General features: G+C 50.9%; 1 protein-coding gene across 1 annotated transcript; it reads right to left on the bottom strand.

Moving 5' to 3' along the window:
- Positions 1-14,729: 14,729 nt before the first annotated feature.
- On the bottom strand, positions 14,730-60,685 carry SFRP1 (secreted frizzled related protein 1). Its single transcript, XM_082444378.1, has 3 exons — positions 59,952-60,685; positions 54,832-54,909; positions 14,730-18,095 (listed from the first exon to the last, which is right to left on the bottom strand). Exons 1-3 carry the CDS (start codon positions 60,475-60,477, stop codon positions 17,773-17,775), a joined length of 927 nt encoding a protein of 308 aa, XP_082300504.1. The 5' UTR covers positions 60,478-60,685; the 3' UTR covers positions 14,730-17,772.
- Between the last annotated feature and the right edge of the window lie 11,040 nt (positions 60,686-71,725).

Raw genomic sequence — 71,725 nt, 5'->3', positions numbered from 1 at the left:
TCAGCCCCCCTAAACCCCAGTCTCTGTCTCCCAAAGTCAACAGGACACTGGGTTCTGTTTGAGTTTCCTCTCGCCTTTCCATGGTTCAGGAATTAACTCCCAGCAGAGAACCAGGGCCAGTACAGAGCTTACCTCTTTCACTTTCCCCCTGTCCGAAATCACAGTTCTGAGCATCCCGTTTACCCAGAGTCTGACAGGAGCTATTTTATCTATTTCATCCAGTTTTCTAGCTGTTTATGGCAGGAGGATCATTACAGACCATTTTACCATTTGTGGTGGGAAGAACTTCGAAACTTCCATAATTCCTATCTCTTCCCTCAGTTCCCTAACTGAGGGCAGCTACATCCTAGGGTTACAACTTTCATAATACCTTAGTAGTTGGTTTTGCCTTTTCAGTTCTCCAATACAATTGGAAAATTGTATCGTTAATAATTATTTATATTATACTCTCTCCATCAAAATAATGTGTTTTCTGTCTCCTGCCAATCACCTTCCTTCCATTTATTTATTTATTATCTAATTATTTATTTATTTTTATTTTTGGCTGTGTTGGGTCTTCGCTGCTGCACGCAGGCTTTCTCTAGTTGCCGCGAGCGGGGGCTACTCTTTGTTGCGGTGCGCAGGCTTCTCATTGCGGTGGCTTCTCTTGTTGCGGAGCATGGGTTCTAGGTGTGCCGACTTCAGTTGTTGTGGCACACAGGCTCAGTAGTTGTGGCTCACGGGCTCTAGAGCACAGGCTTAGTAGTTGTGGCGCATGGGCTCAGTAGTTTTGGCGCATGGGCTTAGTTGCTCCATGGCATGTGGGATCTTCCCGGACCAGGGCTCGAACCCGTGTCCGTCTGCATTGGCAGGCGGATTCTTAACCACTGCACCACCAGGGAAGTCCCTTCCTTCAGTTTAAAATGGTAAGAAAGAGATGGAGGGAGAGAGTTGGTGATAATGCATTTCTTTTTAATTGAAGTATAATTGATCTCCAATGTTCTGTTAATTTCTGCTGTACAAATAATACATTTCTTGAAGAAGGTTGGTGGCTTCATAAAAGTAGATATAGATTTGACCTCTCTGTCTACCACCGCAAGCCAAGGGGCCCTGGGACTAGAGCAGAGGTCAGCAGGAGAGTTCCCAGAGGAGCATAAAAAGTGTCCCCTGGAGTTGGGAAGTCCTAGGGTCATGCATCTGACTCTCAACAGTAGACCTCTAAAGGCAGCAGGTGGGTGGTTATTTGGAAAGCCAAAGTCATGAGAGGGCTGACCTGGGAGTGGCTTCAAGGGCCAGGCTTTCCCAGTGGAGCAGAACAGGTGGCTGGGAGGAGCCCATCTAAAAGGCCCAGGTGACCCTGGCAGACAGCTCTGGGATTGTCAGCTGGAAGATGAGATATCGAGATATCTCCATGGGGTTGGGGGGTGGGGGCGGGAGGGAGGGAGGATTTCCAATAATTCATAAAAAAAAATTTTTTTAAAAACCATGAGAGAAAGCGCCTAGTTTGGGGCACCATCCAAATTAGACGGTCTCGAGTCCAGACTACTACATGCTAGAAGAATGAGAACTTCCCCCACTGGGCTCCCAGTGCAGGGGGTTGCAGGACAAGGGGAGGAAGAGACCACCTCCCCTTTCTCCCCTGTAGGTTTCAGAGGCTGGAGTGGGGAGGGAGGGAGAAGTCAAACCTGAATAAGAACTTAAATCTTTTAGGTATCTGGACTCTTTGGTCCATGAAAACGAGATTCCTCCTTAGTACCTGCAAGGACCAGAAAACTATGGAAGTTGCATGAGTTCTCGGGATCAGGATCTAACCCAGCAGGTGGGAAAAGCAATAGCTGGAAAAGAGAGTGCTGTTTCCTTATTTCAGGCCAAGTTCAGTTCGTGCAATAAACCAGTTACAAATACTAAACACGTGAAAATGGTTTATAGGAAACGAGATGGGACTCCAGAGGTCAAAGACAAAGGCCAGCTGATGCTGGGCCCCCCGAGTCCACGATGGTGGCCTTGCTGTGGCCGAACCAGGGTCCAGATCTGCCTCACCACGCGGAGTGCCCACTGCTGTCGTGGACACTTTAGACTCGTGTCCTGCCCCACTGTGTGGGCTTCACGTGGCTATGCAGACACAGCATGTGCCACGTGTGGTCCATCTTGAGAGAGGGAAGAGACTGGGCTTCAGATGACAGACCTCAGCAAACAGTGTGAGGGAGAACGGGGCCTATTTCAGGAAAGACCACAGCGTAAGTGAAGGGAGAGCTCCCCCAACTCTCTGTCGTGAAAGACTAGTGAGGTTTCTCTTTCCAGTCTGTCCAAGAACTCTATATATTGTAAGATACAATAAAAACAAATTGTTAGAAAAAAATTGAATAAAAGCAAGGCATACAAAATCCAAGTTCAACATTCGTATCATTAGATTTGACATGCAATCACTCCATCAAATAGCAATTTCTGCACGTATTTCGTATTTCACGTGTACAGTGACAGCCCTCCACGGATCGTGCTCTTGAGTAGCACTAGCTGGGTCAGTTCAATGGCAGCCACTCGCTTCTCAAGCAGCATTGGGCAGACCCAGGCTGTGTCTGTCCTCCTCCCTGACGGCCTCTCCAGGCTCCTTGAAGCAACTTCTGATTAGGTCCATCTCCAGAGCATTGGTGGGTCCCGCGGCATCAGCTCCGTGCCCTTATTCTCCCTCTCAATGTTCGTGCTGTTCCCTCTACGTGGGACACCCTCTTCTTGACTTGGCATATCCCATCCTCACTATTCTCTGGGGCCCAACGTCAGTGCCACCTGCCCTACTTTTTCCATCCTCCTGGATAGCGTTGCTCTGAGGCCTCTCTGATCTGGTGCTTCACTTTCTACGTAGCACTGTGGTCAAGTCCATGTCTTCCCTTCCCTAGGAGACCGTAGGATACTTGGGGGCAGGATTCATTTCTGCTTTATCTTTGCTGCCTTCATAAAGGCAAATAGTGAATTGCCTCCATGCCAGTGGTTACCCAAGAAAGTTGGCTTTTATCAGTGACTGGCAACCACAGAACCGTCTCCCACAGTCTGGATGGAGCAGGCCGGCCAGAGAGAAATGGCTGTTTGTCTGTTCTTCCTAACCTCGAGGGCCAAGAAGGTCCAGGCCCTGATGGCCCCTGGCCAGGGAGATCCCAGCAGCACTAAGGAAAGTAGTTGATTGCTAAGGGGACCCTTTTGAAGGGCTGTGTGCCTCTCAAAACTCTTCAGAAAATGAGGCCACCAGCTGTCCCCTGCCTCAGTCAAGCAGGAGGACGTTTCCTTTCATCTCACTCCGGCCTCTCGCTGCCCAGCAGGGTGTCACAGCCCAAAGCCAGTTGTCCCAAGCTGGGGAAGCAGATCTGACAGATGGAAGATGGGTCAGCTGTGTGTGAAGGGAAGCACTTTTGTTTAGAGCCTTGCGTGCATGGCAAGCACCAGTCTTGATCACAGGGTGATGAACCATGGGAGGAATGCGCCACCTGGGCTGGAAAACCATCGTGGCTTGTTTTGTTCCTGCATCCGAGGACAGCACGCAGGCAAAACGTGCCACATTTCATCCCTACGGGGACGGACCACGTCCCTCCTGTCCCTCAGAGAGGCTGCCGTCCCTTCAGCTCTGCCGTGAGGACCCTGCTGCATAGCAAGCTTGGACGCCCTCAGGTCAAAGGCAGTCGGAACCGGCCGGCTGAGAAGCGCGGGGAGCAGGGCAGCCTCTGTAAAGGAGGCTGCCTGACCTGGTACAGCGGCGACAGCGTCCCCGAGCGTGGTCCAGCCTGCGGGAGAGTCCCTGCTGCATCCCGCCTCGAAACACAAGTCCCCGAGCCAAGGATTGTATCTGGCTGTGAAGGGGAGCTGAGAAAGCAAGGAAGACAAGGGGAGAGCTCGGAAAAGAGGTAGGAAGATTGAGGGTGGAGGAGGGGCCAGAGGGAGAGCTATGAGGAAAGATGATTTTTTGTGACTTTGAATATTTTTATTGAAATATATTTGACCTATAACACTGTATAAATTTCATGCATATGACATGTTGACTTGATACATGTATATATTGCAATATGATTGCCATCATAGAAATAATTAACACCACAATCATGCCACATAATTGTAGTTTCTTTTTAGTGGGTGGAACAGTTTAGATCTAGTCTTTCAGAAAGTTTGATGATTATAACACGACACGTTTGTCTATATTCACTATTCTGGGCATTGGGTCTCTAGGGCTATTTACTACCTGTTGCAACTTTGTACCCTTAAACCTCTGTGCTATCGCCCCCAACACACACAGCAGGGATGAACTGTGAGAACATTATGCTAATTAAGTCACACAGAGAAAGACAAATACTGTATAACATCACTGAAATGTGGAATCTAAACAAGCCAAACATGTAAAAATGGAAGGTGATTCAGACATAGAAAGCAGACTTATGGTTACCAAAGGGGAAAGGCGAGGGATAAGTTAGGAGTTTGGGATAAACAGATATACACTACTATATATAAAATAGATAAACAGCAAGGACCTACTGTATAGCACAGGGAACTATATACAGTATCCTGGAATAACCTACAAAGGGAAAGGATCTGAAAAAGAATATCTATACGTGTGTGTGTGTGTGTGTGTGTGTATGTGTGTATAACTGAATCACTCTGCTGTACACCTGAAACTAACACAACATTGTAAATCAACTCTACTTCAATTTTAAAAATGAAAGATGATGAAAGAAAGAGAATGGAAAAGAAAAAAGAAAAGAATGAGCAGCAAGAAAGGAAAATAAAGAAATCTTAAAAGCCAGGGGGGTGGGGAAGAGAAGGCCGTCAGGGAATAATGTTTGCAGAGCCTCGTGGATTGATGGCCGCTGTTGCTTGGATACATGTCCCCTCCGAGTTGGGGCCTTTGGTCCAAGCTCCATCTTCTCACACCAGCAAGGAGCAGGGCCACACAGGCGAAGCCATGAGCTTCTCAGCAAAGCCCAAGGCAGGCCCATCCACTTTCTCCTCCCAATACAAGTCCTGGGGGCCCAGGCGGGCGAGTTCAGGGTTCCACTCCAGCCCAGCAGGGGCACTGGGAAATGGTGTCATTTCACACAGGACATCTGCTGAGCTGGCTGGAAAGTGTGTGCACGTGAGCGTGTGCCTGTGAGTGTGCACGCCTGTGTGGAGGGACGGAGGAGGAGCTTGCCTGCCCGGGTTGGAGAATCTCGCCCCTCGGAGAGTTCTGCTCACTTTTGCTTTGGGCGAAGCATTTTCCTCTTGTAATCCCCAGTGTGGTGGGCAGAGGAAGTGGAAAAAGCACCCCTTGAGGTTTTTTCCGTTACAGAGGCCACGAAATTGCGCAAGGAACTCAGAAATAAGGGTCTGCTGCACCCGTAGCTTCCAACTCACATCTTCCTGGGCTCTGGAAACCCTGTTTTGTCCCAGAAATGCCCAGGAGAGATGGAACAGTATTTTTTAAAATTATTTTTCATTGTGGTAATTACACATGCCAAAATTGACCATCTTTTTTTAAACTTTATCTTTTATTGAAGTATAGTTGACTTACAATGTTGTGTTAGTTTCTGCTGTACAGCAAAGTGACCTTGTTATACATATATACATTCTTTTTCATATTCTTTTCCATTATGGTTTATCACAGGATACTGAATATAGTTCCCAGTGCTCTATAGTAGGACTTTGTTGTTTATCGGTTCTATATATAATAGTTGTATCTGCTAATCCCAAACTCCCAATCTTTCCCTCCCCTCCTCCCCCTTGGCAACCACCAGTCTATGCCCAAAATCTACCATCTTAACCATTTTGAAGTGTAGAGCTCAGTAGTGTTAAGTACATTCACATTGTTCCTTTTTCATCTCACAGACTTGAAACTCTGTGCCCATGAAACAACTCTCCATTTTCCCCTCCTCCAGCCCCTGGCAAGCACCATTCTACTTTCTGTCTCTATGAATTTGACTATTCTAGGGACCTCATCTAAGTGGAATCACACAGTACTTGTCTTTTTGTGCCTGGCTTATTTCACTTCATATATAATGTCCTCAAGTTTCGTCTATGCCGTAGCATGTGTCAGAACTTCCTTCCTTTTTAAGGTTGAATGATATTCCATTGTATGTATATACCATGCTTTGTTTATCCACTCATCTACCTTTTGGCTATTGTGAATAATGCTGCTGTGAGCATGGGTGTACAGATCTCTTCAAGCCCTTGCCTCCTGTTCTTTTGAGTACATACCCAGAAATGAAATTGCATGGATCACATGGTAATTCTAATTTTCATTTTTTGAGGAACTGCCATATTATTTCCCACAGTGGCTGTGCTATGGCTCCCTCCCTCCAGCGGTGCACAAGGGTTCCAATTTCTCCACATCCTTGCCGATGCTTGTTATTTTCTGTGTTTTGATAGCAGCTATTCTAATGGATGTGAGGTGGTATCTTGTTGTGGTTTTGATTTGAATTTCCCTAATGATTAGTGACGTTGAGAATCTTTGCATGTGCTTCTTTGTTTATCTTCTTCAGAGACATGCTTATTCAAGTCCCTTGTCCATTTCTTACTCAAGTTCTTTATTTTGTTGTTGTTGAGTTGTATGGGTTCTTTATACATTCTGGGTCTTAAGCCCTTATCACAGGCATGATTTGCAACTTCTTCCATTCCATGGGTTGCCTTTTCACTCTGCTGATTGTGTCCTTTGATGCACAGAAGTTTTTAATTTTGATGTAATCCAATTCATCCATTTTTTTTGTTTGTTTCCTGTAAGAAGAGTATTTTAGCCAACTTCAATACCATGGCTCTTCTCAAGATGCCTTTAAGTGAGAGAACAAGATAAAACCCTGTGCTGATAATGGGTGCCTGGATCTCAGAGTGACCACAGTGAGCAGTCATGGACCAGGACAGGAGCTAACCTTCCCTTTCTCTTACTTTCCGAGTCAGAGTTTGTACGAGGTTATAAGATATCCTTTTTTTTTTTTTTTTTTTTTTTGCAGACCTATGCTAAACTTAGGGGTTTGGGTTTTGGCTTCTTTGTTTTGTTGTTGCTGGTTGGGTTTTGTTTCGATGCTGGGTGTTTTTTTGTCCCTGCCTTCTGGGTACACATTTTCCCGTCGTACAGCAAGGAATCTTAAAGAATTAACTTCACACACAAGATCCAAAATGAGCCACTTATTTAGGAGAAAATATCCCAGGTTTTTTGGCCAGTTCAGATGTTCATTACTTGCATCAGATGGGATCATCCTAAAAATCAATAAAGGGTCCCCAAGGGAGTGAGCCAAATGCGAACATTTAACTGCTCTGAAAGATAAGGAGCTGAAAGCATCTTAGAAGAAAGAGCTGAGCATTCAGGTCTTGGCTCTGTGCTTTATGAGTCCTAACTCTGGTCGGTGTCAGTTGCCGAGTCCTCTGCCAAAGAAATACTGGAAAGCCAGCTTTCCCTAATTCCCTCGGTACGCCAGCAGCTGAAGGTCACCTTCTGGGAGGCCAGACCAACTTTTAATACATTCCAGTCTACTGGCATGAACTCACCACTTTCCTCTCATAATGGAAAAAGCAAAGCTAGTTTAATTGAAGACATCTTCAACCCAATGGTGCCATAGGAGGTGAGGAGGGGCTCCTGGGCAGGGACAGCAAAGCTACTGCCACACTGCCCACCCTCTTCACCCTTCCGCTCACTTTCCTCCCTCCTGGGAGGCCTCACACATGCCCCCATCTGCAGATTCGGAAGTCGCGCTGTTTCCACCCATCCCTCTTGTTTCTTAACCAAGACAAGTTACGCATGTGGACAAGTTACCCGAGTACAGGCCACATGCAAGGCAGCGGAGGGGGGTGACCCAGAACTAGTATCACACAGGTATAATGCGGGTATAACTTATTACCACGTGTAATGCATGGTATAATGTATACTACACTAGTATTAGACCTCACGTGCTGCAAACAGGTTGAAGGGATTAAAAGACATCCCAGGAACAAGAGCGACCCGTATGAGAGACACTTGTCACCGCGCCACTTAACGTTCCATTATACGTCAGGCGTGGTGGGTGCTCGAAGAAGAGGGGCCTGCGAGGAGGGGACCATCCCCCCGCCCCCCGCGGTCTGGTAGTGGAGCCACGTTACACACACAGACACCAACACCAAGGCAAGCACACACGTCCCATCATCAGCTCCAGCACGCTCTGACACTCACACACACACACGCCTTCCATACACATCCACACCCTGCAAAGAGATGTGTTCTCCGCACACCAGTTCACGGGTAATTGTTTTTAAGTTCCTCTGCTGAACGAAATGAGAAATGGACAAAAGCACATAGCTTCCTAAAGAAGTTTGGGTGGCCCAAGAAGGCACTCCTGGCTGAAATTTTTTAAATGAAGTATAGTTGATTTACAATGCTCTGTTAGTTTCTGCTGTACAACAGAGTGATTCAGTTTTATATATATATATATATATATATATATATATATATATATATACACACACACATATACATATATATTCTTCTTCATATTCTTTTCCATTTTGGTTTATTACAGGATATTGAATACAGTAGGACTTTTGTTGTTTATCTCTTTTATATACAGTAGTTTGCATCTGCTAATCCCAAACTCCTAATTTATCCCTCCCCCACCCCCTTTCCCCTTTGGTAACCATAAGTTTGTTTTCTCTGTCTGTGAGTCTGTTTCTATGTTGTAAATAAGTTAATTTGTATCATATTTCAGATTCCACAAATAAGTGATAGCATTCATATTTGCCTTGCTCTGACTTACTTCACTTAGCATGATAATCTCTAAGTCCATCTATGTTGCTGCAAATGGCATTATTTCATTCTTTTTTATGGCTGAGTAATATCCATATACATATATATACCACATCTTCTTTATCCCTTCATCTGTCAATGGACATTTAAGCTGCTCCCATGTCTTGGCTATTGTAAATAGTGCCTCTATGAACATTGGGGTGCATGTATCTTTCTGAATTAGAGTTTTCTCCAGATATATGCCCAGGAGTGGAATTGCTGGATCATATGGTAACTCTATTTTTAGTTTTTTAAGGAACCTCCATACGGTTTTCCATAATGGCTGCACCAATTTACATCCCCACCAACAGTGTGGGAGGGTTCCCTTTTCTCCTACACCCTCTCCATTGGCTAAATGTATAATGTCATCCTCCTTTTGCCCCATTCCAAACAGGCTTTATGAGTAACCCATAAGAAAATGCACCCTAAATTCCTGGAAGGGTTGGGCTTTTTGAAGGAGTAAATTAGTGTTCATGGGCAGTGGTCGCTGGAATTTCAGGTGAAGAAGAGAAAAGTGTGAAGTGTTCATCCCGGAATTTCGAACGCTCTTGCGGATAAGCGTTTATCCCATGAACAGACGCGGGCCTCTCTTTTCATGGGCTGTGGCTCGTTTCCAGCACAGGTCAAGTTCAAATGCTTTATGCTGCCTAGACAGTTACTGGGCCGTGAGCAAGTCCAGGTGGTTCTGATCAGGTCTAGAGACGCCTGGCTTTTCCACTAGAGAATCGCTCGGTTCCAAAGGTCGGCATTCCTGCCCCTCGGTCAAGTTTCATTCCTAATGGAACGTCGCTTCCCAGTTCAAAGTGAAGATCTTTGATTCCTTTTTCCCACCTACCCTGCTCACAAAAAGTCATAAGGAAAAAAAATGGTTGGCTTGGAATAGAGGCCCTGAGGTTTGTTTGGATATCACCCACCCCTTGTAAATCAACATTTTAATGAGTTAAGCACACAGTGAGGAACACAGGGGTCACATTCCTCTGAAATACTTGGTCTGGGTGCGTTTAGCCTAATTCCAAATCAGGTGGCAGGCCAGGCCCTTGTCACGTCTCCTTTGTCCCCAGGTTTGGCTCAGCACCCAGGACCCTGTCTGGTCAGGACAGAGCAGGGGCTCACAGCCTTGAATTCCTGTGCTGGTGGGTGACAGCTGCCTGACGGCCTGCCCGGGAAGGGGTGGGGGACACCGGCTTCATGATGGATACCAACAAATGGCCTCCCCAACAGGCAGGCAGGCAGAATAGGAGGCGAGTGATAATGAGAACAATGAAAGGGTCTGACATGGAAATTTCGGTAGGAAACAAGCAATTACATGAGAACAAACATTCCCAGCGCCATTCACGATCATCCCAACACATAACAGTGATTATAAAAATGATAGCAACAAATTGAGACCCGGAGCTGTTTGCACTTTGAAAAAAACGGTCCTTCTGGGGCGGAGCCATGTGTGACTCTGTGTGTGTGGTGGGGGGGCTTCTGAAACACATGAATTTCATTTGACTTGATTTAAAACTGGATCTCTTTCCCCTGCAGTTGAAACCACTTCTCCTGAACAAACACATTTCCATCCACCAGGCGGGGAGGAAATAGTGAGTCAGAAAAGAGGGGAGGATTTTTCTGGACCTGCTGTAGGTTCAGTGGAGCCCTGATGGGAAGCGTTCAGACCCGAGAAGAATGGTCCCCAGTGCAGAGCTCAGGCTTGGAGGTCGGATCACAGCAAGGAGGGTCTAGGACGCAAATATTTTGCTAGGAGCCTAACTGACCACGAGCTGTCCTTTTTTCATCAAGAGTCACAGCACAGTCAAGCTAGTTCTTAGGGTTTTAAAGGTGAGTTCTTTCCTTCCAACTCACTAAATGGAAATAAAAGTAAGTCTCTGGGTCCGGCTGTCCATCTCAACTGTCCCTACATCGTGGGACGCCTTCATCACCCCTCTCCAGCCTCCACATCTTAAACAGCCTGAAGAGAGGAGACATCCAAAAGTAAGGGGTCGGCTCTAGAGAATTAGGAGAGGGCTTGGACAGTTTAGATGTGACAGTAGTTGGCAAATCAGGGGCAGAGCTAGAGAGGCTTCCTGCTGACATTAATTGCCATTTACAGACTGGGGTGCAATTTTCCTCTAGCTGGCTCCACGCTGTGTCTTCCAACTCCTCTTCCTTCTCTGCAGGGGCCTTGGGGCCTCCCCCAGGCCTGGCCCAGGTCAGGGCCTGATTTGGATGCCAGAGGGGAGCTACTGTTGCTAGAAGTCACTGAGTAACCTGCGGGGACGGGCAGCCAGACTTGGATTCCCCGTGGCCTCAGCTGCCAGCCTCTGGAGGGAGCGCTGACCCATCAGGGATCCAGTCAATTCTGTGGAACCCACCCTGGCTGTCTCTGGGTCACACTATGAAACACACACTTGGGTTTTGGCATGCGATGCCTTTATTCCTTCAGCTGATAGGCTAAATCTTCTAGGCAAAGAGGCAAAATTACCCAGATCTGGTCATTACAAACTCTCCAGAGGACTCAACAGCAAAAATGGAAACCAAGGCCCTTAAAGCACCTCCCACCCCCAATCCATTCCCAGGTACAAATAGTGACGGTGATGCTGGTGTGAATTATTAAAAAGTGCAACAGAGGTGGGATCATGTACAGAACACTTCAGAAGCATCTCCTCTTTTCTTTCTAATTCTCTCTCTCTCTCTCTTTTTTTTTTTTTTGAAAGGAAATCAAATGTGCAGTTCTGGGATTTGATGGCTTTATTTATCTCTAAGTCCTGACATCCAAGGAATCTCAGAGCAGCCCTAGCCCAGGATCCCAGCTGGCTAGCTGATGGACAGGCTTCTGCAGTGTGCTTAGTTTCAGGGCCCAGGACTCAGGAAATCCAGGGAAGAGAAATGGTAAAACCATCCCTTGCATCTCATGGATGCTTACAGCAGAGCTTAGCTGAAATGCCGAGGACAGGACCGTGAGAATTCCGAATCCTTCGCCCCCGCCCCATCCACCAACTCTGGTGCTCAGGTGATGGGAAGGTCATCCTAATTAAAGCCACGTGGTGGGGTTTCAGCTGTGGAAAAATTGCTGGATCCTTTCTCCTACCTCCCACCTCCTCTGCCTCTCCTTAAACATACACATGCAACCTTCCCTCCCTTTATTTAAGCAAACAACTCTCTCCGTGATTAAGTACAGCCCCCGCTTATCTAAATAGTCCACAGACCTATAAAGACACAGGCACTCTCGGGTGCTATTCGGAGCTTGTTCTGGTACCTGTCTTCTCCAAACCTACAAAGAGCAGCTTTCCTCGGCCTTTGCTGACAGAAGCTCCTCACGCCTGTTCCCCCGGTAAAGCAGCCTCGCTCGGCAGGCTGTCCTCAATTTATCAGAGAGGTGGGATTTCCCCTCCAAATACTTCATTCCCCCCGCCACCCCTCTTTTCGTGGCCTCTCCCATAACCTGAGCTTGAAGCTGCCCAGATGTGAACATCGGAACATGAAAAGTCCCCGTTCTGTTGTCAAATTCTGATTCTGTTTGGCGGTGGAGGGGAACACCATCGGGAGGTGAACTCCAAGGCCCCCCAGTGGGCGGGGCTGGGGGGAGGGATGGCGGGGAGGTCCAGAGGCAGACCCGGACAGGACAGGTCTGGATGGCTAATAGTTTGCTGAGGAAGAAAAAAAAAAAAAAAAAGGAAAGGAGTCTGGGGAAGAAGAATCAACCGTGGAGAGCTAGGACAAAGAACCCTAACGAGTGCATGGAGAGGATGGGCCCCCAGCTTTGGGTTTCTAACTGCGACTCTCCCAGTTTGATTTTCTTTCCACCCCAAAGCATGGTTCATATTTTGACTTCCGAGGAGATGGGCGCTGCGTGGGGACCCAGAGGTGTCATTATTAGTGCAGGGAGTCAGGACACTGCTGAGCGGACCAAAAGCGCCAGCTCCGCCCCTCACCCGGGAGCCAATCAGAAATGCAGAATTCCAACCCGCCCTCAGATCTATCCAATCAGAACCTGCATTTTAACTCGGTCTCCAGGTGATTGATACGCATATTAGAGGTTGAGAAGTACTCCTTGGAGAGCAGGATGTACCCGGCAGTAAAGTTAGGTTCATCCCCTCCCTCGTGTATCTAACTTACCTCTGTTAATTTATACCTAGTTAAGACTAACTCACAGAACTTCAGAAAGGGCTGCAGCAATATGAAGTGTGTGAGTAGGGAAAAGAGATGCCAAAATAATCGTCTGCCTCTCATTTCCAAGCCACCACGTATGTCCTACTAGGATGTCATGCAAAGACCCAGAGGACTGCTGGCATCTGGAAAACCTAGAGCACTAGCTCAAAGTTGAGATTCCAAGGTCCCATGGCAAACCTCCCGAATCTGAATCTCTGGGAGTGGAAGACAGGCTGCATGTTAGTAAGCTCCCCTCGGTGACACATGCTAAAATTTAAGAATGAGCCTCCCTATTTCCTCTGAGTACTATTGGATGGTTGGTACGGATTTCTCTTCCTCCGGAGAGAAAGTGAATTGCTAGTACTTCTGGATCTGTCGTTGCCTTGGAAATAAGACCCACCTAACTTGGATAACATTGTGACCCTGATCTCTTTCTGGCCCTGAGTTGGAGAGCACCTGTACAACTCCTTCAAGAGGTGTGAGTGCTATAGAGCCTGAGGGTAAGGCTGTTCTCAGCACCGCCACCCTCTCTTAGTCACGAGGCTCTGGCAGTCCTGACAGTTGGAACACCCCAAACTCCAGGGCGACGCCAGCTGCTGAAGCCAGGATGCCCTTGAACACACTTCATCATCTTTTTGGTGATTTGATTTTTTTTTGATAATTCTATTTTTTAAATTTTTTTAATTTTAATTTTTTAATGTAGTTGATTTGCAACGTTGTGCCAGTCTCTGCGATACAGCAAAATGACTCAGTTATACTGATTTGATTTTTAAAAATGCAAAAGAGCAATGAGAACATGTGGGTTGTGGTGGTAGGGTTCAGTGGGGTGACGATATCCACGCTCAGCCTAAAAGAGACTTTCCTTCTTATTAACCACAGAGGAATAAAAAAGAAATGCCAGTATTTTCCTTGGCTGGGCTGGCATTCCAGGTACAGGTCCACTAGTCTAGTATGGGAAAATCTTTTGATACCCTAGCACGACTTAGTGGAATTTTTACACGTCCTCATACCACGCCTTAAAAATGGTGCCTCTGTGCTTAGGTGTGGTTTGGGGTCACTTGGAGTATTTGCTCACTTCTGGGTAAAACTGCCAGTTGTCTGAGGTCTGGAAGTGCCTTGTTAGTCAGGGAAAGACATGAACTGAAGTTGTCACTGTCTTCACTTACAGAATTAAAAGTCACAGCGAAGAATTCCTTAGGCAAGAAGCCTAGAGCAGCCTATAGCCTCATATCGGAGAGCTTGGGCTCGCCAAGTGGTACAGTCTGGGTCCAGAGGGAGGCTCAGCTGTAATTCAGACCTTGTTCCCATGGGACTGGGACTTGGGAGCCCTGGGTTCTAGTTCCAGCAACGCCAGTGACCTGGGAGCCCCACCCTCCTTGGGAAACCCTAGCCATCTCACATCTGAGCTTCCCATCTGTAAATTGAAGGGGCAGACGTGGTCTCCTCTAAGGCTCATGTGGGTCTAAGACTCCAGGTACCAAAGAGTTTTCAAATTTTCGTTGGAATTTTAACATAGAATTGGCTGGAGGGGAAAGATCATGTGAAACCAAAAACATGGAAAAGAAACGCAGGCAGGGTTGAAAAATATATTCTTGGAGAGCAAGTATTTAACTTTCTCTCTGATCTGAAACACACAGACGGGGGAAACTTCTGGAAATGATTCATGGGAGCACGTGGTGTATGTGGGATGGGGTGAGGGTGTCTGCAGGGCCCCCCAGGTACTCTGGCTCACCATGCCCAGTTACTATTTGAAAGCTGTTAAACTGGGACCCGAAAAAAATCAAGACGGGGTATGTGTGCAGTGGAGGAGGGTGAATGGTGCATCACTGGCGGGAAAAAGTCACCATGCACATTACCATTGATTAATTGAGTGATTTTAGTCGAGTGAATATTGATACATGGCAGGAAGGCATGAAAATAAAATGAACACATATGGGAATTACTATTAACATAAGTGATAACATCAAAACATCTGGTAAAATGCAGTTAAAAAAACAACACACAAATGAAATGGAATGTAAAACATTTTCACAGTATTCAAAGCTTTTTAAAGAGATTTAGACTCTATAAGAGGAGTGCTACGTGGAGGAACTAGAGGAAACAGGAACCTCGTCTGTGTCCTGTGTATCTGCTGGTGAAAGGTCAGGAGGGCCAGCACATTATGCCACGAGAGTCTCTCCTAAAACAGAACGCCTGAGCCCAACACATCCACGGGGTTACAGCAGAGCAACTAGTTACTTGGAGTCTGATGAGAAAGACAGACTCTTGGTTTGGGCAATGGGGTTTCTGTAATTTACAGACCCAGATGCCTTAGGGAGCCCTCAGTGCTAATTCACTGACACCCAAAGCCAAATGTGACACAGGATGCTCTAAAAATAAAGTGTTCTTGGAATTCTCACCTCATTTTCTATCTTCTAAGATAAGTACTAATATTCTTCAAAGATTTAGCTGAGCTCTGCCCATGACCTCACTGGATTCCACCCAGAATGATGAATTTAAACCTTCACGAATACGACCTTTGCACTAGCAATAATTACCAAATCACACACAGACCTCTTTTGGAAACCAATGAGAAAGCCTGTGAGTCTGCACATCGTTTTTGTTACCTCCTTTGCTGAGAAAAACAAAGGTTTGTGACCAAGTGCAGCTTTGGGCCCAGAGCCTCCCTTTGCCCTGCAATGGCTGATGTGTAATAGTCAAGGCTGTTCCAAGTCCACAGGGAAACTCAGTCCCGGGACTCTGTGGTTGGACTCTACAACTGCAATTCACATTTCCAATTTATTCTGAACTCTCTTACTGCTTCCTACCTGAGAATTCCCATTTAGAGACTCCACCTGTTATTCATAACCTTCCTGGGGTAACTGCTATGGCCCACACAAAGCCTTTCCCAAGGCCTCCACCCTGGACAGAGGCCTTGTTGCCTGACCCACTCTGTCCAAACAAGCAGACACATATGAGCACAGAACTCTTGAGTTAATCAATCAAGACTAAGACCCAGATCCATACACTCATGAAATTGCTCTGAATTTCAGTTGACAATAGGAAAGTAGAATATCTCTAATTAACTAATATATATACACATTTTAAAAAAAATCATCCAAAATTACAGGCAAATCACTTAAGATCCCCAACACTTTATGATTAAAGGTCAGAGAGAACCAAAAAAAAAAAAATGTATTAAATGATGGGTCACTAATTGTCAGGGGTTCATTAGATCAGGATAACCCTCAGGAACGTAATGAAGTTGGCAGGCTGGTTTTCAGACTGGAGTTTTGGGAAGTTACCAGAATCTTCCACTGTTTCTGTGTCAGGCAGGGGCCATGCGGGTGACGCCTTCCAGCCCCACTGAAGCACTGGATTGGGTATAAACATTTGCCCAGAGGGACAATCGTTAAATCCTCGAGGTGTTACAGAGAATCAAGAATCAGGCTTGAGGGAGAAATTAATTTGGGAGGAATTACTTCCTATACCTTGAACAAGAGAAGTCAAGTTGCTTCCGTGAATGGGTTTATGTACATCACTTATTAAACACAATGGCTTTGAGAATTATCTTAGGGCCCTTGGGGGAAAACCAGAGCTGCATTGCCTTTTAAACTCCCTCCTTGGATGGGGACCCTCGTAGCTTAACTTTTCCTCTGCAGAAATGAAAAAAAAAACCAAACATTTTTTTAAGTGCAGAGGACAGGCAGGCAGGCTATTCTGAATTTCTCTGATCTCTAGGCAATCAAGTTCAAAGGAATCCATTTCTTCACAGGAAAGACAGGAATGGGATGTATTGTGAGTTTTGATTAGCGTTGTGTTCGGGCCAAGGCAACGCAGAACCCCTCAGGAAAGAGGACCCACAGCTACACTACCAGGAGAAACCACCTCCCACTGGAAATGCTCAGAGAGACGGCCACTCAGCTAGAAAGTTGCCGCAAAGGCACCAAGAGACCCCAGTCTTACCACACCTTTCAAATGCTCAGTGGAGATTTTTTTTAAAACCTTGAAAAGTAAGTGGGTCTGTTGGTTGCTTTAAAACAATGTGAAATGAACAAACAAGGGAATTAGAATGCTAAGCTCTTTACCCAATGACAATTCACCCTAGACTAGCAATTTGCTGACTGTTCTCAATTTTTTGTTTTTCTCCTTTAACTCTGTTTTTTGAAAACCACCGCTGCCTTCTCAGTCTACGAATCATCACCTCTGTCCCACCAAGGCAGGCCCGTGCCGCCCTCCACGTGTCAGGAGGTGAGATCAAACCTAAGGCTGACGGTGACCACCTCCAGGGCATCTGAGACTGGCTGGTTCGTATCAGAGATGACACATGGCCACAGGGCCAAGCAATGCAGGCCCCTCCCTTTGTTCTCACTATTTCTCCCGTGCACTGTCACTCTCTGAGTGTGGTGTGTGTCTGTTTCTGTCCACGAGGGACAGAAAGAGAAACTCCTCTGGAACTGAAAGCCGTGCATCTTACCAACAGTTAGAATTTTCTAGTTCCAAAGGCGTAGATTAGCTGATAGATCGTAAGCAATTTGTAACGACACAAAGAGAGTGGCAGAACCTAACGTTTGCTGTCGCCTCTCCCTTGCCGCCAACCCCCTTTCTTTACCGGCAGCGTTTTCTTTTGTAGTGACTGTGTCTCTGGTTGGGGTGGTGCTGCACCTCCCTTCCCCAGGGTCGTACTGCTCCACACTGTAGGTCTTCAGAAGCTTCCTGATCTAAATGGGTTTCCTCATCTGGGCATGCAGCTTTAAATATCGGCTATACTGGGGTCTGGCGCATGGGGATGGAGGGAGGGGTGGGAAATGCTGCAAGGGCAAAGTAGCTGGATTACGATGCCCTCCACCTCGAAGGAGCAGGGGGTGTGAACCGCCGAGGGTCCAGGGGTGTCCGCTCCCCCCTAACCCACCCCACGAGAATCACTTAAAGACCGACTGGAAAGTGGGACATTCGTGATTCTTCATCTTCTTCATGAAGTTTTTGAATTCTTTGTTTTTCTTGTCCCACTTATGGATGGCCGTCAGCAGGTACTGGCTCTTGACCTTGCGGCCCATGATGAGGAAGTGATGGCTGAGGTTGTCCAGCTGGTGACAGGGGCAGTCGGCCCCATTCTTCAGGTACAGGACCAGCTTCTTCAGCTCCTTCTTCTTGATGGGCCCCAGCTTCAGGGGCTTCTTCTTCTTGGGAACAATCTTCTTGTCGCCATTCTCCTTTTTCACTTCTTTGATTTTCATCCTCAGGGCTAGAGAGGGGGAGGACAGACAGGGGAAGAGGAGAGAAGGGAGAGAGAGACTTTTAGAACACGGCTTTTCATCAGAAACCACAACCCACCTGCGGGCAGAAAAGCAGGAGACATAAAAGGCAAAGAGCACCTAAAGGAGGGAGGCTCTATCTGTCTATTCTATAATAAGGACCAAGGTCTCAGCTCACCTTCACGCACCAATTCTGCCCCCCGGTTTTGCGGTATCTGATGGTATCTCAATGGTTGCCACAGGATACCGTGAGAGTCTCAAATAAATGTTCAAAACCAAATCATGTGTCTCTTTTTTAAAACTCCAAGACTCAAGACTATCATACAATGCTTTAAGAGAAGAAGGGGATCATCTAATCCAATCAAGTCCACATAATCGAATGCTACCAACATCAGCACTCAAAGAAAAAACTCACCCTGAGTTTTGTTTGTTTGTTTTAAGGAGAAAGTTATTGGTTTAGTTTTTTTTATAACATCCAAAGGACCTAAAATTCTTTGTCAGTTGGGTCCTGGAAAGAAGGCAGACAGAACCTATGTGTGTGCAGTCAGCAAGGGAAAGCTGACTGCATCAAACGTCAGCGTCCAACTTTGTCATCAGAGAAACGAGGGTTCCAACCACTGGGCCTCCAGGGCATTCAGACAGCAGGTACCGTTGACGTGCTGTCCATCACTCATCAACCACTAGATGGCGCCACTAATGGGCTATCCTACCCACCGTGTAGACCCACAGAACCAAACTCGACTTTGACCTCTCGACCCGTTCGAGCAAGTCCTGGTGAGGGCCTGATGGATAAATCCAGGTGGTGATTCCTTAAATCTCACATGGTACCTGGGCTGCTTCCATTCTCAGCACGGCTCCCTGCAGAGAGGGAAAGCCAGCCCTCTGCCAACTCTGCCTTCTGGCCTCTTTGTCTCTACAGAGCCTGAGTCAACAGTGTTTCAGGGTTAGTGTGTGGGCCACACACTCTAGTGCTGGCTTCATGGGGTTAACTGGTGAGGATGAATTAGCGTGGAGGCGTTCTATTCATTGGAAATGCACCAGAAACACAAACACAGCGTCCCTGTAACGGTCAACTCCCCTCGAAGCCTCGCCAGCCCTGGAGAGTTCCAAAGGAGTTGGAAATCATTTCTAGATTCTGGTCACCAGATGATGTGTCCATCCCTTGAATTCTTGTGAATTCCAAATCACCAAGCCCTCTCTTTTGAATAACTCAAAGCTTCCACCCACATTCCATGAGGAAAGACTTGAATCGAGCTACAGAACAGTAGCTAATGACTAGGAAAGCATCTGGATGCCCTCAAGAGCACTGAGTATTTTCCATGCACTTCCTCAGTGAAACCTAACGCCTCCACGAGGAAGGTGCAATTATTTCCCCCATTTAACAGATGAGAAAACTGAGGCGTAAGGGTTACGTTTACTTGCCCAGAGTCACTGACCCTAAACTAAACCCACGGACTGAATGTGCACTTATAATCACCGTGCTGTCCAGGCCAAATTGCAAAATTCTTTATAATGAAGCTGACATTTCAAGTGCTGATTAAACGGACCAAGACAATACGGGAAAAGGGCTCGGGCTCTCTTCCCAGGTTTACCCACATTTCAAAATGACTTTACTTACGAAATGGTAAGAGTTCCTCCTGGTTGAAAGGGAACACCGCAAGAGTGAAGGCTTTATTATTTACTCTTTAGCTGATTAGAAAGCACACCCTTGGCCACCCCAAGAATTAGGAGAAATCCTAGGAACAAAGCTTCAGTGAATGTGTCAAAATCAGGAAATCAAACGCAATCCCATCCCTTTTGCTTACGGAAGGAGTTCCAGATCTGCAGCCACCGAGCCTCAGGGAACAAATACCCAAGGCCCGCAGCCCTTAGGAAAGACCTCACTCCCAAGGGTGGCGGAGGTTTTGGAGACTGGCCCAAGCAGCAGATGGTAGCCCTGACCTCGCAGGCTGGCCCAGGCCCCGTGCACACGGGAGTGCGCTGAGCACAGTTTCCCAGTGAGCTCCTCTCTTTACTGCCCCCCGCCCCACAGAACCAGCCACTGCCCAGCACCTCTGATTTTGCTTGATTCCTGCACCCACTCCCACCCCGAGGGCAGAGGCAGGGGGACCAGCAGGTGGGAAAGCCGCGACTAGGAATCAGCAGAGACCACCCCTCTGGGACCTCCGCCCAGACCTGCCCAAGCAGCGCTCCCTCTCCCGCCCCGGCTCAGCTCCCCTTGTCGGCTTACCATCCTTGTACCTGGTGGGTCACCTGAGAAAAGACTTCACCTGGGCGAGTCTATAGTTCGCTCATCTAGAAATGTATCCGGGGGGTTGAGCCAGAGGAGACTCCCCGCCCAGGCCCGGGCAGATCAGGGCTCCATCTCTGCCCGCCCTCCGCACTGCGAGAACCGACTGACCCAAGGAAGGCGGCCGGGGACTGCAGGGAGGCAAGGCGGTGAAGACACCCTCTGAGAAGTGCCCCGACGTGTCACGGGACCCAAGGTCCAAGGCTGGGATCGATTACATCACTGGCAGGGACGAATGCATTTCCAGTGACAACTGGGCAGCCTCTTTTCTGCAGAGAGGTGAGCCATCATTTTTTTGGAGAACCCACTGTGTGCCAAGCACAGGACAGGTGCTCTCTGTGCGGCTCTCCTGACTTAACGCACAGCAACCGTTGTTATTACTGACGACGAACAAGGAGAAGGACTCAGGTTAAGGGACAACACGAGGCCACACTTTGTAGGAAGAGACTCAGGACTAGAACCCACCCCTGACCCCAAAGACCACGCTGGTTCCTACTATACCATGACGGGGTTTCAAATGCTATTGCTTCAGTGGAAACTATTTCCCTCTTTTGATTGTGTTGCTTTTAATCACAACTCAAATCAAAAATTAATGTTCCTTTGCCATGACCGTGTCAAGGAATTTAGTTTACATAGGTGGGAGCATGGTGGGGAGAGGGAAAAGCAAACGATGGAAATGTGTTCTGCATTAGACTCTTCGTTTCTTGCCATTTGGCTCACTTTCTTTTTTTGAGGTAGGGAGAGTAGGGAAGGAGGAGGCACATGTGGCCAGAAATTACTAACATCTTTCCATCTTTCAGGGGTTTATTTTAGGGATGCAGATTACCAACAATGTTTGGATAGGCGCTTAGCCATCCCAGGTTGATTTCCCCCTGCCTTGTGGGTGTGTATGCAGCCTCCCACCACATACATCCAGGGGCTGCTGGGACGGGATGGGGAGAGACTGATCACCACTTCCTCTCCCCCCACCCGGCCTCCACCATGCAGACAGCCTGGACCCCAGGGATTTCACCCATGGAATGTGTTTGCGCTGCAACCGGTGCTGGTGGGCAGGGGGAGAAGCCCCAGCAGGCAGCAGCTGGGCTCACAAATGGGGCGCTGCTGGAGTCCCAGGTCCTGGGTTCCAACTGGGTGGCCACAGAACCTGGATCAGAGCTCCCCAAGTCTGTAAAGCGTGGAGTGCAGTTTGCCCGCTGGCCTGGCCGGTCCAGCATCCAGAGGGCCCGTGCTGGGCAATCCCAGGCAGACTACTGCGCCCACCCCGTCTCCGTCCTTCTCTGCCCCGTCCCGAGCCTGTCTCCCACAGGGTGATGATTCTACACCTGCCTCAGGCCCTTGATCTCAGCTACCCGTGACAGCCAGACCCTGAACTAAAACAAAACAAAACAAGAAACAAAACCCTTCTCTGTGTTTTTTCTTAGCAGCAACTGAACACCCTCCAACACTAGGATATGACTCCTGCCTTTCACCTTGCTGGTCACGGCCAGCGAGGATGCAGAGACCAGAAACTTTAAAAACTCAAAACTTAAGGTCACAGTTAGGGGCCGTCTGGGTCTTTCTCCGCAACCTTAAAATAAATAACCCCTTCTATTCAGGTTAGACCCTGAAAGTTTCATCCCACTTGCAGTCACCGAAACCATATTTTTTGCCCACAAATGATACCCCCTTGGTAACCTCCCCACAAAGCCTGGCCATTTTCTGAGGCTGAAATGAGCAGAGGAAGCTTGTTACACTCATCCCAAACCCACACTCTCTTCAAAACCGCCTTTTTCTCCTGATCTGCTTATGCTAATGGGGCTGCCATCCTTCCAATTACCCAGACAGGGAGCCTGGACGCGAGGCCACTGTTGGCCAAGGGCCAGGCATTTACACGATCGACAGTGTGGAACCGCTGCAGGAGTGCAAGAAAGGCCCTGAGACAGGGAAGGTGCCGAAGGGGCTGAGTCAGTCCCCAGCTTTGTGACTCATCTGATTACAGATAACGGTTGCAGTGAAGAATAAAGTACAGAGACGAGAAGAGAAGGAGGGACCTCCACTGGGGAGTTCCTGCAAAGTCATCAGAGTCACGGATGGAAAACTAGGCAGCTCGACGTCTCAGAAAGCACAAGGGGAAGGCGCTTCAAGTGGAAGAAATGCTCCTTCATCCCCAATGCCGCAGAGTTTAAGAATGAGTGTGGGACCAGCTTGCTAGCCTTGGCAATGGGGGGGGTTTGCTGACGACCTGTGGGAGCCACGATCCCAGGGGGTGAGGGAGACTCCCAGAGAGCTCAAAACCAATGGGAAGTGAAAAGGTTTTCCATCCTGACAACCACCAAGCGTCTGGAATGTTTGTGAAGAGTTACCGCTGGCCACTTCTAGCCAAACATAGTAGATTGAGCACACAATCATTTCCACCCCTCTAAAATTATAGTTTTAAAAAAGTTATAAACACATGCAAGAAAATGGTAAAGAAACAAGGACATCACATTTAGTATAATAGAAAGCAAATGGATGGTGGGTCCTGGCTTGATGAGAAAAGAAAAGCTGAAACCCAGCTGCTAACAGAAGGAGCTGACAGTAAGAAAGCAGCAGATCCACATGGCAGGACCCAGACATGCTCGTGAACTGGGGCCATTGGGTGCTTCTGCACTCGATGACAGAGACCGTATTAAATATAGGAACCGAGACGTCTGCATCAGGGCACCCAGATCCACCAGCCTGGCCATAAACCCAGATGACTGCCCCTCACCAACTCCAGCAGCAGCCAAGACGTTTATTCCGTACGGAAGGTTTGAACCCAGACAGACTGGGCTTGTGGACACCAGACTCACAGGAGGACGGGGTGGGGAGGAGCTGCCCCGACACCAAAGGATTAAATGAAAGTCTGCACAGTGAAGAGTGAGACCCTCAGGTTTTAGAACACTACAGCAACACCCCCAGTCAGAGGATTGTGGGGTTTCTATCTAAAGAAACCAGTAGCCCCAAAGAAAAGACCTACAGCTTCCCCTAACAAAATTCCAAAATGAGGCCCAGCAAATCACAGGCCATGCATACACACAAAGAGCTCCAATTTAGTGCTTTACTCTTAAACTCCAATGGCCAGCCAAGGATCAGCAGGCATTTAAAGGAAAGCCTCTAAATGTGAACAAGAGACCAAAACGTACAAAACACACAGGAAAAAAAGAAATCGGAGATAACAGAAACAAGGTATGGCACAGAAGAAAACTGTTTACAAAGGTAACGGAAGATACTGTATTCATGAAACCAGAACAGAATGCTATTAAAAGGAATGTTCAGAGAACCAAGAGTATTTGAAGTTTTAAAAGGTAAGAGCAGAAATAAAGAATGCAACACACGTGCTTTAAGATAAGGTTGGAACAAAATGACAAAGAGATGGAAATAGGAGAAAGAAAGATAAAAGAGAGAATCCAACCAGGAGGTTCAACATCTGAATAAGAGAAAACCAAGAAAACAAATGGGAGAAAATACCAAAGAAATAATACAAGAAAAATTTTCCAGAAATGAAGAATGTAATAAGTTCTCAGATTAAACAGTGCCCAGGTCAATGAATCATAGCATTTAGAAACACCAGAGGTAAAGAGAACTTATAAAACCCTCCAGAGACAAAGAGAGGCTACATTTGCTGCAAAGGACCAGGCATCAGAATGGTACTGGATTGGTCAACAGCAACATTAGACGCCAAAACAATTTCCAAATTCAATACTGAGCCAAACAGTCAATGTGGGAGAGGAGAATAAAGACAACTTCAGGCATTCAATGGTTATAAAAAAAATCTTCCATGTGTCTATTCTTAAGAAACTGCTCCAAAAATGCAGCACAAGGCCCAGGATCAGGAAACTAAAGCTCTAACGTAAGATAAAAGCAATGGAAGTCTTAGAATGGTTTCTCCAGAACAACTGTGTGGCCGGCGTAAAGCTCAACCAGTCCAGACTGAAACAGGAGGAAAGAGGGACGGAGGTACATCTACAGGAAGGTCTGGGGCTGAATTCAAAACACAAACGTGAGGACCCAGGAAAATAAAATGAGGCAACTACTATCTCAAGGGAAAACAAAATGGTGTATAATAAAGGAAATATAAATGCAGTACACTACACGGCTCAGCTGCAGATAATACTGACATAATTATAATAAATTAAACGCTGAATGTCAATTGAACCAGAAGTGTGATATAACTATATGGAAAAGAATGGGGAGAAGAGGGAATAGAGTATAAGACAGATGTCTTTATCGTCAGTCACAGAAAAGCAATAAATAGTGTCTAAAAATTAAAACGAAGAATTTAAAAATTAAGATTGTGTAAAAATTAAAATTAAGAAACAAAAGTGAGACAGATCTTTGTCTTCAATAATAGAAAATCAATAAGCAATGTCTAAAAATCAAAATTAAAATTAAGTATGGTGTTTATTTACTCCCTTTTGCTATCTACCATAAGACATAGCTAAAATAGCTGAAAATTATTACCTCTGGGTTGTGGGAATTAGTGGTTGGAAGGCATGGGGCAGAGGCCTGCAGTTTTTTGTTAAAAGCCTTTTAATACTATTTGACGTTTTAAATTGCATTTATTCTGAAGCAAAAAACTTAGATTTTAAAAAAGCTTGCTGTCTAGTAAAGAACTGAAATGTATATAAAATGTCAATGAATCACAAAATGGGAGCTCTTAAAAGAAACACAAAGATTACATTTCCTGGCCCTTCACTCCCCATTCAGCTGGAGCAGCTTGGCGTTACTTAGGGCTTCTCAGGAAGGGTTTTGTTTAAGAATTCTACTTCTTCCACTGTTTATTTGGGAAGACGGGGTAGCCTATAGAGCTTGTCAAGCCGATCATTTTTCAGATAAAAAACCAATTAGGTTAGAATTCGGATTATTTACTTTGAATGCAAAGGGACGTCAAACCTGGTTCAGCTGAATAGGCCGCCCGAGGCTGGAGGTGCCCACAGCTCCCTGCCTCTCAGCCCAGCCACAGCTCCTCCGAGCAAGGAGCAGGAAAGCATGGGGTCCCTACAGATTCCAGGGACAACTGACCAGCAGTCAGATATACTGTCTCCAATAGGTGCTAATAAAAAATCCTCCTGGGGCAGGTAACCCACCACACAGTCTGACTCCTGACTTGCTTGCTTTCCTAAATTACTTTCCCTTGGCAGACAGGGCTGAAGTTCCCAAACAGATGATCTGAGCCGCAGGGGGGTAAGACGGACAAACTCCTTACCGAGTGGCCTGTTCCCAGACCCCAGGACCAGGAAGAGCCCACAGTTGGGCGCCTGGACCATCAGCCCTGGGGGTTCAGCTTACACCCCTCCTCCCACCCTGCCTCCTGGTGAAAGAGCTTGTTCAGATAGCAAGACCTCACTAAGCAGACAGAGAGGACTTGCTTTCCTACGTCCCAGCCCCATTTTCACAAATCTCTTGGGTGGGCGACCCTGAGGCAGAAAGCACCATCCCCAAAGCCAACTGTGCAAATGAGATTTGGTAACAGCGCTGGGTAAGGGCGGGGCTGGGAGAAACTGCTGCTCCTTCCAACACTCAGCAGAGGGTCTGGGCACGGCACAGGCTGGCTTGCAGGCATCGGGATCCAAATGAGTCCTGCTGACAAAGGCCCTGCAAAGGCAGCTCAACAGAACTCCGTTCCCAGCAGGGGCCAGTGTTTGCATCATTAATTCCTTTAGCAAAGCAAGGGGCTTGAGGTTGGTACAATAACTGAGACTCTCTCCCTGACCACAAACCACGTGCTGCATACTTACACGCATCTACTGGTTACAGGACAGACGCTACAGAGAGAAAAGGGAAAAAAAGAAAAATCAAAACAAAACAAACAAACAAAAAGATTGAAAGCAGCTTTTCTTTTTTTCTCATTTACAATAAAACAGCAGATGTAAAAAATGCTCCTGAGTGACTTATTTGAGACAAATTATTTAATTGAAATTGTCCTGTTTTCTGGATTCCAGACATCTTGGGGAGGTGGGGGGATGGGCAGGCAGAAGGGTGCAATTTGCAGCTCTATGCCCTCCCAACCCACTTACAAGTACTCACGCGCACAGCACGGCGGCGTCGGTGTCAGCCATCGGAATCCCGCTGCCTAAGTGCTTGATTTCATGGATTGTGTTAAATCCCCACTGATGGAAGCTAATGGTGCAAAATGGAAACCCCACTTTGAGAACAAAGGGCTGCTTGGTGTGGGTTTATTCGGGAAGACGTGTGCACCGCGGCCCAGGCAGCAGGGGCTTGGGCCCCTCTCCTCCCAGTGAGGACCGCATCCCTCCTCCATGCCTCCCCAAGCAGTCGGCAGAGGAGAATAGGAGACTTGCTTAAATAAAGTCAGTCAAAAGGATTAATGGAACCTTGGCTCCAAGTCTGGGCCAACCGGCCAAGGCAAACAGTCCTTCTGCCGAAGGGCTCACTGGTTTTCCATTCCCCTCTGTTCCACCCCGCAGTGTTCAACCCACACGGCACGTTGGAGTGCGCAATCGTCTCTTGGAAGGAAGACGATGGGGAGTGGGTTTCAGAACCAAGAATCGGAAAAGCCATGAGCTAGCCCTGGCTCTGAGAGATGCTTCAGAGAGGGGGCCTCAGGATCTCCGGGAGGGCTTGTGAAAATGCAGAGTGCCGGGCTGCCCCCAGAGCTTCTGCTTCAGCAGTAATGGGACGGGGCCTGAGAATGTGCATGTCTAACCTGTTCCCAAGTGATGCTAATGCTGCTGGTCTGGGGACCACACCTGAGAACCACTGGTCCAAAGGGTTTGAGGGGGGCTTTTTGGTCTGTCACCTTGGTTATTCACAGTGACGCATTCTGAGGATGCTTTCTTGGATGGTGTTTAAACTTACTGGAAGCCCAGGGCAGCCCTCCAGACTCATTAAAACTCAGGCTGAAGTCAGCACGGGCAGGTCCAAGACCCAGCTGACCTTGGGCAAGCTGGTCTAGTGCCATTTTCAGAATCGCTGAGGTCTCTGGGGCCCCTACCCCGCAGAGGTGGAATCTTGCAAAGTCAGGAAAACCGAGGCTTTGTTAGCAAGAGGCAGCACCTTTCAGAGTAAAGGACTCTGAGCCCAGAATCAGCCAACTGCAGCTCCTGGTTGGGATTCCATCACTAACTTTTGTACAAATCACTTTACTTCTCTGGGTCTTCGTGTAGCCATTTGGACCAGTTAATCTCAATTTCCATTCCAGCACGGGCAATCTGTCTAAGTCTTCATATTTCCTTTCTCTGTCTTGAAATCCAGTATAGATCATCCAAGGGAAAGTATCCTCTATCTCAGATGGTACTGGCTGCCCTCGCCTGCTCAGGGCGCCCGGGGACCCTGCTGACAGTGGTCACAGCCCAAGCCCACGGAGAACACAATGGCACGAGAGCCTGGCCCTGACTGTGGAGTTGTCTAAACTTAAAGACAGCCCCCAGAAAGCATCTCCCAGCATGGCGGCAGGCAGGTCTTCACACTATCCCATCTGATCGATGGGATCGGAGGCCTGGGAGTGCCCTGACCCCTCGGCTGGGAGATCCCCGAAGCAGCTATGAGTCACGCCTCTGAGAAGCGGCGGCAGGCACACCTCTGATATCACCCCTTCACTGTTCTCATAGTTGATCCCTCTGAAGGCAGAGGGTGTGCTCCAGACAAAATGTATGCTTTTCCTACCCATCCTTCCGGCCAAGCTACAGATCATCTTCTCCCTGAAGCCTCCCCAGCCCAGCCCAGCCTTGACCTTCAAGGTCCCACCCCCGCCGTCTGCATATGAACTCAGCACAGGTGGTAATTACCCGTGAGTGTGCCTTCTCAGCCCCCTCCCACCGTGAGCCTGCAGGCCTGGCCCACCTACCCACCCCTGACCCTGGCCTAGTGGGTGTCCTACACACCCCAGAGCTCAGCTAACACTGATACACAAGCGAACGAAGAGAGGTAAACAGCATAGTCTGCCCTGAAGTTCACAGCCTCACTGGTGAGACGGGAATCATTCGCTCAAACCTCTGCTTCAGCGGCAACAAGTACGGCCAACGGCGACTTGGCAGATCAGGCCCTGGTGTAGGTGCCTTTACACGTTAACTCACCGAATTCTCTAGCAACCAACCCTGTGCGGTGGACACCCTCCTGATAGCTGGCTTGCTGGTCAGGAGACTAAGGCAGGATGGCTCAAGAAACGGACCGAGGTTCCACGGATCCCGAGGGGACGCTAACTGTGCCAGGAGGAGTGGAGGTGAGGCCATTGCCATCCGCCGCCTGAAGCACAGACAGCGCTCAGCTAAGGTCCAGGTGACCCCGGCCTCTCGCGTGAGGCATGGGCCGGTGGCCGCTGCAGGCTGGGTCTCACTAATTCTTCCCTAACACACAGAGAATGTTCTCCAACAAACCAACCCCAGTCGCTGTCCCTAACAGAGGTATGCCTGTGAAACCCTTGCATGGGACCTATAATTAAGAGAACATTTCAGAAACTAACACAACATTGTAAATCAACTTGAACTTCAGTTAAAAAAAAAAAAAAGGGGACATTGATATGTTGAAACAGTAAGTAAAAAAAAAAAAAAAATCTCTGCTTTTGAAAGACCTAGGGTGAGGAAAACTGCAGAGCAATTTTAGGCGTGGAAAAGTCTGCCACGTAATTTGGGAAGCAATCACTATGCAAAATTGTGCACATCAAAGACGCAGAGGAGGGCTTCCCTGGTGGCGCAGTGGTTGAGAATCTGCCTGCCGATGCAGGGGACATGGGTTCGAGCCCTGGTCTGGGAAGATCCCACATGCCGTGGAGCAACTGGGCCCGTGAGCCACAAGTACTGAGCCTGCGCGTCTGGAGCCCGTGCTCCGCAACAAGAGAGGCCGCGACAGTGAGAGGCCTGCGCACTGTGATGAAGAGTGGCCCCCGCTCGCCGCAACTAGAGAAAGCCCTCGCACAGAAACGAAGACCCAACACAGCCAAAAATAAATAAATAATTAATTAATTTTTTTAAAAAAAGTGAGAAGTTTATAACATGTTAATTATGTTAAAAAAAAAAAAAAAAAGACGCAGAGGAGAGAAATACTCCAAAATATCAGCAGTTGCTGTCTCTGGGCACTCTGAGTACAGCTGATGTCTAAGCTCTTTATTGTGTTTCCCACTATTTTCCGGGTTTTATAATTTTTATAGTGAGAAAAAAATTATCCCAAAGAGAAGTAAGTCTGATCTTACTCTGGGCAAATAAGATGTTTACAGCTTACAGTTCGTGACTCTTCCAGCAGGTGTTCAGCAGGTCTTCACAGAAAGCCCACGAGACACCAAATTAAACATCGATTAACCCTGTGTGCCTTCGACCAGATTTCCCAAACAAACAAAAAATTAAATTCCTTGCTACCCCCTGAAGTTTCCTGGGGCAGCCAGCAGGGAAAAGCCCCGGTCATGGGCAGGGAAGCGAGGGAACACAACTGAGCCTGCAAACCAGGACACTTCGGAGACAGAAAGAGGGCCATTCGTTTTTATGCTGGGACCACAGGAATAAACCGGGACTGTCCCAGGCAAACAGGATATGTAGCCACCCTAACAAGGAGGTGGCCCGTGTGTAAAGGGTGGGTGCGTGTTTCACAGGTGTGGCTGGCCTGGAGGTGGTGACGAGTGGCCTGGCGGAGGAGAGGGCAACGGAGGCCCTTCTTCTCCCTCTCCTGGCTCCCAAAGCTACCAGGCAGGTGCAGAGGTCAGAGGGTCAGCACCCTGTCTGACCGCAGGGTTGCCCACACTTCCGCGGCCCTGGCTGGGGAAGCAGAGTCCAGTGGACACAGAATCATCGGGCTGGAAGGAGCCTCTGACACAGCCCTACGTTCTACGTCCCGTTCCCTCGGTGGAGTGAGGAGGGCGAGGCCCGGTGATGTCAGTGACGCCGGGCGTAATAAGCAGAACAGGAGACCCGTGTCCTAGGGCGTCCTCCGCCGATGGGGCCTGGGGGCAGGGAACGTCCTCACTCAGGAGTCACTCTCCCCCTTTCCCTCCCGAGGATGTTCGAGGTATAAAAGCATTCGGACAGGGAAGTACCTCTCTGATTTGTCACAGATATCTCTCAAGTACCAAGTTCAAAAGAGGGCAAAAAAACAGCCTATGTCCAAAATCGTTCATTCTAACCATCACGGGATGGCACAGGCAGAAACAGGGGCTGGTCCTAGACCTGAGCCCACCCCTCCCCCGACATGAAGGTTCTTCCTGCTCTTCCGAGTTCCTGACCCACGGAGCTACCCAGCTGACTGCACTTGAATGTTTCGGTTTCTTTTTTTCAGTCTTTCTAGGCTTTGTATAAAGAGCAGGGAGGGCGGAAGGCCCAGTCACCCTAGCAGCCTGCCTGACCCTGGCCTGGGAGGCACCGAGCCCGGCCCACCGTGCACACCTTCCCCATCCATCAGATGGGGCAGGACCCGCTTCACCCCAAAGCCCCAGGGAAGGGCAACAGCGCACACGTTCTCCTGTCACCCGCCCAGCGCTGCCCCACCAGAGACAGACGTTTATCCCCTTGGATTACAACGTAATCCAAATCAGGATTACAGTGTCTCTCCAATCAGGATGGAGAGGAATGCTGGCCTCCCAAAGGTGAAGTCTGTCTTGGCCTCAGGTAGGTCTGGGTGAAGCCAAGAATCTGAAAAGTTAATGGCAGTCGGCACCCAGTCCTAGTTCTGAGCTGGCCTCCTCGCGAAGAGGGAGCCCTCCTACGCTGTTGGTGGGAATGTAAACTGGTGCAGCCGCTATGGAAAACAGGATGGCGGTTTCTCAAAAAACTAAAAATAGAGCTAACATATGACCCAGCAATCCTACTCCTGGACATATATCCACAAAAACAAAAACACGATGTATGTTGAAAAGATACATACACCCCAATGTTCATAGCAGCATTATTTACAATAGCCCAGACATGGAAGCAACCTAAATCATCCAGATGAATGGATAAAGGAGATGTGGTGTGTACACACACACACACACACACACACACACACAGACACACAGACACACACACACAGACACACACACACACAGACACACACACACACAGACAGACACACACACACAGACACACACACACACAGACACAGACACACACACAGACACAGACAGACACACACACACGCACACAGACACACACAGACACACACACACACACAGACACACAGACACACCACACACACACACACAGACACAGACACACACACACACACAGACACAGACACACACACACAGACACACACAGACACACACACACAGACACACACACAGACACACACACACAGACACACACACACACAGACACACACACACACAGACACACACACACACACAGACACACACACACACAGACACACACAGACACACACACACAGACACACACACACACAGACACACACACACACAGACACACACACACACACAGACACACACACACACAGACACACACAGACACACACACACAGACACACACAGACACACACACAGACACAAAGACACACACACACACACAGAAACACAGACACACACACACAGACACAGACACACACAGACACAAAGACACACACACACAGACACACAGACACACACACACAGACACACACACACACACAGACACACAGACACACACACAGACACACAGACACACACACAGACACAGACACACACACACAGACACACACACACACAGACACACACACACACACAGACACAGACACAGACACAGACACACACACACAGACACACACAGACACACACACAGACAGACACAGACACACACACACAGACACACACACACAGACACACACACAGACACACACACACACACACACAGACACACAGACACAACACACACACACAGACACACACACACACAGACACACACACACAGACACACACACAGACACAGACACAGACACACACACAGACACACACACACAGACACACACACACACACGGACACACAGACACACACAGACACAGACACACACACACAGACACACAGACACACACACAGACACAGACACACACACACACACAGACACAGACACACACACAGACACAGACACACACACAGACACACACACAGACACACAGACACACAGACACACAGACACACACACACAGACACACACACACAGACACAAAGACACACACACACACAGACACAAAGACACACACACACACAGACACAGACACACACAGACACACACACACACAGACACACACACAGACACACACACAGACACACACACACACACACAGACACACACACACAGACACAGACACACACACAGACACAAAGACACACACACACAGACACACACACACACACAGACACACACACACAGACACACACACACAGACACACACAGACACACACACACACAGACACACACACACAGACACACACACACAGACACACAGACACACACACACACAGAGACACACACACACAGAGACACATACACACACACAGACACAGACACACACACACGCACACACACAGACACACACACACACAGACACACACACACAGACACAAAGACACACACACAGACACACACACACAGACACACAGACAGACACACACACAGACACACACACACAGACACACACACACACAAAGACACACACACACAAAGACACACACAGACACACAGACACACACACAGACACAGACACACACACACACACAAACACACACACAATGGAATACTACTCAGCCATGAAAAAGAATGAAATTTTGCCATTTGCAGCATGGATGGACTTGGGAGGGCATTATGCTAAGTGAAATTAGTCCGAGAAAGACAAATACTGTATGATATCACTTATATGTGATCTTAAAAATCTAAAAATACAACTAACTACTGAATATAACAAAAAAGAAGCAGACTCACAGATATAGGAACAAACTAGTGGTTACCAATGGGGGGGGCACGATGGGGGATGGGGAAGGGGGTGGTACAAACTGTTGGGGGGAAGATAGGCCCAAGGATGTCTTATATAACACAGGGCATGTAGCCAATATTTTGTAAATGGAAAGGAACCTTTCAAAACTGTATAAAACAACAGATAAAATAAACTGAAAGCTGGCCTCCTTTCTACTGTCTAGGGTCCTTGCTCCCGCCAAGCTCAGCAAGCAGGCACGCAACGTGGCCAGTGGTATCGGCCCCGAGCTGGGTGTCCCGAGTCCTGCTTCCAGATCCTCTGACTTCACTGAGTCTCTTTTCTTTCTCTCCACCCACCTGGAGCGCCACACCCAGGTAAGGGGTCAGATCTGGGTCCTCAGAGCCCGGGGGACCGCGGGCAAGGGGAACAGAGCAATGGGATGGGGTGCCCCACTTGGGGCTCTTTTCTGCTTCTCCAGGAAAACCACTTATTAAAAAGAGACAGAAACAAAAATCAATACATCAACAAACTTCCCCACAGCTGCAGAAGCCGCTGCGCCCCGGGGCCGAGTTGGCCCAAAGGAGACCCCTGGGGAAGCCGGTGGATGGGCAAGGACCCGGATGACGGGGACAGAGCTTCTTGGGCAGCAGGTGTCTGACCACATCCTGGGGCGGCGCGGCGCGCCAACTGCCAAGGCACGCCTATCACTCAGGCGGCCAGTGCTTCCTACGTGTTTACCAAGCTCCTGGCTCCGGAACCGACAGATTTTGGTTAATGGGCCCCAGGACGCCCTGTGTGCGGTGCATCCCTTCCTGCTGAAGACAGTCAGGACCCCGGGGTTCCGGGCGATGGCTCTGGCTCAGTCCTGCTCCCCAGCTTCCGGCTCCCTGGCCAGGCGTGCCCTTCACTGGCAGAGGTCAAGAGGGCTGACCCTCTGAGCCCACACACTCGCTTGCCCCCAGCTGTCCCCACAGAGCCGGGACGAAGCAGGAGGAGTCGGGAGGCTGGGCGGGTCCCCCCGGATCTGCCCAAGAACGGAGGTCACCGCCCTGCTCACGCTCCAGGCATCGGGGACTGATGTCACCGCCACCGACCAGGGAAGGTGGAAGACGAATGTCACCCGGCCTACGATCAGAGCTCTGGCACCAGCACAGCCACTTCAGGACACAGAATGCTCGAGCTCACGGCCACGACGCGGCCACTGCAGATAAGCTGGTACTACGTGGGAGGCACCTGGTCACCTGTCAGCACCCGTTTTGATCTTTGGTGGACAGATGTATAGACACCATACACCCAACAGCTACAGTGCCAATTTGTCGTAAATTGAGGGTTTGCAGTGAAACCATCCTTAACACGGCCTGCACGCGTGACTAATTACTACTGGTAGCCTGAGGGGCTGACACACCCTCTATATGAAGAATTTCATTTGCTGGCCAGTCAGGAAAGATGCGGTTTCAAGATCCAGGCTCCCTGCGCAACGTTGCTGGCCGTTTTCTGGCATTCTGATCTACCCCAGTCGTGATTTCTCCAAAGTTCCTCCCTCCTGTGAATGCAGATTTTGTGCCTCACGTTTTCGTGCCTCACGTTCAACAAATAAACGGTTTTTAAAGGGTCCTTATTTTCTAAAGCGCTTCAGATGAGCTGCTGGGGCAAATCCATCCATGTGCTGGAGACCTTTGGGGCATTGGAGACCTTTGGGGCACTGCAGGCCAGGGGCACAGAGGGGGGCTCCACGATCGCTCCTGCCACCCTTTAGAACCCGTTCCAAAGATGCCTTGGGAGCTGACCTTGCACCACATCTGCAACTGACTTTCTCTGGCTTGGCTGAGGGGAGACATCCTCTCACCTCTGAGGCTCTAGACACTGCACCTTGAGGCTCTTGGTTTTCTGCGGTTCTATTCCCAAGCTCACCTATAATGTTAGAAATCAGCCTTGTAACACCCCTGCCCCCAGCAGCTAAACAACAGAGCCACTGGCTGTATTTGGAGCTGCTCCCTGCTTCCCAGGGGCCACCAGGAGCCAGGCGCTGCCGTGTGTGACACGGCACTCAGTAGGCCACCATCTCATATCTAGAATTTTCTCTGCCAGGCCAGGTGCTCCAGACCAACAAGGCTTTTTCTCCCTTACAAATGCCTTCCAATATTCGCACATTGGTACTCACCATGTGAAGCCGGCTTTCTTTGTCTGCGAGTCCATCACGCCTTTGACGACCACCGCCCTCTGCTGCCACCTCCCAAGTCCACCTTAGGGACCCCTGGTACTGACCGCAAGTGTCAAGCACCATCCTTAAGGGCCTTACAGAGACCTGGTAAAGTCGGTAACAACTATCATTCACCTTGTAAGACAAGAGGATTTAGGCTACAGCTTTCCAAAAGACACCATCTGGTAAGTAACAGAGAACCAGGACTCAATCTCAGGTAGGTTGGCTCTAGAGCCCTACAGGTGAGTTCAGTAGCGTGCCCCCAAATTCACGTGCACCTGGACCCTCAGAATATGACCTTATTTGGAAATGCAGTCTTTGCAGGTGCAATTAGTTAGGATGAGGCCACACTGGATTCGGTGGATCCCAAACCCAACAATTGGTGTCCTTACAAGAAGAGAAGAAAGGACACAGACACCAGGGAAGAGCCACGTGGAGACAGAGCGGAGATTGGAGTCATGAGTCAAGGGATGCCGGGGATTGCCGGCAGCCAACAGAAGCCAGGAGAGGGCCCTGGAGCAGGGTCTCCCCAAAGTGTCCCATGGAGAGCACACCGCCTTCGGTAAGCAGATGGACCCCAGCAAGTGCAGGCTGGCAGGGCCACACGCTGTGGACGGCAATGTCATCGTCCATACTCACAGGGGACAGGCCAGGGGACACTGGGTAAAGGCCCCAATGTCCATCCAGGAAGAAAGTACACAGCGAGTGTCTCATCGGATAATCACAGCCCTTCTTCCTTGAGGTCAGACACCCTTCCACACGCCCAGGAACCTCTTAAAAGAGTTAAGGGTCAGTTATGCGCCGCGAGTAAGAAGTGGCCAAGCCAACCCAGGTCCAGGCCCCCCTCCTCCAGCATAGAAGCCCCCGTGGACCAGTTTCTATGATGAAGGTTAGGGTAAGAGTTCCTTTGAAGAAAGGTTCTGCTTCGTGGTGTGTGTGTTTAAAGAACACTACGTTAGGACGCAGAGCACATTCTGAGAGCGACATGGGATTTAAGAGGCCATCCAGCCAAAGTCTTGTTCCAGAGATCAGCGAACAGGGGCTCATCAGGAGCTGGAACCAGGACCCCCGCTGCCCCCCGCCTCGATCCCCAAGCACTGTCCTTGAACACACACTCCATCTCAGAAAGAGGAGGACCCCCAGCCCCTCGGGCTCCCACCCCATGTGATCACACAGTCCCTTTCCCTCCTCTCCAAATGCAAGCAACCCTCCCCCTGCTCCAAGGCCACGACAAAATGCCGAAAACCGGAAAACCAAGCTGCAGCCGGGCTGAAGTACAACCCCGGCTTGCTCTCAGATCTGTCACTTCCTGCAAGAAACGTGGCTGCAGTGAAGGAGGAAAGCCGGGGCCAGAGGCCCCTCTGCCAGTCCCCCCACCTTTTCAAGGAGAAACTGGCCCCTCACTCTGACCCAGGACCACCCATCAGGCAGAACAGCAGGCTGCGGCCCAGCACTCCAGCCCCTCCGGTCCAGGAAACTCTTACTGAGCCATCCTGGGGCCTGTCCTCGTGAGTCCCCGACCTGCCTTCCTCTGGGGGCCTTTGGGGGTGAGTCAGGGGCTTGAACAGCAGGCTGCACTCCCACGCGTTCCCTCATTAGAGAGCCGCCCAGGAAACGGGCTCCCAGGCCTCACACCCCCGTGACAACCAGAGCCGGGGGGAACGCCAGCGACCCTTCAGGCCGCTGCACAAGTAGCTGCGTGTCGGTTTCCTGAGCCAGAGTGTTTCGGGGTGTGGGCCCCCCTGGAATTTCCACGCTGAGGGCTCCCAGGGAGGAGCAGGAAGCTTCTCAACTCTGGCTGGGGTTCCTCATTCTAAGGCCCCGGGGGCCAGGCAGGAACACAGAGAGTTCTCAGCTGGTCCAGACCGGATTCCACCCCCCAACCCGCTCAGAAAGGGGGGACCACGATGGGGATGGTGAGCAAAAGAAAAGGAAAGCACCGGTGCTCTGCAGGGCCCGAGTAATCAGAACAAGGAAACCTGCCAGAAGACACATTAGGTCTGTAAGGAAAGAAGGCTGCAGGCGAAGAGCTGTCAGTCACAAGCAAACCCACACCAGCCATGGAGCCCCCTCCTTCCAGAGAAGCCGGTCCCGGGCTCCGCTGCCCCCAACGCCTCACACACACAGTTACACAACTGGGAAAGCCAAGTCCCCAGGAAAGCTGATACCCAGAGCGGGGGGTGGACCAGATGTCCCGTCTGCACGAAGGAAAGGGCAGGAGGGAGGCCTGCCCGGGCCTGCACTTCATTCCAGGTCTGTCGGCCTCCTCCCTGGCAACCGGAGGACCGGTCCTCGGGAGTCAGGAGCTCCAAGCCATCTGGTCTTTGCCACAAAGACACGCAACTCGGACCAGCTTCGAGGTTCTACTGTGCGCACCAGAGCCGGCCCTTCCCTCCTGAAGGGTCTACGCGTGAGGGCGGGGACTCGAGGCTGGCATCCCAGGTTGCTGGGTGACTCGACCAGGCCCCAGGCTGTCCCTCCACCTTCCTCCGGGAAATCAGCCAACGTCCTCCTGAGAAGGAAAGTTCGCCCTCTGACACAGCCACCTTCCTGGGGAAGCCACCAGCAGGAGTGCCGCCAGCAGGTGCCCTGCGGACCACGGACTATGTGGGGCTGGAAGGACCGGAGAAGTCATCCTCCTGCTTCCTGCCAGATGCAGGCCTCTCGGGTTCGCAGGCAAGAGGCCATCCCGCCTGTGAACAGCTCCCTGGGGAGGGGGGACCCCACCACCTTGATGGTCAAGGTTTTGTTTCCTCAGCAAGCCGGGTTCTACCTGAGCTACACAGCACACGATTTCCCTTGGCTGGACGAGCCAGTCCCAGCTCTCTCAACCACTGTCCTCCTGGCCCTTTTGGTCCTGAGAGGCAAATACAGCCTTGTCGTTTGAAGGAGGAAGTGGGAAGAGAATCACCAGGCCCCAGAGAAAGCGCAAAACACCCAACTTTGACCCTGCAGCACCCAGGGGTGATGCTCACGGCCTGCCCGCTGACACTTCTCAGCCGCCGCCCGCACAAAGTATCCACCACTGGCTACCACGGGCTAAAGGGATGCTGAGTGCACATTCCACACGCCGGCGTCAGGGCAGAGGACCAGTGCACAGGGTGTCAGTAAAAGCCCCGGGTCACTTGCCACTGAGGGACAGAGGCTCCCAGATGGGCCCTGTCTGCACTCGGCTTGCCATGGCCACTGGCCCCTCTCGGGGACAAGACTGACGCAAAGTCTCAGTCCCAGACGTTCTGAGTGTCCTCTCCACCTGATGCTTTGAACTTTAGTCTTCAGGTAAGATTTGCTCCCCTTGTGAACCCAGAGATGTCTGGGGGGTGAAAACAGCGTGTATTTTAATAGCCTCTAAAATTACTTTCAAGCTCCTCTGAGAAAAGCATCACCGTTAAGTATCCTGGTTCAGATCTGGTCTATCTGTAAAATGCATTCATTTTATTTTTTCTTTTTTAAGGAAAGCCAAGTGTGTGGCTTAGGTTAGAAATGCTCTAGGGAAGAGCGGCCACGCGGGGTTGCCCAGCAGAACTGTAAGGTGGCACGTGGGACCGCGGCCAAGGTCACAGGCTCGGGGTGGATTTGCAGTGTGTCGTTTCCAGGACACATCGGTACAATCTCACGGGGTCTATCCACCAGTTCTGAGAAGTATACACAATTATCCCGATTTGGCAGGTGAGAAAACTGAGGCCCAGAGAACTGGAGTTGGCCAGAGTCTCGTGGCTGATAAATCGTGGGGCTGGAATTGAAAATCGGTTCTGAGGCTTGGAAAGTCCTCCTTGGAAATCACCTGCACCGTGCCTGCAAACTGGTCTCCCATCAGGCTATCTTCCCCGCACAGGTGGAGAGGGTCCCCACTGTCCCTGGGTTTCTGAGGAAGTGCGGGGGAACACGTCCAGGAGAGGGGCTGAGGTCGGGGCGCCCAGCAGCCAGCCAGGCCCCATCAGGGGATGCGGACCTGCCGTGGACCAGTGCCGCTCCCAGGCTGGGGGTCCCACAGCTGCACCCCAACCCAGCTCCTCCGCGACGGCCTCCCACTCACTTCTCAGCTCTTCCACACGCGCCCGAGATGGAGACCCAGGTCCCCGGCAAGCAGGGAGGTGCCAGGAAAGATATTTATCAAGAAACCAAGTCACAGAGTTTTGCGGAACAAAACCATAAGATTTCAGAGCTGGAAGGAGCCTTAGAGGTCACCCATGGTGACCCCTTCAACTTGCTTAAGGAAACAGGCTCAGAGACGTCACTGACTGGCCGAGTGGCAGTGCTGGGTCACATCGCAGGACTCCAGGATTGGGGCGATTGTCTGTCACATCCCACTTTATCTCCTTGCACAGAAGTTTTTAAGTTTGTTTTATTGTTGCGTTTTGTGTACAGGTGGGTAAACTGAGTCACGGAGCAGTGAAGCGGCTTGCCCAAGCTGACACAGTAGGTGGTGGGACCAGGCCTTGAACTCAGGCCTGTATGACACCTCAGGCCATGCCCGTTCCTCCGGAGGGACTTTTTATATTCCAGGGATTACACCATGCCCTTCACAACAATCCCTGCGAACCGCTGGAATCTGCAGAGGAGGTGGCTCTCGCCCAGAGAAGCAGCAGTTCTAAATGGACTTGCTGCAAACACTGAAACCTAACAAAATCAGCCTGGTTGGCATCTGGAGGAATAAACAAAACACGGGGGCTGGAGGAGGGCTCGCCGACCCGCAGAGATGGCCCTGGGCGTGCCCGCTGCCCAGAAATCCCTGCCAGGCTCCAGAGCCTTCCCGAGTCTGGGGAATCGGCGGCGGGTTCTGTAAGGCCTCTCTCTGGAGCGACGGGGAAAGGAGGAGGCCCCTGACCTCGGCCGTGGAGACTCAGCCCCCGGAGGGGTGACTGGCACTCACGCTCACCAGGCAGACATGCTGTGCACAGATCAGCGCGCTCAGACCTACCCACACACACAAACCGCACTCGCACCCCAGCCGAGGCCTCCCCCGTCCCCGCCCCCTGTGGCCGCAGCCCCTCTTGCCTCCCCCTCCAGGAGGCCCCAGACCCCTGGGTTGACTCAGCCCCACCATCACAGGCCTGGCTCCACAGGCGCCGAGCGCGCTGCCCGCCCGACCGCTAACGAGGTCTCGAGAGCAAGTCAGGAGTTTACGACGGCTCCTAATGACCTCCGCTCTTGGGAATGACCGGCTCTGCGGTGACCCGCGTGTGGGCTGATGACACTCTCGGGCTCCTGCTCTGCGCGCCCCAACGGAGGTCTCCCGGGGCCCTGACCGCAGCAGATGGCCTGCCCGGCTGCCCAAGCCGCGTGCAGACCTCATCAGAACGGCCAACAGCGGCACCTTCCAGTGGGTGGCCCGGCACCGGCCAGCGCTGCCCTGAGCCCACAGACCCTCGTGCCCCAAACCTCTCACCCCTGACACCTGAGGCTCTGCACAATATTGCTTTGGATGAATGAGCACTTCCTCCTTCAGTTTTCCTCCTTCCCCTCTTCCTCCCCCCCTCCTCTCCCCCTCCTCCCCTTCCTCCCTTTCCCCTCCTCCTCCCCCTCCCCCAGCCCCTCCCTCTCCTCTTCCTCCCCCTCCCCCAGGCCCTCCTCCCCCCTCCTCCTTCTCCTCTCCCTCCTCCTTCTTCTTCTCCTCTCCTCTCCCTCCTCTCCCTCTTCCTCCCCCCTCCCCCTCCCTTTCATCCTCGCCCTACCCCAGACCCTCCTCCCCTTCCTCTTCTCCCCTCCTCCCCCTCTCCCTCCTCTCCCCCTCCTCCCCCTCTTCCTCCTCCTCCTCCCCCTCCCCATTCCCTCCCTCTCCTCTTCCTCCCCTTCCCACCTCCTCTCCCTCCTCCTCCCCTCTCCTTCTCCTCCCCTCCTCTCCCTCCTCCCCTCCTCCCCCTCCCCATCCCCTCCCTCTCCTCTTCCTCCCCTTCCCACCTCCTCCCCTCCTCTCCCTCCTCCTCCTCTCCCTCCTCCTCCTCCCCCTCCTCCCCCTCCCCCTCCTCTCTCCGCTCTCCACCCAAGCCCTTCACTTTAAAATAGGCTCCTGACGCCCCTCATTGCCAACAAGACAAATGTTCCTTTCTTCAGCATAGCATTCAAGGCCCTGAGCTGACTTTGGCCTACGCTGTCAATCTCACTTCTAGATACCCGCCCCCATACGCCTTATAAGCCGTCCACAAAGAGAATCACCACTCCCCCATATACAGATGGCGTCATGCCTATGTGTCCTGGTCTCTGAGGGGTCCACCACTTAGAATATGCTTCCTATGCTTCCTATGTCCATCTTTTTGGTGAGAAACTCCAACCAGTCGTTCAGCGGACAGCACCTCCTGTCTGCAGCTGTCCCGCCCCCTCCCCGGGAAGACCTGCTCCCTCGCCTGCGCTCCCATGGCCCCGTGCTCACCTGTTACAGGGATTTCAGCGTTGATGCCGTGATCTTATACTTGCCTGTTTTCTCCCCTCTGTCCCCTCCAGACAGTAAGCCTTCTGAAGGTAGGAAGCACACCCCGGTCATCCTGCACGACCACTGTCGTGCACACTCACTGCTCCTGAGTCTGCACGTGATACAGCCTTCAATTCCGCCGGCATTTATGACATCTCTAACGCAAACGCGGGACTGGGTCAACCACTCACTGCCCTCTCAAGGGCAGGGAACACCATATGGACTGGCACAGCACTGGTGGGTGCCAGGTCCCGAGGGGCAGAACAGAAGCCCCATGGGGAAGCCCCCACATGAAGCTTTGGCCTCAAGCTGGCTCCAGGAAGAGGGAGCGTGAGGTGCCCTGGTCCTCCTATGAGGTCACCTAGAGACACCCCGCCCCCGCCTCCACCTCCACCACGTTTGGATGGAGGCCTGATAACGTGGGCCGCTCGCCTCCTCAAGGCAGCTCAGTGCAGGCCTTCTCACTGAGAATGCAGTTTGAAAGGCTGCACACAAAAGGATGGATGGAACTGCCCCTACTAAAAAGCTCCCCTGATGTGCACAGGTAAAAGCTATCTTCTGCCTGAGGTCTGACCTTCCTCGCCAAGGGCCGAGCACCTGCAGAGAGGAGACAGCCGCGCGCTTTGGCTTTGACCGTGGGGACTCCCCTCCTCCCAGGCTCTGGGAAGAAACAGTACAAACACTCCTGCCTCTGGATGTCTGTCGATCCCAAAGTCAGCATACGTAGCTTAAAGTATAAGCAGGGCCGCGTCCTCAGCAGCAGCCCAACAATCGTCTGTAGGATCAAATCTGTGCAAGAGTGCCCACCTTCTGCGATGGTTAGACTTTTCAAAAGAAAACACACGCACACGTCATATGCCTGTTTTTAAACGAATGCATGTCAAGAGTAAAGGAGCTGTCACCCTCGAGGCTGGGTGCTCGCTGGCACCTGGCACGCTGCGGGCATCTGAGCCTCCGCATCTCAGAACAAAGGCCAGGCCATGACTCTCTCTCTAGTCAGCCCCCTCCCTTTCGTGGAAGCCGCTGTAGGTGACATGAAGTTAGAGGCTGTCTTCGTAGGCTCAGTCGCCCAGAGCAGACTGCCACACTCCCCCTGCAGCCACGCCCCGCCGGCAGGATCCCTGCCTCGGACCCACAGCCTTGCTGGTTGGGTCACCCCTGTAACACACCTGCTCACTCCAGCTGCTGCACCCTCTGGGGCCCCAGCATCCTACCAGCGGGGAAGCTGGAATCAGCAAGACCACCTCCTTCCTCACACCTCAACTCAGCCCTTGAGTCCCCGGGTTTCGGCCGAAGCGAGTCCCAACAGGACGCCGAGTCAGCTGCCAGAACCAACAGATGACCTTCTCTACCTGTGCTGATTTACCCGAATCAGGTTTTGTCAATTTAAGAAGTACTATTTGATACCATATGATCTCGCTTATACGTGGAATCTAAAATATGACACAAATGAACGTATCCATGAAACAGAAACAGACTCACAGACACAGAGAACAGACTTGTCATTGCCAAGGGGGAGGGGGTGGGGGAAGGATGGAGTGGGAGTTTGGGATTAGCAGATGCAAACTATTATGTAGAGAATGGATAAACAACAAGGTCCTACTGTATAGCACAGGGAACTGTATTCAATATCCTATGATAAACCATACTGGAAAAGAATATGAAAAAGAACATATATATATGTACAACTGAGTCACTTTGCTATACAGCAGAAATTAACACAACATTGTAAATCAACTATACTTCAATAAAATAAATTAAAAAAAAATTTTTTTTTAAAGTACTATTTGTTTCGAGTCTTAACTCCTTTCCCAGCCCTCACCTCCTGACACCAGGATGCCTTCCTTGACTTTCTCCATTAACCTTCATCTCCTCTAGGGAGCCGCCCTGGATGTATCCAGCCCCCGCAGGAGACCCTGCCCTCCTACAGGCCTGAGAGTTGGAACCCGGCACTAAAGCAAGAGAACAGGGACTGACAAGCCTGGCTCCGGCCTGCCTCATGCTCCAGGTCCTCAGATCTGTTCAGGACCTGATGGGGAGCTGAGACCACAGGAAGGAACACAGGCCGTCCCTGCCACAGACACAGACCTGGGTCCAAGAGGCCCCAGTGGAGCCTGAAGGGTTTCATGTGCTTATTCCAGGCCCCGATTCTAGCTCTGCGGCCATAGCCACGGAGGTAGGGACTTCCTTCAGCCCTAAAGCCGTCTCCAGAAGCCAGTTGGATTTGCAGTGAAAGACACACCAGTGTGAACTCATTTTCAAAGGGCTCACAAAGAGCAGAGAACACGTCTGAGGAACTCCCAGAAGGAAACGTCCCAGGGAAGATGCTGACGGAAGGGCTGGAGAAAACAGGAGAGAGAAAACCCCTCTGGTTATCCTGCCTGAATGAGAGAGAGCATCGTTTAGGGAAGTTGGTTCCTAATTTTTCCCCTCTGCCAAAGTACTATTCTGGCATCTCTTTCCAACTCACAGACAGCCTTTCAGAATCCGTTGTAAAGGATTTCCCTTAATTCCTGCCCTAAAGAAATACTCTTTTATTCCCCTAAATACCCACAGGCCAGTAAGCATCCATTACCCGCACATAAATCCCTAAGAAGCTGTCAGGACGGCCGGGCCTTACACACCCGCGGCTCCTCCAGCCGTGAAAGACCAACACCATTTCCTCTCAATCCTCAAACGTGAGCCCTGACCCCAACCCCCAAAGCCCTCGCAGGTGACATCATCTCTTCTAGGGTCCTTGCTTCCCCTCCCTGACCCACCAAGGAAATCAGGATGAGCAGGACCCAGGATGGTGCCTAAGTAACAGGTGGTACCCACAAACACCTGCAAACTCAGCCTTCCACGAGGACCCCAAGGCCAGGGTGATCCAGAAGCTGCAGACTCCAGGGCTGTCTGGGAACAAACAGTATAGACCGCAGCAGCCCCTCCCTGGAAAGTCGCTATAAATAGCCGTTGCACTGTCTCCCGCAGAAAGACCTAGAAGGCTCTGTTTCCTCTCACTCCATCATCACCATTCATCCGTTCATTCCCTCCCTGACTCAGACAGGTCCTGGGCACACGTGCCTGTGCCGCCCTCACAGGGCTGGATCTGCCCCCTTTATTCCTAAATGGAGCTCTCACAACCCCCAACGAGCAGAGCCAGAGACCCTGGGAAAGCATCTCAGCCCTCTGCCCCCATCCTTCAAGCTCAGCAGAATCTTCAAGGTGATTTCACCCCCGACCACCATGCCCCGGCCCCGGCTCCCAAATCATTCAACACACCCCAGCCTCCTGCCAATTTGCTTCAACAAATGTCTATTTGCAAAGAAAACTAAGGTGGCCACTTCTGGACGGGCTGTCGGTGTGATGCAGAGGGAAGCCGGACTGAGGCTTGCCCCCTCTGAACCAGGAAGCTCCCGGTGCCACACTAAGTGGCACTCGAGCCCAGAGAGGCCCACGCAGCAGGGGCAGCTCCGGCACACAGGGGCCCTGCCAGTCCTTGGGCCTGGCAGCCCACCGGCCCGGCTGCAGGGCCAGGTCCTCCGGGGCACGGCAGGAGTGACAGTGCTGGTGACAGGCCGGGCCTCTGACACAGCAAATCTGTAGCTCAAATATTTATTGTATGCGTCTGGCTTTCACACAGAATTTGCAATCTGCCAGTTACCAGTGTTTACCTTGGTAGAAATTCACGGGAAATCTTCGTCTGAACAAGCCCGGAGTTTATTTTACTGCCAGATAAACAACTTTCTTTGATAAATCATCCATGTGACAGTGTTCCTGAAAGACTAAACAAAGATTTCAAGTGCAATCTATAGGGCTTTGAGAAGCCTTCCAAAGCTAATGCATGTTTAATTGGCTGCTCCAAGCAGGCTGGGGCAGGGCGAAGGCCTGACATCTCTTTGGCCATTTGCTCTCCTTTGAAAAATAAATACAGATTGGAGCTTCTGGCTCATTCCTGAAAAACTGGAAGAAATCTGCCAATACTTAAATGCTCACTTGCTTCTGAATATGGCCTATTTCTTTGGCTCACGGGCGTGCATATCACAAATATCACAGCTGCTGGAAAAAACGTGAAAACTGCCCCAGAGACAGTGCTTGGGAAAAAGGGACAACACGGAGGACTCTTAAGGTCTCTCTTAGACCCAATAAATTATGAGCAGAAAAACTCATATCAGGAATAAGATTTCTAAAAATCACTCAAAAACAAAAGAACAAAGTTCAGTGGGCGTGTCCTAGAATTAGCAAATACTCAATCCAAGCTCTACATATTCTGCGGTCATCATTGTCCGATGACTTCCAGTTTTCACAGTGACTTTAGGGTGTCATTTCACTAAAGCCCGGCCCGTCTAACTTCTAGTATTTATAGGGTTGCTTTTTGTTTGGTTTTGGTTTGGTTTTGGTTTTGTGAACTTCAGCACCTTGAAGCTGCATCAACCTTTTAAAGTTTTCCCCAGTGGGGTTTGTAAAAGATTTCTCCAGTTTAATCCTCTACTAACCAGAAATTCATCAGGACATTCCATTCCATTTCCTAACATTTTGTGCCAAGCAAGCTGGTTTTATTAGTGCTTGAATCCTCCTACCGAGGCCAATTTCCATCCTGAAACAATTCTTTCCAATAAGAAGAGATAATAATGGTTATGGCTGGAGCAGGCACCATGTTCCAGGAACTGAACATGCTTGACTGACCCAATTCTCCTCCCAACACAGTCACACAGGAATCACCATCCACAGGTGATAGAGACAGGCTCAGAGAGGTTAAGAGACTTTCTCGTGGTTGCTCAGCTTATAAGGATGGGACTTCATCCAAGTCTGTCTGGCCTGAAGCCTATGTTCTTTCTATTCAACAGCACCGCCTGCCTCTTCACAAAGAAACCAATGATCGCCAAGCTCTTTCCCTGTGTCAGGCACAGACATCAGTCCATTTATACCCGGCAAACTCTGAGAGCACCCAGTGCCCCTTCCCAGAGAGATTCCTCTCCCATTCCTGGCAGGATGGGAACATGATGGGCATGAGGGGACATGAAGGAGGAAGGGTGTGCAATCCAGACTGGCTACCCAGCTAAGAGCTTCTGGGAACAAAAACGGTAAGGGGTGCAAGGCAGAGAGTGGCCTTGGGCAATCTGATGACTAACTCCTTTATCTGAGTCTTATTTTCCTCCATCTGTAAGCTGAGCGCCCTGGACTGGCTGATCTTTGAGGTCCCATCCAGCTCAGCAGATCTTCAGAATGACAAAGGGGTACGGAGGAGCAAGGCAGCACCCAAAGAAATGGGCGAGCAGCCCCCCTTGTCTCAGCTCATCCTCTACCCCCCTCCTTCTCCACCCACCCCCAGAAAGGCTCCAGGGAACAGAGGTGAACTTGAGGGTAAATCCTTCCCTTGGCTCCCCTTCTCCATGACCGTTTATATACACATCAAATGATAAGGAGGACATGATGCTAAGTGAAATAAGCCAGACACAAAAGGACAAACAGTGCAGGCTTCCACTTACACGCGGTACCTGGAATAGTCAAAGCCTTAGAGACAGAGCGTACAGTGGGAGTTCCTGGGAACTGGGGGGAGGGAGAAGGGCAGTTAGCGTTTGGGTACAGGGTTTCAGTTTGGGATGGAGAAAAATATCCAAAGGTGGATGGTGCCGATGGCAGCACAACAGTGTGAATGCGCCTAATGTCACTGAGCTGTACACCTAAAAAGGATTAAAAGGGTACATCTTATGTCATGTATATTTCATCACAATAAGTTTTTTTTAAAAAGGAAGGGAAGGCAGTGAGGCGGGGCCACTCAACAGGAGAATCACGGGATGGCAGGTTGGAGGGCGCGTCAAAGGGCGCCCAAACCCCGCGGTCTGGCAACTGACCGTCCCAAGGAATAACCTCTTCGGAGCTGGACTCATCGACAAAGAGGGAGCAGTCACAATTCCCCCCACTACGTGTCTTGGGTCAAAGAAAGCAACGACTCCAGCAGGATGTGAGACAGGGAAGGGCTGGAAACAGGATTCGGCTCGGGAGAGGTGCCAACCGAGAGCCTTGGAGCTGCACACCCTGCTCCTTTAGTGAAGGGCGGCCTCGTCTGCTGGGGACAGAGGGCTGGGCCACCCCGTGCTTGCCCAGACCCCCGGGATGAACAGCTAGCGAGTCCAGCGGGTGTGCGGGGCCCAGGGCTGGGTTCCTTACACTGGCTCATCTGCTCCACCGAAACCGATGCTGGGTATTAGTGTCACCTCGCAGGGAAACTGAGGCCTGGAGAGGTTCTGAGATTTCCCAGTGTTGCCCGGCATATGTATAGGGGCAGAGGGAGAAATGAACTCAGCTCCAGGGGTGCCGCCTCCACCCGAGGATCCTGGGTTTCTGGGTCCTTTCTCAGTTCAATATACTTTCTCAGGGCCAAATATGCTAAAGAAAAGTGTTGCTATTGACATTTGCCTTATCTAAGAATCTTCCTGCCAGGTACCGCCAAGAGAGAATTAAGTGTGCAGACAGTGCTCACCACAGGGGGAAATTTGGCTCTTTTCCCAGCTTTTCCTCGCGGTGCCTCAACATGGCTTCAGAGTGCAGAGTGGTCCCCATGGACTCTCAGCCCAAACTGCCCGGGGCTTGATTCCCCCCTAGCCAGGCCCCCAGCTCTCCACTGGGAAGCCGTGGAATCGCCACCATGACCCACCCAGCCCATTGGAGGGCTTCAAAGGCCCTCAAGGGTTCAGCAGTAGTCTCTGCACGGAACAAGCCACCCCCATCACGGGCGAATGATGCAGGATGGGCTACAGGCCACGAGCTGGGAGTGGCATTTCCAGGGCACTTAAAGCTCTGACCCCGTGTTTCCCTGAATGTGAAATGCCATACGGCTCCTTCCAACTATTTCCAGATCTGTGGATGGGCTGTGTATTTTAGAGACCTTCAGTGACAATAAAAACCAGTTGTTTTCAGCCTACCAATTCCACCCTGGGATTACAGTTCCTTCTTCCATGTTTATTTAATTTTACTTCGACTGAACTAGATTTCTAGATATTAGGGCTTTTTTTTTTTTTATTTTTTAATATATACACTCAGTCACCCAAAACAGGGATGCAGTTTCCCTCGAATTTAATAAACAAGTTGCACATACTCATTTGGAAAGAAGTTTTCTCCTTTTATAAAAAAGGAAGGCCATAAACAACAAGGTCCTACTGTATAGCACAGAGAGCTATATTTAATATCCTATAATAAACCATAATGGAAGAGAATATTAAAAAAATGTATATATATAACTGAATCATTTTGCTGTACAGCCAAAATTAACACAACATTGTAAATCAACTATACTTCATTTAAAAAAAAAAAGAAAGAAAACTGGAAAACAAAATAAAACCAATGCTCTGTTACTTTTTGCCTACAAGGTGCATCTACTGCCAGAATAATATCCTTTGTCTATTCACCAGTTTTCCATAAGTACTAGTGGAATGGAATAATAGTGAAAAAAGAGGATATACAATGGTTAGGTCAAAAAAAGGCTACCCATACAATAAGTTAAAAAGTAAGTCTAAATTATCCCAATTTCTAGTCATCTGGGAACATTTTAATATTAAATAATTTTTACATTGTTTTTCTCACTTAAATACAACCCAATCTTGTGAGATAAATGTACTTGTTCCCATTTAACAATTGTGAACATTAAGGAAAGGCATTTCCATGCACACTGTAGAAAACCTATGATTTGTACTCAGATGTGTACTTTCTATTATAATATTTTTGGATTTAAAAATTCCTATATTATTCACCTTTGTGAATTTTAAGATGATACAACATAAAACCAGGTTGTAGTTACTTTAACAGAAAATAAACTGGAAATTAAACCACTCAAAAAAAAAAAAAAAAAGGCCAATTTCCATCTCCCTACCATGCCCTGTCATTCACACACACGTCCAATGAACTTTTATTTTATGCCTACCACGGATGAGACACCATACCAAGGACGACTGAACTACACACAGGCCTTGTTTTGTTCATTCTAAGACACAGATTCTCTTCACATTTTAATGTGAAGTATGTTTTCTCTGTGGGCGGGGCATCTCACGTGCCTTAACGTTAGGTAAAATATGGTATCAGAGACAGATCGTGCTCTCCAGCAGCTTACAGATGTTGCAATTACCGTGCTGGCAGCTACCATCTCCTCCTCTGTGGGAGGAAACCCAAGGTTTAGTTTGGAAAGGCTGAGCCTCCTTTTTGCAAGAAATCAAACAATGCACCTCCAAACAGCAGCCCAGCCAAAACACCTTGAAAGCAGAGTGAGCCAGAGTGAGAACAAATTAGTGAAGGTCCAGAAACCGCGAGAATGTTTCTTCTAGGAAATACTCCCAAACACTAATGGTGAGAGCCAATTTTTTTCTCTTTCCTTTTTGACTCAGTTTAGCGTTGCAATGTACAGTTTTACTCTTTATGAGGAAACATATAAATGGAGAAAAAAAATGCTTCCAGAAGGCAAGGAAAATTTCTGGGGGCCAAGAAATCTTTTTCCACAACCAGAAAATACTGGGCTAAAGAAGTGGCCACCTGAACTCTCAAAAAAAAAAAAAAAAAAAAAAAGGAGAAGCCAGTACAAGAGGAAGCTCTGAACTGTCTTAGCAGAAGTATATTATTCCACACATTTCTACCAGGAAAGCTTAAGGGTGTTTACAGATCCAGAAGCTAGAGAGAGTGGCCAGAGGCAGGATCCTAACCTCACAGCCATTATAAATCAGATCCCCCATCACTGGGATAAGCTGAGCTGAAGGAAAGACAGTTATGGGTGCTGAGTTGTTAACAGCAGGATTATTAGTGTGGCAGCTTGCAAATAATATATGGACCTGTCGAAGGGAGAACAGCAGCACCCTGTTGTCATGGAGCAGGAAAAGCAGAGAGAAAACAAGCAGCAGGGCCGGGTGTCCTCACTGAAGCACAGCAGGCAGCCTGGCCGCCATGTTGAATCCAGAGACTTTGCACCATCTAACTTTTGGCCGTCGCACATCTGGTGCTTGATCCAGGCTGATCCAGCTGCATTCCTGAGCATCAGCCCACAGGTGTTTCTACTGAGGCTTTTCCCTGCTGGGGGAGTAATATGTGCTCTGAACTGAGGAGGTACAGTGCAGGGGTGGAGAGAACCAAGCAGACCTGCCAGAGGGTTAAAAATACACTGCCCGGCGCACTGGTTAAGTATCCGCCTGCCGGGGCTTCCCTGGTGGTGCAGTGGTTGAGAATCTGCCTGCCAATGCAGGGGACACGGGTTCGAGCCCTGGTCTGGGAAGATCCCACATGCCGCGGAGCAAGTGGGCCCGTGAGCCACAATTACTGAGCCTGCGCATCTGGAGCCTGTGCTCTGCAACAAGAGAGGCCGCGATAGTGAGAGGCCCGTGCACCGCGATGAAGAGTGGCCCCCGCTTGCCACAACTAGAGAAAGCCCTCGCACAGAAACGAAGACCCAACACAGCCATAAATAAAATAAATAAATAAAATTTAAAAAAAAAGAAAATGCTATTTCACTAAAAAAAAAAAAAAAAAAAAAAAAAAAAGAATCCGCCTGCCAATGCGGGGGACAAGGGTTCGAGCCCTGGTCCGGAAAGATCCCACATGTTGCAGAGCAACCAAGCCCGTGCGCCACAACTACTGAGCCTGTGCTCTAGAGCCCGCGAGCCACAACTACTGAGCCTGCGTGCCTACAACCCGTGCTCCACAACAAGAGAAGCCACCGCAATGAAAAGCCCACGCACCGCATAGAAGAGTAGCCCCTGCTCGCCGTAACCAGGAGAAAGCCTGTGCACAGCAACGAAGACCCAACACGGCCAAAAATAAATAAATAAATAAATTTATTTTTAAAAAAAAATGCGCCGCCCGGGGAGCCGGTGATGGGCCGGGCAGGCCCAGCTCCACGGGGGCGGCAGGGGTCTAAGGACGCACTGGCAGGAGAGGGCGAGGGCATGCTGACCCAGAAGGAAAGCACCCCTTGTTCCTGGAGCTCCCAGGGAGCCTTCCAACAGCCTGATGTCTTCCCACAGGGGATGTCAGGGCCGCTTAAAGCAAAGTTTGATCCCTAGAATAGGGAGTAAAGCATTCTTTTTCTTCTCTGCTGTGTGTCAGCTTGCCCTGCTGCATTTCTTTGTCTCTTAACTGAATCCCATCAGCGTGGCTGACTACCTCCCTTACTTGAAATGAGCTGAGCTAGGAAACAAGTTTCTCAACAAGGCTGCATTCTCCAGGGTGCCGAGAAGCGCAGAGCTGAGCTCAGCCCCTGCAGAGAGAGAGAGAGAGAGAGAGGAAAAAAAAAATCCTATTTACTGCCTTATGAGACCATGACACACAGAAAACCCATAAAAGTCTCTCCTGCATCCAGATAAAGAAGGCTGGCGTCCAGGACACCCAAGCACGGAGGAGATAAATGCCTCCAGGATGGAGCCCAGCGGCTGTTCATCTTCTCTTAAGGGGGGAACGCAGCGTGACAGCGAGTTAAAAGAACTCCAGTGGGACAAGTCAGACGCCTCATTTGTGAAATAAGTGGACTTGATAGGATGACCTGGAGGATCCAGGAGAATTCAAAAGTTCTAGGAACTCAAGAAGGAGATACTCTCCGGGCGAAAGGAACACAGTCCCAAACAGCTAATCAGATTGCCCAGGCCCTGACTGGTTATTAAAATAAGATACACCCCTGGTGCCTGCACGCAGGGGGCAGGGAGCCACTGCCGCCGGGAGAGGATGTCCCTCCCCAGGTGGGTTACCCCAGCCCCCTCCAGACCTTTCCCCTTCACCCAAAGGTCAACCTTCACAGTCAAATTCTTTCCCAAGGTTTGCTTCTTCAGCCCATGTCTAGCGAACGGCTCTAGTTTAACGAGTTGCCACTAAAGCCCCCAACAAATGCAGGTTGGCGGGTTACTGAGAATCTGAGCGGGAAGATGCAAATTCTCTTCTCACGGCTGCCGAACATCCTTCGCCTGGAGTCTCCACAGCGCCCCCTTCAGGCGGTGAGTTCTACGACGCCACGATTCTCTAGGAAATCACCGATTCGTGTTTGGTCGGGGTGAAGAAATTTCTTTTATGAAATTTTCATCTATTCTAGGTCCGTATTTGAGGACACGGTATCTAGCACAGAGCTCTGCACTCAAGAAATGTTGAGTGACCGACTGGACGCGTGGCTCAGTCAATGATTGGACACACAATCTGAGTCACGTCCTCCGCACACGCAGTCCCGGGAGAAGTCATCTGAACGTAAAACATCAGCTAATATATTACCTTTCAGAGTGGGCTCTAATACGATTCCCTGGATTTGTTGAAACGTCAGGGAGTCGACTTCTAAAAGTGAGTGCGGTGATTTACACTATCGGAAGAGGGTCAGTGAAATGTAAAGGCGGCCCCTGAGTATTATCCACACCGCCCCCGGCCCCCCGCAAGGAAGGATGCTTCGGGATGAGCCACACCGGAGCAGATTCTTCCTGCCACCCCCACCCCCCAGTCACGCAGCAAAAGGCTTCTCATCAGGACTTCTGAGAGATTTTATTTCTGGCCTTTTTCTCGATGCCCAAATGCCTCTTTGGGAAGGAATCTCGCGCCGTTTGCGGAAGGAAAGCTTGTGACCCGGACAGGCTGGGGCCGCGCAGACTCTGCCGCGGAGACCCGCCAGCCTCGCCGGGCGTTGGGCTCCCCTTGATGGAGCACGGGTGTGAGCCTCAGCAAGCAAGTGTCACCGCCGCCAAACGGAAGGGTCCTCAGAGTTTGCGAACATTGCTGCAGGTCCCTCTACAATTTATTTGAGTTCATTTAAAATGGCAACCAGAACAAAGGATGTGACTCAAACACAAGCAGTGGAATGCCTGGGAGACGAAATTGTCCCGGAGGTCATTCACCAAGAACCAAGAAGGCAGGGAGAGATACTTAATGCAGAAATAGGGCACTAAAAACATGTGCATTCTCAAGAAGCTCTCCGTGGCAGAGGGTCAGAATTCGCCAATTCCCGCCTTCAGTCACAATGACAAATACCCTGAGACTACACCTGTCACATGTACCATTTCCTTCAGCTTACATGTGCACACATACACGTGTGCAGCTCTCCATCACGGCACTTCGCCAGCACGAGGCCCTTTCACGTACTTTATTATGCTTGGTTAGTGAAAACCCAGAGGAGGTAGCCCTGGATGGACATAAAGACTCACGTTACCTACCATCATGCTTTCCCTGGGAGGAATTCTGTAAGAAATCCAGCCTCGGGGACACAATGGCCAGAATCGTGAGAACCTGTCCTTGGCAAAGCAGGCCTGGCTGCAGTCACTTCTCAGCATCCATATAAAATAGAGGCAGGCTGGAGGGAGTCGGCCCTTCAAAAGGATGCAGTTCACGTCTACTTTTCCAGAGGACAGGCTCCCAAGGTGTCTGAAGCTCGGTCTTCTGCGGGGCAGACTACACCAGGGACCGTCCCTGAAAGGCTCCCTGAGATCAGCCCCCGGGGCCACATCCAGCCCTTCTCCTAGGGCTGCAAGTGCAGATCCAGAATTCCCTTTTAGCCCAGAGTGATTAGCGAAGAAGGGAGGGAAAACCCCTCACTGTGGGATTGTCAGCTTCCTGGCCTGGAAGGACCTGAGAGCCACTGCACCCACTACCCGCCCACCCCGGCAATGCCCTAAGCGCACGGATGCGCCCCTCCCAGATCCTGGGCAGAGTGGTGCTGACACCTAGGGGCGGATGGAAGAAGAGTTGTGCCGAGAGGCCAGCCCAAGCCGCCTGGCTTCCCCCAGCTCCTCTACAGCTCTCCCCAAGCCTGCCTCCCTCCACTCCTCGAGGATGTCCCCCCAAACCTGCCCAGTGATCCCACACACGGAAGAACAGAAGCCAAGTTTGACTTTCATAAAAACCGGCCGGTTCCCCACCCTATCTGGTCTTCCATCTGCCTGAGAACAGCAGCCATCTGGGGAGGATGGAGGGAGAGAATACACATCTCCAAAAAGATGCTCCAACAGGCTCTGCACCAGGGATGCGGACTGGGAGGAACCAGGGATGCCCAACCTCCCCGAGGCGGCCAGGGACGTTCTTACCAAACTCGCTGGCACAGAGATGCTCGATTATGGCTTCAGATTTCAGCTCGTTGTCACAGGGAGGACACACCGTCGTGCCTAGGAAGGGCAAGGGGAGAACAGGAGCTGAGTGACTGCGGTGGAACGCAGGGAGGATCCGCCCCTGGGGCCGAGATCAGCCCGGGAACCAGGCTGAAAGGAGTTAAAGGAAAGGTCTTCTGGAATTTCTGATAGGGCAACTTGAGAAAAGACGAGTCCTGGAGGCCAAAACAGACGCGTAGTTTCTTGAAAATCTGGGGACTAGAGCTGTTGAATATGGTACAACTATTAAAACCAACACGATGTGGGGCTGGATGGGGCAGGTCCTATGAGTCGTGGCTTGATGGGATGTGGTGGGTCCCTAGGAAAAGCTGACTTGTAACCAAACACTTCTACCCCAGTCGTTTGTCCCCTGTTCTTTCTCCCCTCTCCTTGAAATACCCCCCTCCGATTCCTGCCCCCTTCCTGTTCCCAAACTCCCCCACAAGACGGCCGATCCGTCTGACCAGCTCTCTAGGAGCCAAGAAAGAAAATCAGCCAGACTCACAAACTCCAACCGCAGGCCCTGAACACCCCTCCCCAGAAGGGCTATTGCAGTGAGCTCCTGCCGGGGGGCGGGAAGCAGGAGCAGCTGGTGGGGGCTGGGAGCGGCACCAGCCCTGCTGCCAAAGGGAGGGACTTGGCGGGACATGGGAGAGACCCTCTGGAGGCGTTTTCACACTGTGAAGGGCTTTGAAGAGGAGATGTGTGTGCTGCAGGCATAGGGGCCACTGGGGGCAGCTGAGCCCCGGGGGAGGGGGAGGCCTCGGAGGCCAGGGCCAGCGGGTCCTCCCAGCCAAACGCTGCCGATGCTGGAGGGACCCCTGGGAGGTAAGGGGGCTCCGTGGAAGGGCAGGGAGAGAGCGGCCCAGTGCAATCGCCAGAAGGGAAGGCGGCCTGTCACCACTGCCGCCATCCCACCGTCACCTCCATCATCTACCAGACCACTTGGAGTTTTATCCATGATGGAGGAAAGCACGAGCACGTTCTAAGGGCCCTCCACCTCGGCACAGCACTGGAGGCCATGCCCGGCCACGCTGGGGGGCCAGTCACCCCCAGGGAGGACGGGGCGCTGAGTGACCTTTGCTCCGACTCAGGCTCTTCATCCTCCTCCTCCCCCTCCCTCTTCGTGGCTCCTCTGGCGGCATCTCCTTCACCTTCGAGCACTTCTGTGGCTCAGAGAAACAGGCAGAGCCTCCCACGGTGGATGAGGAGGGAGCTGCACAGCCCTCCGGGGCCAGTGCCGCCCCCAGGACGCAGCGGGTCCCCAGCGCCGGGGAGGTGATGCGCGACCCCCCCCCCCACTTCCAAGCAGGGTCCCTGCGAGGCACAGCAGAGGCCGTACACCTTAGTCTTTACTGACAGATCCCTGTCCCACCTTTACTGTGCCCAGGGCCGCACTCCATCCAGAGTCCCGCAGCAAGAACCACAGCCACACCCCGAGCAGGAGACCGTGGGGCTATCTTTTGGCCCGGATGCTGGAAATTTGCTTTTCAGCCAGAACTTAAGATTGGATTCCAGAGGTCATGTTTCTGACAAAAGGGAAAAACTCACCCAGAATTTTGCATCATGGTTCTTGCTTCCATGGGGAGAAAAACGGAAAGGAAATCCCGCAATATGGGAAGGACCGCGGTACCTACTTCGGGAGTGTGGACTGTGCTTTGGGGCTTTCCTTGTTTGGGTTATTTTTTTTAAGTGGAAGTTATCATGTTGCAAAGTTCTATGAATGTGACCTTGACCAAACAACTAGCAGGGCAGGACTATCCAAATACAAACACCGGGTCCCCGCTTGCTCACTCACATCACCTTGTCTGGACACTCTGAGTTCCCCGATCCGACTGGCGGCCCCGGGCTCTGGACACCACAGGGGCGTTGTTCTCAGTCCCATCAGCTACGTTTGGCCCTCAGCGTCTCCCAGGCGGGCAGGAGCTGGCTGGGGTGGGCTCTGTGTGTTCGCATGGCTTTCCCCCACCCACCTCGACTCTTCTCATAGCCGACTGTGGAGCAGCTCTAGATTGTATAGGGCGACATTAATCTGTGGCATCTCTGGATGTGCTGGGGGGCCCTGCAAGCAGCCCGAGCAGGAGAAATCCACCCAGTCATCCATCGGAGAGGCAGAACTAAATGGCTGTTTTAAAGTGTATTTAAAATAATGTTTAAAGCAAAAGAACCAAAAACCAAAAGGTTTTGTGTTTCATCAATATTTAAGGGAGGGGAGGGGAAAGTCCAACACTGGAATCAAGAGTAAGTGGATTTTTAAAAATCAATGCACACACATGCACATGGCACACACCCCACACAGCACACAGCAGGTCTTCCCTGGCCAGCTCTTCAACACGGGGAAGGGACCCTAAGGAAGGCTCCCGGGAAGGATGAGCGCACCGTGGCCTCTGCAATCTGTGACTAAGACAGCCAGGCTGTTTTAACGCACAACATGCCTAATCAACAACAAAATAAAACTAAAAGTATGTGCTCAGTTCGCAGAGCTTGAATCAGTAAAACCTGGCTGGGAGGAGGAACGACAATTTATCGGCCTGGGAATGTACAGGTCTAATGCAAGCGCAAGATTTAGAAATAACTTTCCTGAAAACAAACAAACAAACAAACACTTTTTCCTCTCCCATAACAGATGCTAAAGCAGCTTGGGCATCAGCCTTTTGGGGGTGTGGGGGAGTGCCTTCTGACTCATTCTCATTATCAAGTTTATCTTTAATAACATGCGGCCCCAAAGGCCTGCCCAACACCCCCAAACGGTGCTTGTCCAAGTATGTGAACAGGAAGCAGCCTGCGGCACGCAAAGATATGCTGCTGCCTCGAAAATTCCATTTTAATTTTACAGAATAAAAAGAAATAAAGAATAAAAGTAGGGCATGTATACTTGGTCTCCTCCAAAAGTACCAGTTCTGATTCTGGAGCCACCAGCTAGCTGTAAGGTTACGAGGACCAGGAGTTTGGTCCGTCTCCACCTGCCCTACACACACACACACACACACACACACACACACACACGCGCGCGCGCGCACACACACAGCCCTCCCACCTCTGGGCTCAGCTGACAGTCAATGGCCACGCGGCCCCAGAGGACTGACTCCTAGAGGGGGTCCCACCCACTGAGGGGCCGCAGTCCTGGGCAGGAGCGGAGCCTCCCGCAGAGCCTGTCACCAAAAACACGGCGGGGAGAACCGGGTCCCAAGTCCCACACGGGACTGGTCCCGTCGTAACTGTTCTCTGTGTGCAGCCGGTCTCAGGGCGGTGACTACCTGAGCACTCCTGGGATGGAGGGAGGAGAGGAGATGGTACAAAGGGCAGCCTTTGGGAGCAGCCAAGTGGGACAGCAGCCAAGGAGTCAAAGGCTCCAAGAAGACAGCACGTATTTGGTCTCCCTACCACCACTCCACCACCCCTGCCTTTGGGGCATCGAGCTGGAGGATTCTCGTCCCTTCATAAGTAGGCAGCCCAGCCAGCACCCCTACCTTCCCGTCGGAAGGGCTTCCGCCTCAGAAGGGTTCTGTCGCTGATGGTACCAGAAAGGGACACTGTGGGGGTGGACTCAGCCCCAGCAGAGCTGGCCGCGGCCTCCGGGGGCAGGGCTGGGCTAGTCTGCCCGCCGGCAGTGAGGATGGGGAGAAGGAAAATCCCGTGGGTTCCACCCGGACAGAACACAACGCGCTTTGTCCGCTCCAGGTAACGGCTCAGCTCCCGTTCTCCAAGGGCTGCGCCTCCACGAAGGTGAACTCTGCGGACCCCCAGGAAGGGGGGAGCAGTGGGACCCAGACCTTGCCCCTGAAGGCGGGCCGCTACCCTGCCCACCCGCCAGACCTGCCACCCCACACCCGCCCCTCTGGGCCATCTCCTCCTTCCCTGGAATAAGCCAGGGCATTCAAAGTTCGGGGTGCCCTTTCCCGGGACTACCCCGGCCTCACTCTGGGGAGTACGCCCCTCAGGGGACATTTGTGCTTTGGCATCCCTTAGAGATGTGCTGAGTCAGCAATCAGCAGGTTTTTTTTTTTTTTTTTTTTTTCCCCCCCCACCCTAAACCCGTTCCTCAAAAGCCCTTGGGATGCGGGCCGCTCTGCTCAGCGCCCTGGGTACGGCTCCCCAACTCTGACGACCTCCACCTCTGTGAGCCTCAACTCCGCTTCCGAAGAATTTGGGGTTGCATTCACTCCTCTAAAAGTCAGGCCACAGTGCTGGGTTGTTTTCGTTGGCTGGTTTGTTCTGTGGGGTTTTGTTTTGGCTTCTTTGCTTGTTAACTTGTTTTGTTGCCTCCCCGGGATGGTTTTTCCTCCCCCCCCCCCCCACCAAGAACTGCCCTTTAAGGGGGAGGGGTTTCAGAGAAGAAACTCCGGCTCATCCCTGGGGCTGTTAGGAAAGCCTCCAATCTGCGGAGCCTCGCTCCCCAAGGGGAGCTGAGCCATGAGCTAATGACAATTTTATCTTTCTAATTACCTGAGGATTTGTGTAAATGAGAGAAGCAGGGGGTATGCAAGAATGAGGGAGAAGAGCCTTTCCATCCCGCCCCCGCCCAAACCTTCCCGAAGCTGTTAACTGAAAGGGGTAGAGAAACAGAAAGCCTCGCAATTTCTAAACTTTTTTTCTCGGCCAGTTCTGCACCAATCCTGGACCTACTTGGCTGAATAACTAGCTAAGGAAAGCGTTTAAAAAAAAAAAAGAAAAAAAAATCCTCCTCAAACCTAAGAAAATAAACAAAGCTGCACCTTAGCATTTGCTCGGCCTTTCTGAGCTTCCCAGATTTGGGGTTTGGGTTGGTTTTTTTTTCCCCCCGGCGCATCCCGTCTGGGGGGTTCAAAACTCCGACAGGGACTCGGTTCCCTCGCGGGGGGCAGAAGAGCTCTCCTGGGAGCCAGAGCTAAGGCTTTGTTTCAGCGTAGACTGGATCCCAGGACAGCGGCTCCAGGACCCGGACCGGGTGCGCGCGGGGCTCGCCCCGCCGGGCACCACCTCGGAAGGGCCGCTAGCTCTCAAGGCGGTCGGGCACGGCCGAGAGCACGTCCCCAGTCCCGGGGCGCAGCGCGGACAGCCCCGGGACCCCCCAGCCTCACCTTGGGGCTTGGAGGCCTCGGTGGCGTTGGGCGGGGTCATGGCGATGCAGACGTCGCCCTCGGGGAACTTGTCGCACTTGAGCATCTCGGGCCAGTAGAAGCCGAAGAACTGCATGACGGGCTCGCACGAGTCTCGCACGGCCTCGCAGAGCCAGCGGCACGGGTAGATGGGCCGGTCCAGGCAGACGGGCGCGAAGAGCGAGCAGAGGAAGACCTGGGTGCCGATGTGGCAGTTCTTGTTGAGCAGGGGCACCCAGCTGCTGGCCTGCTGCTTCACCTCGGCCATGGTCTCGTGCTCCAGCAGGTTGGGCAGCACCATCCTCTTGTAGCCCACGGTGTGGCACAGCCGCAGGTCCACCGGGATGTCCACGCACTGCGGCGGCTTGGTGTAGAAGCGCCCGCTCTGGTACGCGCCGACGTCCGACTGGAAGCTCACGTAGTCGTACTCGCTGGCCGAGCCCGCGGCCAGGAGCCCGGCGGCCAGCGCCAGCAGCGCGCCCGCCGCGGCCCAGCGCCCGCCGCCCATGCTCGGCGCCCCGGCCCCCGCGACGCGGGGCGTCCTCGGCCGCCTCCCCGCGCGCGTCCCGCCGCGAACTTCCAGGAGCCCCCGGGCACAAAAGGCGCCGTCCGCACCCGCGCCCGGCGCTGGCGGGGCGACCCTGGGGAGCTCGCGCGGGGAGGCGAGCGCGCGGCCCGAGTGCGGCCCGGCTCCCGAGGCGGCGGGACCCGAGTGTCCGGCGCTCCCGCGGCCGAGCCCTCCGAGCCGCGCTGGCCAATCAGCGCCGGCCGCCGCGAGCGCTCCGGGCCCGCCCGTCAGTCACCCGCGTGGCCGGCCAATCGGCTCGCGGGCGGGAGGGGTCGGCTCCCTAGAACTCAGCGCAGGTCAACACCCCTTAAAAAACAAAACCAAAAAATAAATAAAGGAAGGAAGAAGGGGGGGAAACGAGAAAAAGAAGAAAAAAAAAAAAAAAGGAAGAGAGACTGGGGACGAAAAGAAGCGTGCGGTGGGTAAAGACGATGTTTAATGCTGTTTTAACTTGAATCGGATGGCAGGAAAGTAAGTAACCTTAAGAGTACTTGCAAGTCCATGAGATAATCAAGACTTTTTTTTTTTTTAAACACTTTCCCCTAACTTTACGCAGCAGCCCACCTCCTCGGTGTTGTTCTCTGTGGCTGCAGACGAAGATGGGCCGTTTCCGATAGACCGGGGCTCAGGAAGGCTGCGGCGAGGGAGGTCTGCTTTTTAATCCCCAGCCCGTGGGGCTCGGCTCCCGCAAGGGCCAGGCGAAGGTGTCGTCGGGCTGTTTGCTGGCTTAAAAAGGCAGCGCCTTTCCAGGTGGGATAACCGGATGATGGCCCTCCGACAACCCGGAGGCAGTGTGGCACGAAAGGGTGCTAACAAAGGTGTTAACTTTGGGAGAACAGTTTAAAAAAAGAAAATGAAGAAGAAAAAAAAGAGCCCTACTCAAGGCCCAGCCCAAGAGCACGTCTGTGTGTGCATGCATATGCACATTGACATGTTTGTGGTCTAGAAAGCCAAAACATTAAAAACACATGTGCACTTATCAGCGTGGCTTGTGTAAATATCAAGTCCATCACTCAGGCACACATGCTACATTCAGAGCTGGCCCAGGAACCTCAAGTCAAAAACCAAGGGTTCCGTTAAAGCAGGAGGCAAGAGGGAAGTCTTAGCAGAAACAACCCACCCTTCCCATCCAGCCCCCCGGGAAATGAAGTCCCTCTGCCACTGCCACCTCAGGGTTCCTGGGGATTCTTTGTATGTTTCAAATGGGACCCTGAGAGGGAGGCTCAAACTTCAGGGATCTGAAGTGTGACCATGACTGACCCCAGGGGCAGAAGACAGCAACAGCAGTTCCTGAGGTTAACTGGGTCTCCACACTGCTTGTGTCCTGAAATGTGGGGTGGAGGGCGGCCAAGAATGCTGCAGACCACATCTGAGCAGTGTGGCACCACCCCAGGTGGCAAATGGCCACAGAGCTCCGAGCTCAAGGCAGACACCGGAGAAGGCGCTGCCTTGCTGGGCCAGCTTGTTTGTAAAGCTCTGGGGAAGCTTGCTTTGGATTCTGCAGACCAAATTTCTTGATGGACAGATTCCAAGTCAAACGACTAGAGTTTCTGAAGAAGCGAGGCTATTTTCTTAAAGCCCTGGTGCCCCTAACGAGATGGTGATTCCACTGTGCACACAGGAAGCAACTGCCGATGGTCAACTTCTCCGTCATTTCAAAGCTAATGAAAGGTGCATTAAAACAAGAGGGGCAGCGTGGAGGCAAAGAGATGGCGGGAGAGCAAGACTTTGGGTGGCAAAGGGTTAATCCCTAAACAATTGGTAATGCTTAGCCCCAGAAGCTGGGGAAGACATTCCTCACAGACAGAGAATAGACCTCAGGAAACCAGGCAACTGTGACTCAATTCAAGGGGCAGTTAGAGAAAAATGCAGTTTGGTAGGGGTCCTTTTCTCTCCTCCAGGCAGGCCCTCAGTCCCAAGACAAATGTGTCTGTTTACGCACTCATTGCAAAGAGTTGTGTTAGCAGATAACATCCTGTCACCTCTGGATCCAGGCTTTGCCCAGCTCTCACTCATGTTTGCACTGTTTCCCCAAATGGTGGGAGGACTTGGGTCTGCCCACCATGAAAATTCTGGAAACTAGTCCAAGTGACTACACCTCCACCAGTCCTGGGGGCGGGGGGGGGGGGTGGTCTCGAGTCAGGAGTAAATCTCACAAATCCGTTCATGGGAGGGCCTAGCCTAGGTCTGGTTGTTTCCCATTGATCACCCGCGAATGGCCTTAGCGAGAGGCCTCTTGGGGCAAGCCAGGGACATGATTGTCCTGAGAAATACAGGGAGTGTGGGTGTAAGACCCCAGAATCCTAAACTCAGTACATTTCTGGCTCCTCTCAAGGCCCAGCTGGAAAGGAAAGGCTCAAGTCTCTGTCCCACTGACAGACTTTAACTCACACCTAGGATTTTGGAGAATGACTGCCCACCACCAATCAGTGTCCGTGGAGTTTGGAACTGCACTGAGCATGACTGCCCAGGTAATCTTTTAAAATGTTTTTAAAGAAAATGTCTTGATTTTCTTGAAATTGAGGAGGAAGCTAGCACTAATTTTTATAAGGTCATCTCATATATAACAAGAGATGTAATGATTTCTAAATCCAGAAATTCAGAGGGTAAGTGGAAAATTGAATAAATGATTAGCTCTGAGCAGACAACTCTGGTGAAAATTTACTGAAACAGTACAAATATTATAAATTCTAAAAAATATGTGGAACAGCTATCATTTAATAAATTTTACATTAAATTGAATAATATAATTTAGCAAGTTTGTTAAACTAATAAATTTTAAACACTTTAGCTATTGTTTTTGATACCTGAACATTTACCCTAAGTTGACCTACTGCTTTTTAAGAATAAACACAATTTCTTCTTTCTCCTCCTCCTTCCCCCTCCCCCTCCCCCAGAACAGCACCAGGCAGAACAGCCTGAAGACTTCATATTTTAGAGGTGCATGCAGCTGTTGGGTTTGTGTGTGTGCTTTGTCATATTGTCAAAACTTTGCACTTCAAAGCCCAGTCTCCCTTGCCCTAGTGGCAAGAATGTGTGTGTGTGGAGGAGAAAGTTCTAGAACAAAGGTTCTTTAAACATGCTATTGACATGACAGAGCTCTCAGAAACCAGGGGTCTCCAGTATGGGAGTTGTGAGCCAGGCATATCTTTCTTCCTTGAATGAACAGGGGCAAAATACACCTTTAAACTTGTGTTTTTCGTTTCAAAAAAGTGGAAGTGTGTTCCCTGTTGCTTCATAGCCCCAGCTTAAGGAGGCATTCTTCAGTCTCCCGGGTCGCCCAAAGCTGAATGTCAGGCCACGCAGGGTCACTGCGGGGCCTCCCTGGCGCCTACACACAGAGCTCCTTCCTGCCCTCTTCCAAAAAAACAAGGGTTGCGGGGTGGACCTTTCCGGCCGGTTTCTCCCATTCTGTTTCATTATCATATCATCAGTGATTTTGATGACACTCTCCAGAGGTACACTCAGCGTCCTCTCCATCATCCTGGAGCGGGAGTGCAGGGCGGAGGGTCTCCTGCCTGTGGCTGGGTGGTGATGGGACTGCATTCTGACCCAGGATATACGGAGTATGGCCCCAGTTCTGCTCCTTACAGGCCGGATGACTCACACTTGACTCTGCACTGAGTTCTCATCTGTAAATCAGGGCTATTAATGCCTGCCCTGCTACCTCAGGAAATAAAGTATGTGGATTCTCAACATCCAGTGTCAGGGAGGCACACAGTCTTGTGTTCTACAGTCTGCAACGTTTAAACTGGCATTCCATACAAGACACCACAAAGCACAGAAATGTTCTCACTTGGACAAGCTTCTTTTCAGCTCCGCCTCTGTGGAGGTGCAAATGCCCGGAGGTTCCCAATCCCCTCTGACTCAAGAATTGGCCTGACCTGCTGTCTGGGGTTGGGAATGTCTGGGAAGAATCATAAACATTTGGAGTTAAAGGCATAGTCCAGCCCCACCTCCTCCCGGGCAAGCACCCCTCTGCATCTTTCTTTTTATTCATTTTTTACTGTGCTAAGAACACCTAACATAAGAGCTACCCTCCAAATGCATTCTTAAGTGTCCAATACAGTATTGGTGAACCTCTGCACCATTTTTTAAAAAAAATAAATTTATTTATTTATTTATCTATGTCTGTGCTGGGTCTTCGCTGCTGCGCACGGGCTTCCTCTAGTTGCGGCGAGCGGGGGCTACTCCTTGTTGCGGTGCGCGGGCTTCTCGTTGCAGTGGCTTCTCTTGTTGCAGAGCACGGGCTCTAGGCGCGCGGGCTTCAGTAGCTGTGGCTCGCGGGCTCTAGAGCGCAGGCTCAGTAGTTGTGGCTCACAGGCTCAGTATTTGTGGTGCACGGGTTTAGTTGCTCCACCGCATGTGGGATCTTCCCGGACCAGGGCTCGAACCCATGTCCCCTGCGTTGGCAGGTGGATTCTTAACCACTGCGCCACCAGGAAAGTCCCCGAACCTCTGCACCATTCTTGATGGGGGCTGGCTGAGCACCAAGCCACCACCACTGGACCCTTTCACTTCTTGGGGACACAGCCACCAGGTTCAGGCAACTTCATTAGAATGTTCTTCCTTTCCTGAAGGGAAATTCTGCTCCCTGTCATTTCTCCTCCCTAGGCCACCCAAGCATCAGTGCCCACCCTAATCTACCTCAAGGCCACGGACACACAGCCCCTGCCTGCCCCACTGCTCAGATAGACCCACCCTCTCACTCCCCAGAAGAGGCATTGTCAGACTGGGCTTGGCAATTTGTATTCATTTATGAATATACTACCTTACTTATAGATATATATACATTGTAGAATTCATATACCACCTTCCAGAAAAGAAGGAACTAAAACACACATTTTTAACATAACTTTTTAAAATCTCTAATGGGCTGGTTCTCTGATTAAAACCCTCACAGACTTTTTGATTGTCCACAGGAAAAAGCCCAGACTCAGCAGAATATCAGGATCTTGCCCTCCAGTGTCCCTCAAGTCCCTCCCTCTTACACATGTTGTTTTGTCAGTAACACCCTCCTTCACCTTCGTACAAACTCCAGCTCATAAACTTCCCAGATTTAGCAAAGGAAAATATAGGATACCCCCGTAAAATCTGAATTTCAGATGAACAAGAAAAAAAATTTTTTTAGTATAGGTATATCCCAAATATTGCATGGGATATACTTACACTATACATTATTTCTTGTATATCTGAAATTTAAATTGAAATCGGCATCCTGTATTTTATGTGGCAAACCCACCTGTTCATCCTTCTAGCATTGCTTCCCCCCAGCAGCCTTGTCTGACCCCCCTCTCGGCCCATCACCTCCCTCCTCCACCCCAGTCGGATTAACCGCTCTCTCCTCCCATTGACCTTTTATAACTGCTTGCTTTGGGGTGTCTTTTACACAACTGGGAGCTCTTGGAGGGTCAGGATCTTATTTTGGCTCCTTTATCCTTGCATCCCCAGCATCTAGCATGGTGCCAGGCATACAGTAAGTGCTCAATAAGGCTCTGCACCCCAATAAATGCATAAATATGTAGTAGAGAGAGGCAGATGTGTGAAAGACCCAGGCTAAGAGAGCATCGATTTTACACTGTGTTTCCTGAGAACCAAGGCAGTAAGTAAGAATGAATAACTCACATGGTTCTCTCCGTCTGCAGAGGAACTGATCCTCAGCGCCTTATACAAAGACTGTAAACAGAGTGTGGGACTTTTGTAAGATGTATTATCATCTTACAGCTTGGGAGGTCAGAAGCCTCTCTGGGCTACAATCAAGGTGGTGGCAGGGCTGTGTCCCTTCGGAAGGCCCTGGGATTTTCTGCCTTTTCCAGCTTCTGGAGGCTGCCCACATACCTTGGCTTCTGGTCCCCTCCTCCATCCTCAGAGCCAGCAATGGCGGGTTGAGCCTTTCTCCTGCATCTTTCTGATCCTCACATCCGGCCTTGGGGACCGACACATATCCAACTCACCTCTCCCCAGGGCCTGCACCAAGTAGCCTGCTCAGTTGCAGATGGGCATGGGAGGTGGGCGAGCTGGTGAATGTACTGGCCGATTTCCGGAGGAGAACAGAACTTCCTGCAAATCCTGCGGGGACACTGATCCTAACACAACCCTGTTAAAAACAGGGTCTGGTACCCAGAAGGCCGGGGCTCCTGGGAGCCTCTGACAGCACCTGGGAGTGGAGGAGGGGCAAAGAGAAGCTGGAGAGGGCTCCGCAGGGTGGGACCTAGTGCCAGGTCCTGGCTCAGAGCTCCGGGCTTTGCTTGGACATCACAGAGCAGGGAAAATGGGTCTTTAGGAACGCCCCCCTCTGGTGATCCGGGCAGTGAAAGTGAAGTGACACAGGCTTCGGGAGGCCCGTAAATCGCTGGGATTGCTTCCGGGGATGGGGTGGGGACGGCCAACGGGGACACATTCCCCAAGGAGCCCCGAGCCGCCTTTCTCATGGGTTTGGTATAAACGAGGTGCGGGGAGAGGATGAGCGAACGCCCATCAGGTGTGGTGACCACACATGTGCTTTGAAGGCGCGCACCCCCTGATCTCCATCCGCGGCTGGGGGGGGGGGTCTCCTCTCCCAGTCTCCCTCCGCCTGAATAACGCATCGCGTCCTAGAGGCCCTGCTCCCCTAAGCTCAGGCACAATGCCCCCCGGCCCCTATCCCCTAGCCCCAGTAGTGAGCTGCCATTATTCAGTCTTTCCCAGTTTGCAGTCTACCCGCATTATCGCCTTTGGACCTCACAAGAAGCCTCTGAGCTGGCACAGCGGTTCGTTATTCCCATTTTTCAGAAGAAGACCCGGAGGCTCAGAGTGGTGGGACCGCCACCAGCAGTGCGGTTTTGAAAGAGGGAGCGATGGAGAGATAGGTCTGGAGCATGGCAGGTACACGAGGTGTCTTCCTGTGAGTCCTAGAACCAGAGAAGAGTGGGATGGAGTAGCGGGTGCCTTCAGGGGTCAGAAGTGGGGGCTTTGGAACTGATGCAAGGAAGGGTGACCCGGCCTGTCCTGGGTTGCCAAGGAGACTACAGTGCTCTGTGCAGGCAGCTGCCAACAAAGCATGTGTGGCCGACCTGGCAGCATGTGGATGCCCAGAAGAAATGCTCTAGGGGAGTAAAGACTGGGAGCCATGCAAAGAAGGGGGGCTCACTACACCCCGGAGAGAGAGAGAGAGAAAGAGGGCTGTGTGAGAGCTGGTCCAGGATGTAAGGCAGGAGTTCTGTCTATGGTCCTCTTCAGGGCCTGAACATCTTGAGAGTTACGTGGTCTTTCCAGGGGGGATATTAAAAATATTTAAAACCCAGTATGGCACAACTGATCAGATTGTATGCCAGACAGAAACCACCTGTGCAGCCCTACAGGCGTGCCAGCTTCATCCCAGCACTGGGATGGTTCCCATAGAGGCGTGAGAAGATGTACCATTCCCAGATTGCATCAGGCCAGCTGTCCCCCAAGTCGGTACCCAAGACTCAGCTCCCCATCTTCTCTTGGCTGGCCACTCCCCAGGGTCCCCCTGCTAGAAGTGGCCAGGGCAGTCCTCTGTCCCTGTGCACCATGGCTATCCAAGCAGCCCTCCTCAAATACTCTTTGCTTGTTTACATGTCTGGAGCTCCTCCAGAAGCTTCTTGAGGACAGAAGCTACATCCTTTTGGTCCTTGTATCTTCTATACTTAGCCCACTGCCTGCCATGATGTAGACACGGGATCCCTGAATGAGATGAGTCCTATGACCCAGCTCTGAGCAGTAAGAAGTAAGTGCAGGTTGGTAACTGGGGCACCCTGGAAAGCATTTTAAAACAGACAGCCTTAGGAAATTCCCCGGTGGTCCAGTGGTTAGGACTCCATGCTTCCACTGCAGGGGGCCTGGGTTCGATCCCTGGTTGGGGAACTAAGATCCCACAAGCTGGGCAGTGGGGAGAAAAAAAAAACCAAAAAACCCAGATAACTTTAGAAGGCATGCACCTTGACCCTCCCTCCACTCTTCTGCCTGCCTGGAATTCAGATGTGATACCAAGAAGTACAGCAGCCATCTTGCAACCATGAGACCACAAGCATGAGGATAAAGGCCCACACACTAGAGTGGAGGGACAGAAAGACGGAAAGAACCTGGATCATAAGCAATGACCTGAGTGGCTTACCCTGGAATTCCTGTTGGGCGGGACCTACAATCTCTCTGCCTCACTTGTTGAAATCCAAAGTCATTTGGGTTTTCTCGTTCATACAGCTAGAAACAAACCTAAGTGATACAGGTCTCTCATTTAGAGGCTCTCACAGCAGACAGTAAGCTTGAAGGCTGAACATTCCAAGTTTTACTGTCTCCTGGGACATTACTATTCACAGTGTGGTCCCCAGACCAGCAGCATCAGTAGCTTCTGGGATCTTGTGAGAAATGCAGAACCTCAGGCCCCACCCCGGACATATTCAATCAGAATGTGCATTTTAACAAGGTTCCAATATGCATATTATGCATATTTAAGACTGAGAAGTACCATCCTAAGAAACTCATCCAAGGCTAGGAAGTTGCTTTGTCTTTCTCCTGTTTCAATTCCTATGGCTGCAGAAAAAACCTATTTCTAGGTGTCAGTGGATTTGTCACACGCGGGCACTCGCATTGCTCTGCATTCCTCGATTTAGCAATCAACGCTTATGGATCCCCACTTTTCAGAAGAGGAGACTAAGTCACAGAGAGGCTCGTCAGCCACCCCAAATACAGAGCATTCAGACAATCCTTCAACAATGAAATCAAGTTCACAGGCCAAAAGGGTGGACAGGCAACTCTCTTTTCTAAAGGAAGCAGTGCTGCAGGGGTGCTACCAAGCAAAGGGCAGGCAGCACAGAAGCGCTGCCCCTTGGCACCTCTGAGGCTGACTGCAGCAGCCAGGGGCAAACAGACCCCGCTTTCTTCCCCACGTGCTGCAATATAAGCAGCTGCGCATCTGGAGGCTTCTGTAGTCTTCCAGCAGCTCCAGGCTGTATCATATTAAATATCTGTCACTAGACAAGCATGGCCTTTTATGGGTCCTTCTAACACTTATAGTGCTGCAAGAAAGCCATAATCCCCAACCCCCAGGAAAGCATAATTTGTCCATCAAACCCCCTTGTTCTTGATTTTTAACTGTAGTCTATTAACCAAACTGCTTAAAACACAGTATAAGCTCCATCAGTAACAACTTCCCAAGTACAGCCTCTCAGCCTTGGAGTGCTTTCCAAGTTCTGCATGAACTCCTTGGGTGTGAAAAGTTTTCCAGCCACTTTGGTCCATAAATATATAACCGACCACTTCCTGAATTGCCACATAATCCTTACTACTATCACTTATGTTTTCTTTTACTGCCATCATCATTGGCGCCTTGACAGGAGAATAAAATATTCTTTCTGGAGGATGACATGCTCGGCATCCTGCGTAATTTTAACTCACCCACAGTCCCAGATTTGGGGTTTTATTTCCATCTCCACTGCAAGGAAATCGCCCCCTCATAATCAGTGGAGATTTCAGATTGGGGGTTAACTCCATCCTCTCTTTTCTCCTGACATAAGCTTTGCCTGAGCTGGGTCCTGTGGGGAAGAGAGGTCTTCTAAGATGTATCCCCAGACCCCTAAAACCGTAGAGATGGGAAAGAAAGACACACATCAGAGACGGCTGAGGGGGCCAGTGTACGCAGAGCAAAGCTGGGGGCAGTGGTGGTAGGAAGAACGTGGGTGATGGGCCGTCACACTCCGTCAGGACAACATGCTTTATCCTGGAGCTGCATCTGCCCACCTACTGCCCAGCAACTCAGGGAAACCAACGGACATGCTAGGAACTTGGCCCCAGAACAAGCCCCCCAGAACCCCGCCTCACCCCCACTGTGGTTTGCAGCACACAGAGACCCCATCTTCCTCAGGTCCATCGTTCTGTCAGGCTGGGAGACAGCTCTCTCTCTCGCTCTCTCTCTCTCTCTCCCCACCCCATCATTTTGTCCACCCCCGACTACCCTAAACAAGGAAGCTCTCAGCCTCCCGATACCGCCCCCAAAGTTTGAGGGGTTGCTGTCACGAGAATAATTACACTTGTAAAAGATTAAAGGGGGTGGCAGGGAGGAAGAACCCGCTGGTGCTGAAGTCCAGAGGAATCACACTTCCAAACCTCTGTCTTGTTAGGAAAGACCTAAACCAGCGGACCACACCCTGCCTTGCCTCCTTCCTCCCCTGGCTGAGGTCCTTTCTAGCCCTCCAAGGTGAGGGGAAGCCTGGGATGGAGGCCCAGCTTTGCAAAAACACAGGGAACCAGAGGTAGTCTCCCCAGATTCACACAGACCCCTTCTGTGTGCTGAAAAGGGCATATATGATAAATGTGTCAGCCCAGGCTCTCCGTCTCCGAGCCCTTCCCTCCTTATCTTTCACACATCATATTTCTCTTGCTTCGGGCATAACTGACCTTGGAACCAGAGATCTGTAGGCAGCTCAAAACAAATCCGGTGACCCCTCTTGTCCTCGGAGGTGGAATGTTCTTGATGGGAAATGGATTGCAGAGGAGAAGGGGCTGCTTGATTGGTGACTGTGCCCTGCAGAGCGGGGGTGAGGGAGACAGGGCTGGACCACCAGCGTGATGTGCCTGGTTCCGTGGAAACTCCCCACCTTTCCACTCCCATCCCTGGCTCGCTTCCTGGGCTCCTGGCTGCTCTCAAGACCCTTTCTTTCCACCCGAGGGGTTCCAGATGGGGTGCCTCCCCCCACTGATTTTCCCTGGGAGGTGAGGCACCCATGGCCCCAAAGGCTGCCTGAGCAGCTCCGGCGCTGGGGGAGGGGCGTCTGTGGAATGCAGCCCTCTCCCCACGCTCAGAGGCCGGCCCAAGGGGCACAATAGAATACATTAGTCCCACAGCCCTTTCAGCTCTGCCTCTTTAAGAACAATGGCGGCCACTGAGCTGATTTTTGCCAAATGATTGGCTTTAGTCCATTCGGAGCAGAATGGAGGCCGCCAGACAAAGTCCATATTCAGGGCTTCAGAAGGGGTTGGCTAATGGGCACCGACCCAGGCTACTTCCTGGGACCCACTCTCAAAGCGTCCCAGTGGCCAAGAAAGAGCCCAGCAGCTGATGCCAGTCAGCCAGGCCCATCCCCATCCTGGTCAGAGCCGCGCTGCTCCTGAGACAGGTGGCCACGCTGCCACCCCGAACACAGGCAAGGCAGATTCTCTGTTTAATTTGAGAGGCCTGCTACCAGTGGTT

This window comes from Balaenoptera physalus, assembly GCF_965194825.1.
Source record: "Balaenoptera physalus genome assembly, chromosome: 21".
Classification (NCBI taxonomy): Eukaryota; Metazoa; Chordata; class Mammalia; order Artiodactyla; family Balaenopteridae; genus Balaenoptera; species Balaenoptera physalus.
Note: the sequence above shows the minus strand (reverse complement) of the source record. Positions and strands in the feature narration are given on the sequence as shown.

What these genes read in the sequence shown, in the direction of transcription:
- SFRP1 (XM_082444378.1), bottom strand. Translation starts at nt 60,477, where the DNA reads ATGGGCGGCGGGCGCTGGGCCGCGGCGGGCGCGCTGCTGGCGCTGGCC. An exon ending in CGAGGCCTCCAAGCCCCAAG is followed by an intron (nt 54,910 to 59,951) that starts GTGAGGCTGGGG and finishes TGCCCTTCCTAG; the next exon opens with GCACGACGGTGTGTCCTCCC. An exon ending in TCTCTGTGCCAGCGAGTTTG is followed by an intron (nt 18,096 to 54,831) that starts GTAAGAACGTCC and finishes CCCCCTCTCTAG; the next exon opens with CCCTGAGGATGAAAATCAAA.